The sequence below is a fragment of the Armigeres subalbatus genome, chromosome 3, assembly GCF_024139115.2.
Source record: "Armigeres subalbatus isolate Guangzhou_Male chromosome 3, GZ_Asu_2, whole genome shotgun sequence".
Lineage (NCBI taxonomy): Eukaryota > Metazoa > Arthropoda > Insecta > Diptera > Culicidae > Armigeres > Armigeres subalbatus.
In genome coordinates this window covers 410,259,053-410,331,141 of record NC_085141.1, presented here as the reverse complement: position 1 = coordinate 410,331,141, position 72,089 = coordinate 410,259,053, and the positions used below count along the sequence as shown (strand labels likewise).

General features: G+C 41.4%; 4 protein-coding genes across 4 annotated transcripts; 2 read left to right on the top strand and 2 right to left on the bottom strand.

Annotated features, from left to right (window-relative positions):
* The first annotated feature begins 45,327 nt into the window (after nt 1-45,327).
* LOC134223066 (uncharacterized protein K02A2.6-like) lies at nt 45,328-50,819 on the top strand. Its single transcript, XM_062702203.1, has 3 exons — nt 45,328-46,455; nt 47,447-47,756; nt 50,626-50,819. The coding sequence occupies exons 1-3, from the start codon at nt 45,328-45,330 to the stop codon at nt 50,817-50,819; spliced, it is 1,632 nt and encodes a 543-aa protein (XP_062558187.1).
* An 820-nt stretch (nt 50,820-51,639) lies between these two features.
* Nucleotides 51,640-55,221, bottom strand: LOC134224184 (uncharacterized). The gene is made up of 2 exons (XM_062703471.1): nt 54,560-55,221; nt 51,640-54,498 (listed from the first exon to the last, which is right to left on the bottom strand). The coding sequence occupies exon 2, from the start codon at nt 54,108-54,110 to the stop codon at nt 52,431-52,433; it is 1,680 nt and encodes a 559-aa protein (XP_062559455.1). The 5' UTR covers nt 54,111-54,498; nt 54,560-55,221; the 3' UTR covers nt 51,640-52,430.
* A 104-nt stretch (nt 55,222-55,325) lies between these two features.
* Nucleotides 55,326-56,135, bottom strand: LOC134224185 (BET1 homolog). Its single transcript, XM_062703472.1, has 2 exons — nt 55,957-56,135; nt 55,326-55,863 (listed from the first exon to the last, which is right to left on the bottom strand). The coding sequence occupies exon 2, from the start codon at nt 55,767-55,769 to the stop codon at nt 55,401-55,403; it is 369 nt and encodes a 122-aa protein (XP_062559456.1). The 5' UTR covers nt 55,770-55,863; nt 55,957-56,135; the 3' UTR covers nt 55,326-55,400.
* A 2,547-nt stretch (nt 56,136-58,682) lies between these two features.
* On the top strand, nt 58,683-60,574 carry LOC134224183 (transmembrane protein 19). Its single transcript, XM_062703470.1, has 3 exons — nt 58,683-58,901; nt 58,978-59,107; nt 59,517-60,574. Exons 2-3 carry the CDS (start codon nt 58,987-58,989, stop codon nt 60,395-60,397), a joined length of 1,002 nt encoding a protein of 333 aa, XP_062559454.1. The 5' UTR covers nt 58,683-58,901; nt 58,978-58,986; the 3' UTR covers nt 60,398-60,574.
* The last annotated feature ends 11,515 nt before the right edge of the window (nt 60,575-72,089 follow it).

Here is a 72,089-nt window from a genome sequence, read left to right as displayed (position 1 = left end):
GGATTGCTCAAAAGCAAGTATTCGGATTGCAGACGAAGTGTCAGCTTCGTTTGTGGTAGTAGTTAGATGGATTGAAACAGGGAGATGGACTTTAGAATTTATTTTTCAACATTCGAGGGCGCGATTAGGATATCTGGCGGAGAAACTGCACTATCATCACACTGTCGCATATGCTCCTGAGCTTTTCGGGCGATATCGACCTCATTGGAATTGCAGACGGAAACAAAATTTCTTCTGTATAAAACTCTGATTCTACCAGTGGCCTTTTACGGATATGAAGCATGAACGTTAGAAGAGGTAGACCGGAAAGCTTTCTGGGTTTTCGATTGAATAAGCTACTTACAACACTCGGAGGGAAACTGTGTGGCACAGCATGCATAACGAGCTGTATCAATGGTACAAATACGAAACTATTGTGAATCGTATTAAATACGGCAGACTGCATTGGGCTGGTCACTTAGTGCGAATATCGGAAGAAAGAATAGTGAAAATCATTTTCAACAGAGAATCGGATAGAATCCGATGTTTTCGTGGAAATCCGCTCATCTGCGAACAGAGACAGAATGCCGCCCTTTGGAGGTTCTTGCATATCGGAGGTAAACAGATTGAGTATCAGGGGCCCGAGGATGCTGCCCTGGGCGACGACTGCGACTATGTCCAGGGCCGGATTTAGCCGGAAGGGGGCCCTAAAATGTACAAAAAAGGTTGGTTTTGGTACATAAGATTTGTGGGGGCCCGGGGCCACGCACCCCCCCGGCCTCCCATAAATCCGGCCCTGACTATGTCATATGCATTGGAATTCGCTCCGCTGATTGTGACCCGGAACGTCCTCGCTGACAGATAGTTGTGGACGATTTTTAAACCAGACCATCGAATCTATGACAAAAGGTCGAAAGACAAAAGGTCGAAGGACAAAATGTCGAATGGACAAAAGGTATAAGAGACAAAAGGTCGAATTTACAAAAGGTCAAAGGACAAAAGGTCGAAAGGACAAAAGGTCGAAGTGATAAAAGGTCAAAATTACATTGGTTAACATTGAAAAGCCATAGTATTGAGAACAATACAATGCAAAACTATGATGTAGGTGCCATCATCGGGGGTAACAACTGGTCAAATAGGGGTCAGACTGGGCCATGTTTTCAACAACTTAGAATGACTTTAAAATGGAATTTACGTATCTGGGCACAAGGAAATTGTAATATAAGATACCTTTTTGAGCGATTTAGATAGCCGACCTACAGCCTGTTCGTGAGAACGATGGTCCAATCTCGACTTGAACCCACAACCTCTTATTTCTACACAAAATTATACCACCAATAAGCAATATGCATATGCACAATCATGGTTATAAACCGTTCGGGATGCGCGTGGTCCTGGAACACTCATGCAGACTCGTTCATGCTTTGTACCATGAGAGATGTTTTTTTGTTAATGTTGTACAAAATATAACATCACGCGTGTTTGAGTGTTAATTAAAATGATTCGTACGGTTGGGAATGGGATGACTTTGGCTGACTCCCAGACGAATCAAATCTTTGAAGAGTGTATCAATGGTAAGGTGGAGTTGTTCCACGGAAAGCGCCTTTTGGATAGCGTAAAGCATGCTCGTCGACTTCCTCAGGTGTGACAGGATGTCGCGGGTAGTCGATGTTGTCATCCACACACCTTTGAAACCGACCCTAGTCGGCCTAATGATAGGAGCCCATTTCTGCCACCAACGGGTAGTGATACAAACTGAGCTCCTGATAGACGACGCACATAGGGGTATTTTGCCAATCTAGCTGGAATAAAGTTGATTTTTAAAAAATGGCTTTTTCGTAGTGTAAAAATATGTAAAAAATAGCGGAATAGTGTGGGACCTGCTATCTGTATACCTTTTTTTATTTGCAATGATATTTTGACAGCTACGCTCTTTGAAACTTTGCAGTTTTTAATTTACGTTTTTATTTTTGCGGCCTGCTTTTTCATAGCATGAAATTAATTATTTCGGTGTTCATTCTGTATAACCTTAATTTACATTATTACCACGGATGATGATTATGGTGGTAATATAGTAGTCCATACATATTTAATTCATAGAAAAAATCGATTGCTTTGAGATATATGGAGGAATCAGAAGTTGTTACTTTTGAATAAAAAAAAAGATAAAAAAACTCACAATTTCATTGGTCTGGCATTTCGTTATTCTGGTAATATTTCAGTACATAGTCGCTAGAGATACATCCATATTTTGTAATCCCGAAATAAAATCTTGCGCCATTTTAAAATCGGGGACTCGAAAGTTGTGATACAATTTGAGATTTTTCTGTGAAATGCAAGTTATTTCCAGTTGCGATGAACTTACCATATCACTTTCTAAGCATATAGATGCCGACTAATTGTATGTTAGTATATAACAAGAGATTATTCATATTTACGAGATTGTAATCAGCCGATTTACGCTTGGGGAACATGGGGTAAAACGACTCATAATTTATAACGGCTGGAAGGAATGTATCTGTGACTGTCGATTATTCACAACTTTAATGTCAAATTCATTTTATAAATCCCATATAATACTAGTCTTCATGTTATTATTTGGAAAGTTGCTAAAGGGCGTCCAGGAAGGTTGTGATTTGTGAATGATTCCAAAACAATGATATAAAATAATGAAAAAAAAAAATTATCATACAAAGTACTAAGACGTTAAGCTAAAAATGATTGAACTGGATTAAAAAGTACACTATTCACTTATTCATTTGCTCGCTCACTCAATCAGTCACTCACTGCTTCACACGCTTACTTCCTCACTAATTGATTATTTAGTCCTTTTACCAACTCACTAAACCCCTCGTTCCCCTTGTTCATTATTTTTTCTCACTCAAGCTCAAGCTTTCCTCATCACCTGATTAACTCTTCACTCACTTACTTATTCACTGACTTAATTACTAACTCACTTACTCATTCACTCACTTACTTACTTATACACTCACTTACACACTCACACATTAACATACTCGCTCACTTACTGACTCACTCATTTACTCACTCACTTACTCATTCACTCACTTACTCTTAATTACTTGCCCATTCTCTCATTTACTCACTCGCTCACTTACTCACTCACTCATTTACGCACTCGATTACACACTCACTCACTTATACAGTCACTCATCTCATACCATATTATCTTCCTTTTTCGGTTTATCGTGTTCGTTAACTCATTTATTCATACTCTGATGAACGATAATCTTCCATTCACTTGTTCGCTTACTCACTTACTCACTTACTTGCTCACTCACTTATTCACTCACTCACTCATCTGCATCTGCACCCTCATCAACTAGTATTTTAATTGGATTCTACATACACTAATATATTTATTATACGGTGCACTGTGGTCGCTTTTTGTTTTCGGTTGTTTTTGGCACTCGGAACAAATAAAACTTTAAGTTTATCGCTCGAAAACATCTACAAAAAATCAAGGAAAAATTAGGTGAAATTGAAAAAGTCGTGGAATTTGAGGTGACCGAAAAATTGATGAAAATCAACCGCGTAAAAAGCGAGCTCGGTGTATATGAAGGTCATGTTATCCTTAAAACTGTTTTTATATCACAATAACCAAAAAACAAAGTAATTTGAGTGGTTTCAACAAATAAAATAGTTTATTCCGGCTAGATTGGCAAAATACCCCTATGTGCGACGGGCTGCGAGATGTGGTCGTGTTGGTAATAAACTGATTTATTATTGCATGAACTCCGGACGGACATAGCCGAGTTAGGGGGTTCCGGGCTCTGGGATCGTTTAGTGGCCTTCCTCCATATCGTTACTCCAGATGATGCCGTTTCGATAGCCGTGACTATTGCCCCAGGCTTTATGCTTGGCGTTCAGGTCACCGGCAATGATACACTTACCTTGCTTCCGTGTTAGCTTCATGACGTCCCTCTGAAGGGGAGCCGATGAACCATCTCCGGCATTGACTTGAGTTGGGCAATGCGCAGTTGGCTGTGAGGAGCGTGATAGTGCCGACAGGGGTGACGTTGCTGGAAGCTTAACAGCAGGCGACAATTGATGTTGTAGCAAAGAGCGATGACCACACCCCCTCCCGTGGTCGGTCGGGCAGCTTTCACGATGTAAAAGTGCGGCACGTTGACGTTCACCATATGCATTTCGGTGATGAACGATACGTCTATTTCCTTCTCCTCAAGGAAATCTTTAAGCTCGATGGTTTTGCTCTTGAGTGAGCAAGCGTTCCAGTTGACCAGGCCCACCCAAGCAGCAATTTTCAATGATGGACGTGCCAAGAGTGAAGACCTGGTCTAAACGGATTTTGCATCCGCGTTGTCGAGTGGCGAGCTGCGAGAAGATCGGCTGCTTTGGAGTGTACATAGAGCGTGGCAGATTCTTCCGGTGGAACAGCATCGTTCTCCGGCTGCCGACGGAATCCGGGAGGAGAAGCGAGGGGCAATCGCTGGTGGATGGTGCAGATGGTGCTTGAACCGACGCAGCTGCCACTGCCAGTCGCTTGTGCGGTTGTAACGATGGGATGATTGGAATTGCTCGACGGGGAGCCGGAAAGGTCGGATAGTTCACCTCGTTGGTCGCTGGTTCTCGATTGGTCGCTGTGGAATGGACGGCCCTTGTCGAAGCCTTCTTCCGGATTTCGAGGAGCTCCGCACATTTTTGACAGCCATACCTGTTGCCAGCCCTGCCGTCCTGATTAGTCACGCTTAGTCGACAACTAAGAAGCTTTCTACTAAAGCAAAAATTTGTTTTGGTCTATTTTAGCTAATTGAAACTCAGATTCGCCTACATAGGTCTCAGTATGATAGTTACTATCAACTGTGTGTACAAAAATAGTAAGCCAATCGGTTTTAAATGCCCCACTCCCTTCCCCCTCCCATGGCTCTCTCTTGGATTCGAACCAAGAGCATCAACAAAACCGCCAGATTGATGCGTGTACGCTATCCACTCTGTCACGGTTAACTTGAAAGTTATTACTGTTATAAAATGAAGCCTCTCTTGTCTGAAAAGTCAGAAAGTCGGTGAGCGTTGGTTCTGCGCTCTCCACCCTCATTCGTGTTAATTGCTTCGGGTAGTGAGCTAGCTAGAGAGAGCGAGTACGCGTAAAATCGATGTTGCAACTCACGTGATGCAAAGTTTATAGTACGATCTTGATGTGCTTTACTACAGGTGTGGGCAAAAGATATTTTAGTTACCAGATAAAGATTGTCGCTGTCGTCGCTGTCCGGAACATCTTTTGCTGGCGAGGATATGGGAGCTAAATGTCAAAGAAGGAAAATCCATACGATTTGACAGCTTGATACCCAACATGTTCCGGACAGCAGAACAAAGGGAACCGAAGCGACAATCTTTATCTAGTAACTAAAATATCTTTTGCGTGGGCACCCTAAAGTAGTATTTGTTCAACGAAAATTCTTTCTTTTGAGGGAGAAACTCTCAGGTGGGTTGCCGACGATGGCCAAAGGCGACCGAATGTGACGTCACGTCTGGTATACTCAGTACAATTTTTATAACAGACGTGACGTTTCACTACGCCCGCCCACTACTGTTACATTTTGTTAAGAAAATTATTTTGAGCTTTTTAGTGGAATGTCTTCACTTGTCATAAGACGAGTTTGTACAATCCCATTGAATTCCACCACTTAAGTTGAGTCAAGTACGAGACACTGAAGACGGCCTTACTGTTGAGGTCGAAATACGTATCTGTCAAGATACAATTAAGTGGTGGAATTCAATGGGATTGTACAAACTCGTCTTATGGCAAGTGAATGTTTACATTATTTTTTCGACTAATACAGACTTAGAGGACTTTGGCCCACACCTTTACTGAAGCACATCGATATAAGCTCTTACAAGCTGCTTTTCTATTCTAAATATATAAAAATGATTCCTTTGAGGCAATATAACTCCCAAACGGATGGACTTCTCATGAATCGATTTGTATGGAGATCAGCTGTGTTTATATTTATGAAGATTGAACATTTTGCCGGGAAAGTTGGAGTATTATTAGAATACAACGTTTTCATGTGTTCTGGAGAAAGCCATCAAGCTCGAACTTAAATCCATCTATTAGGGGGAATGACGGCTTTGGCAGGTTTTGTGCTATTATTGTCAGGGTTTTTTTTTATTATGCTCAAATTTGGCCTAAACATTCTTTGCATATCAAAGAAATTGTGGCCAAATTTCATAAAACTTAGTCGACAAAACCAATTCTGACAATAATAGTACAAAACCTGCCAAAGCTGTCTTTTCCCTATTATTATTATTAATTTCTTTATTAAAGTGCTAGCTAGCTAGAGTGCGGCGCTACAATCAACTAAACGATTGACAGTTAGATCTTAGTTCTCAATAAATACATTTAATACTGGTTTCGCACTAAAGCCTTCTTATGTTATTCGGCTATCTTGATGAGCTTTCTATTGTTGATAATTTAAATAACATGTTATTCAGGCCGTAGTGCGAACATAGTATAAAGACATCAAATTATAGTCGTATCACCGCTCATAAAAAAATCTACTGCTTCGCTTATTTTTAGTCGCAACGAAAAATATGCGTCAGATAATCGCCCAAACAACATACCTCCAGAAAAAGTAACTTTGTTATTTTTGAAGATTTGGTCATTTGGTGTTTGTGTGCACAAAAAAATCTCACCCCTTTTTCGGGCATTTATCCTTAATTATTTAGTCGCAACAAGTTGCATTCGACGAAGAATCCTGCTCCATTGTTTCCTATTTAAAATCGACCACACCATGGGCTCAAAAGTTATGGCAAAAATATTTTTTATATGTAAAACCCGTGCAAAAATCCTAATCATTTTTCGGGCACTCAGTAGTAAACATTTTTAAAAATATTCCTGGAACACCGTAAAAATGCCAAAAGTTGTTTTACCCCAGTTTCCCTAAGTCATATAAAAATCGATCCGATCGCACTATGGGCTCAAGAGTAAAGGCTAGAATATTATTTTATAAGCAAAACTTGTGCAAAAATCTCACTTATTTTCGGGCAATTAACCTAAGCCGATTTGCTTGCAATAAATTTACATTCGGCAGCAATCTTTACAATGCAAAATTTTCAATTTGAGCGAAGGTGAAAAATTAGTCCCTTTTACCTATTAGTGTTATTAGAGACTTCTCTTACATGTTTATCAATTATTTTGAATAAGAGAGAAATGCATCATCATCAGTAGGTGGTTTAATTAGGGTTTTTTAGATGTTGCTGCCACGTATCATAATAAGCACAATTATGGGCTTCGTGGCCGTGTGGTTAGTGACGTCAGTTGTCTAGATGTAAGTGTTCAGTCTGTGCGACATCCGGTGATTCTGTCTTCTGTCTTTATAAACGCATATAGATGTGGATTGATGAAAAAATGGAATATATTGAAGTGCTACTTGGATCTCTCTAATGTATAACACTTTATGCATTTATTACATAGTGTATTTATTACACGAGAAAGTACCATTACCGCAAGGCGGTTTATTAATTTTGTTTTAGCTTAACTTAACTGTACATGTAAATGGTTGCACTACGATCCAAGTGAATAGAGGTTAGGATTTACCACCTATTCTCAAAGTACACGTTTCAGCAGATAACAAATTGAGATCAATAATGGAGCTGCGGCCAAGTCCTTGCAGTCAGTTGGAAAAAGAGAAGAATATTAGTGTGGATTTATTGTAGCTACTAGAGACCGAGAATACCTCTGCATCTCCACAATTACCACGGAAAGGAAGTTTTGTTAATTGGGTAGGGTAGATAAACTGAAGCATAGGTCGAGGATTCACCAAGGAAGTGGATATAGTTCGTGCCACTTTAAAAAATAGGAACGAGCCTGGGATCGAACCCACGATCTCCTGCTTGTAAGAGAAAAGCGGCAGTAACTAGACCACCGATAAAAAGTTATTGATTCGCCATACACACACCATAGCAAGCAAAGCATGCATTTGCATGCTTGTGTAATACCTATATTGTGTAGAATCACCCTATAGTCAAAATAAAGATCATAAACCAAATATTGCATATATTAAGATCATAATATTATAAAGAAAAACTTACGACAAATTTTCGCCAATTAGCTGTATCATGCCGCCGATGTCCCAGAATTCCAACTGTTCTACGACCATGCTGCCATACTGCTGCCGCTGATAAACGATCCTTTTAAACGAATTGACGTGCACGCGATATGCACTCCGCTAGACAAAACAGAAAATTTCCACTCTTACACTTTGTGAAACTCTCGACGATCAAGAGTGTCAGTCACTTAATCGCACCAACACGCACTATAAAATTCTTTCAAACTTCGGGAAAATTCTTCTGATCGAACTGGCGTGCTAAGCGATAGCACGTTGCAACACACATTTATCACGTAAATATTTTCTCCTGCACAAAGCATAAATCAGCATAAATCTTATTAACACAGCAGGAAAACACTTTTGCACTTCGCATTGGTGCGCCAAGCACCAACATTATTTCTGCTAAATTAAGCAAGTATAACATTTTCCTTATATAACTTAAATAACTCATAGGCATTAGCTGGAACTGATGTGCCAACCAACAGCGATCCACTTTGCGAATAATGCCTGATCACATCACAATACTCCTGAACGAAGGAACGTGCAAATTCACCCTAATTTATAAAGAACAATGAACCAATACGAACTTCAAAACATATTCTCGATAACAAAACACTGAAGAAGTTACCAAGTTTTAACCGAAAAACTAAATTTACACATTTATGGGATTATTAAATTTTTCCATTCACTAGTAAAAGTTGTGTAAATTGTATAATTTATTGGAAATCTCTGGATGAATGTTTGGAGGAATTTCATATAAAATTTCTTAAAGATTTTTGGTGCAATTCATGAAGAATTTTTTGGAAGAAATCTCTGGGTAGCTTCCGGCGGAATTCCCAAGGGAGTTTGCTAGAGAATTCTTGGGGGAATTGCCGGGAAATTTCTGAAAGAATTTCGAGGAATTTTCTTTAAAAGTTTTGAAATAATTTTCGAAGGGTAATTGACGGAGAAATTCCTGAATAAATTTCCGGACGAGTTCTAGGGAAACTTCTGCAGAATCTCTTGGGGGAATATACTTGTGGAATTTAAGGATTATAAATTTCCGGAAGAATGTTCGAAGGAATTCTTTAGCAGGATGTCTTGAGTGAATTGATTAGGTGTTTCTGGAAGAATTTCTGAAAGAATTTCCAGAGAAATACCAGGACTTTGTGTAGAAATTTACGGAGGAAAATTTGGATAAATTTCCAAAAGAAATCTGCGAACATTTTTCGACCAAATTTCCGAAAAGAAAAATTATTTTGAGCTTTTTAGTGGAATGTCTTCACTTGTCATAAGACGAGTTAATACAGACCCATTGAATTCCACCACTTAATTGTATCTTGACAGATACGTATTTCGACCTCAACAGTAAGGCTGTCTTCAGTGTCTAGTACTTGACTCGACTTCGAGTCGGAGTCTTCTAATTATTTAAATTTATTTAAAATTATTAACGAACTACCAATTCCATCCAATTTATACAGAAATTATACCTTAAATGGAATCATCAATGGAATTTTCGGAGGAATTCCTAGATCAATTACCGAAGAGATCCTGAAAGAATTCCAGTGGAAACTTCAAAATTTTCCCTGAGAGATCCCGGAAATTTCTCCGGGAGTTCCTGTGGAATTCGTCCAGGAGTTCCATCGGCAGTTACTCCAAGAATTCCTCCAGGATTTTCTCCGAGAATTATTTAGTTCCTACGGGAGTTCCTCTGAATATGTAGAGAATTTCCTCCGGGAAATCATTCAGGCTTTCTTTCTAGAATTCATTTAGGCTTCTTCAGGAATTTATAAAGAAATTCCTCCAGAAGTTCCTCCGAGGGAGGTCCTCTGATGATGATAATGATAATCCAGCTACATACTCCTACAAAGGTTTCAGCTAGACGAGATTTATCTACTAGATGAATTCTCCAAGATTTTTTCGAGTTCCTCCGGGGGTTCCTCTGAAAATTCTAACGGGAGTTTCTTCACAAATTCTTCCAGGAGTTACTTCGAGAACTCTTCCGAGAGTTCCTCCCGCAATTCATCCGGGAGTTTCTCCGGGAGTTCCTGCGGGAAGTCCATCAGGTGTTCCTCGCCAAATTCCTCCGGGAGCTCCACCAGTAGCTCTTCCAGGAAATCATTCAGGCTTTTTTCAGGAAATCATTTAGGCTTACTTCACAAATATAACTGGAAATTCCTCCCGAAGTTCTTCCGATAGTTTCTCTGGGAGGTCCTATAGGAATTCTTCTAGGAGTTCTTCCTGAAATTCCTCTGGGAGTTTCTCCGGCAGTTCCTTCGGGAATTCCACCGGGAGATCCACCGGCATTTTCTCCGAGAATTCTTCCGGAAGTTTCACTGGCAGTTCCTCCGGGTAATTTTTTGAGGAGGAACTTCCAGAGTAATTTCCGGAGGAATTCCAGGGGAAATTTCCAGAAGAATTCTCGGAGGAACTGCCGGTGGAACTTCTGGAGGAATTTCTTCAAGAGCTACAGGAAGGATTTCCGGAGGAAATTCTGGAGGAATTCCGGAGGATCTCTCGAAAGAACTCCCTGATAAACTTCCGTAAGAATTCCAGGAGGTACTCCTGGAAGAATTCTTAAGGGACCTCCCGGAGGAACTCCCAAAGAAATTCTCGAAGGAACTACTGGAGGAATTTGTAGATAAATTCCTAAAGAAAGCCTGAATAAAATCCCGGAGGAATTACTGGTGGAACTCCCGGAGGAATTTTCAGAGGAACAGCCTGTGTAAAACTCAAAATTGAATTTCTTGAGGAACTTCCGAAATCCCATTTCCCGTGAAATTCCTGCCAAATATCTTACAGGAATTCCCTGTGAAGTTCCTGGGAGGATTCCTGGAGGAATTCTTAGAAAACCCCTTGGAGGAGCTTCCGGAGGAACTCCCACAAGCACTTCCGGAGGAATTCCCTGAAATAATTATTGGTGAAGTTCCTGAAGGAATTTCCGGTGTAATATCTGAAGAAATTCCAGGAACAATAGCAGGAGGAAGAGAAATTCCCGGATGGAATCCTGAAAGTATTTGCAAATGAATATCTGAAGTCCCGGGGGTTTCTTTAGAAGAAAATCCTGGAAGAACTCTTAGAGGAACTCTCAAATTAATTTCCGAATAAAATTCTGTAATAAATTTCGTGTGAAGTCCGGAAAGAATTCCAGGACGATTCCACGGAAAAATTCCCGGAGAAATTCCTAAAGGAATTCCTGGAGAAGTACCTGAAGGAATTCCCAAAAAAATACTTGGAAGAACTTCCGGGGAAATACTTGGACGAATTCCTGGAGAAATTACTAAAGAAATTTCTAGAGGAATTCTTGGATGATATTCTGAAGTAATTGCGAAAAGAATTCCAGAATGAAATCCTAGAGGATTTCGCTATGTAATTTATGTAGGTATTCCTGGAAAAAAATATGGAAGTTATCCCGGAGGTATTAAAGGAAGAGTGCCTATAGGTACTCCCGAAGAAGTTCCTAGCAGAATTTCCTAAGAATTTTTTTTATAGATTTACAAGTGTAATTATGGAGCGAAGCTGGAGGATTTCCGTCATAAATTTCTGAAGAAACTTCTGGAGGAATTATGGGAGGAAGTTCCGTATGTATTCTTGAAGGAACTCTCGAATGGATTCCTGAAATAAATACCGTAGATTTTTCTGGAAGAATAGCTGAAGAAATGTCTGAGAAGAAAAGAAATCTTCAAGGAATTTCCTTATGAATTTCATAAAAAAAGGAAGGAGGAATTACAATTATATGAGAAGGATTTTCGAACGATTTCCTGAGGAATTCGTGGACAACTTTCCGGAGGAATATATGAAGTTCCCGGGGATTTTCTAGAAGGATTTCTTGTAGAAACATATTATTTTGTAGGAGGTAGAGAAAAGGAAAATATCGCATCAAGTATGAAAACCTCAAGGAGAAAATGAGATAACGACAAAGTAGATGAAATAAAAAAAAAACGGTTCATGAATTTCTTAGTGAACACCTAGAAAGTCAGAAAACCACTAGATAAGATTTAAAATTAGGTTGGATTATAAATTATGTACGGATCTTCAGATCTGATGACCAGATAAATACCATGTTTTGATTCACTTCAAATTTGTTTTACTTTTTAATGAACCATTGTTAATAAATATCAAAAATCTTAGCAATGAAAATATAGGTTACTTGGTTGTTTGCTTGATTTTCGTCAGCTTCAATGCGCTAAATTTAAATGTTTTCAAACCAGACGCGCCCGACGTTGTGACACTGATAATTTAGAACATTTAGTACAATAATGCGTTACGCGTCACACACTATTGCGCTACTATTGTACAATAGCAACGCACTATTGTAATCCAGCCTTGACCAACTGAGGACAGAAGAGACTATTCGGCAATCCTATGGTCAGCTAGCTAATGGGTTTTCCACAACATAAAAAAACTTACAATCACTTCACGGAATCCTGCATACCCTAATAAGTTTTTGGGAATCATTCGAAGTTCAACCACCTATTTCTGAATATGATTGGATCATGTGCACATGTTTAGGGAAATTCAGTACCCGTTCAATCTTTAAACCGTTTAGGGGGGGCGACGAACCCCCGGCCCCCCTCTAGCTACGCCCTTGCAAACATTGAAAAGGAATCTGGGAAATTAGGCACTTTCTGAAAAAAATACAATATCCGACAAGACGAGCCTTTCATTGTCAGATAAGGGTATTAGTTTTGTAGGAAATCGTATACATTTCTAGCATGAAAAGTCGAATGTCCACATGAGAGACACTTTTTCAATACCCACTAATTCGCTAATATGTAGGCTAGTTTTGTATTTCTTGCAATATTTTCACCTCAGCACGATGGGCAAAGCTATTTTCTTTAGATCTCTGCTAAAAAATCCAGTATAGATGTCAGTATGGCTTTGTAATAATCGAGAGAGAAAGTAATCAAAAGGAGTTTCTTTTTTTACATACCACGTTTTTAAAAATCATGCTAGATTTAATGAATTTGGTGAAATCGAATTGTTTTAATGTGTAAAACAAGTTCTCATCACAGATGAACCTCGGACTGCAAGTCTTAAGAAGGGTTCGTACACTATTTATATAACGCAAAAATTGACTATTTTCAATCCCCATCAACCCCTCGTAGCGTTTGATAAAGAGTTCTCAAATTGGAGACGAGTGAGCCTCGGGCTGAAAGTCTCCCGAATAAAGACAATAAAAAAAAGTTCTAGAATTTAACTAGTTCGTATCGTTCAGGCAGATACCCTCCCACCCCATAATGCGTTATCTAAGTTGTGAATGAGCCGTTACTGAAAAGATATTCTCACCGATTTACACCGCACCGTACCTATAGTACGACTGTCGACCGAAGCGATTCGCTTACTTTTACCGCGACGAAAATAAGTAGGTACTTACAAAATCTACACAACACGCACCGCACTAATAAATTATTTTTCTGGCTGTCCGAAGCAGAAAAATGAACGCGCGCCCGCAACATTCAAAACCGTACTGACGAGCAAAACAAAACACGCACTAGGGTAGGAGTACCAGTTATAGTAATATTAGTATCTGTTTGATGTATATAATAATACGGAATACACTTTATGTAATCCAAGCATTAACTAAAAGTATTTCACTTCTACCTTTTGCTGTTAATTTTTTTACCGTAATTATCTACATTAGTTTTGCCGAAAAGTTGAGAAAGACAAGGATGTTATCAATCATTTAATAATTTGCGTTTGATCATTTAGCTGAATTTAGAAGCTGAATTTCAAAATGTGTTGTATCGTGGACTAGTGCGAAGGTTTTTCTACAACTCTGCCAAATGGTTCGTTGTTTCAATTCCACTTGTAACGGAGTTAAAGCTATTGGTTCAGTAACTTAGACTGAATGATAAAAAATTCCAATAATTTAGTTTATGTAACTGCAACTAGCGCTATAACTCCGTTATTAGTCCAATTCTAAAAATTCTGTTAGGCAGAGTTGTAGAAAAACCTTCGCATTAGAAGTCCACCATACAACACATTTTGAAATTCAGCTTCTGGAATGAGTTAATGACAAACTACTAAATGATCGAACGCAAATTACTAAATGATCGATAACATCCTTGGAAAAAAAGGCTTTGTGCTAATGATTACTGTTATAGTCCATTTAAAACAAGTGGATGAGTAGCGATTTGGCATGTGTCTGTTTTCCACGCATGTGAGTTTAAAAAACCGATGATATTGGTGTCTCATTAGTTTATCAAAATAGGGCTCTGCACAGACGAATCTATTTCTCTTTCGTTCTTCATGAAATTTGAAATTGACTGGCCTTGTTGTTTTCTAATTTCTTAGCAGCGAAAAAGAGACAAAGCAGTCCGTGCAGTGCCCTATAGCCTTAATATATCACGGATACCACCGTTATTGGTACACTGACCCTACCGATGAACTGTGTAAATGCAACCGTAGCAGCACTGACAACCAAGCGAAAGAGTACCTGTCGCCGAAACGAGAGAGTGAGTTCATACCAAATGCGTGATGGGAAGTGAGTGGAAAACAGTTCTGCCGCCGCCGGACAGTTGCGAGCGTAAGCAGCTACCATCATTATCATCATCATCATTAGTAATACGCGTTGCGCTTAGAAAACACCACGTGCATCTTGCCAACCATCTCTAGAATTTGTGGTTGAGTGAGAGACATTCATGGTATTAATATGCGCCCCAGTGAATTGAAAGTCGTTCGTTCGACTTGAACGCGAATTAAGCGTCTTATAACAATTTTAGCAACATCAAGTAGAAAATGTCACACTTTTGACATGCTAATGGGTTGATCAATTCACTTGCCCAATTCAAACTTAATTTTAGAGTTATGTCTCAAATTTGATCGAACAGAAGTCCTGGTCTTTTCACTCTACTTAGGATTCAATCCAGGTTCAGACGGATTTGTAAAAACCATCTGAGAGTTAAGCGGAGGCGAAGAAATTGGACATAGTCCTTTACCTGCATAAAATAACAGATCCTCATTGTTGTGCGCTTTGTTCAAAATTTGAAATTGAGAAAGAATTACTTGAAATTTTGGTGCTTTACCTTACTTTAGAAGGTTTGAATAAACAATATTAAAATCGATCAAACGTATTCCAATTATCTAGAGATGGTCAATCAAAGCCATATTTAAAATATCGATAATGACTTGTTAGATATTTCATGCGGATGTTGTACGAAATCAATACCGGTAACCAGCAGCTGTTTTCCACACCCGGACAGTGAGATATGTACTTCATGTGAGCAAATAGTTACTTTTTACACCTGTTATGTTCAACTTAGAAAATTATTTAAAGTTTTTTTGTGGTATTATCTTCACAGCGTTTTTGTTCGGCATTCTTGCAACATGCCCTGTCCATTGTATCCTTCCAGCTTTTGCCTCCTCCTGGATGCTGGATTCGCTGTAGAGTTGGATCAGTTCCCCACGCCAGTTGGCACTTCATGGGCTCTTGTGTGCTTTGAGTGGCACACGGTCGCTTTGCTATGGCCTGCTTGCGGACACATGTAGCTTTTTGTAGATCTTGTAGCATTTTGTAGATTAAATGAAAAGTACTAAACTCGTCTTAGACAGTTGAAGACATTCCACAAAAAGAAGCTTAAATATTTTTTCTGTTTTTTTGTAGATGTTTAAAAAAGCCCACTGTCAAACCACAACACGTCCTAGGCAGGCGCCCTAACTGTTGTGTCGTGGGGAGGGGTCGTTAAGCCCTTGAACATTGTCCCTGCTACCCCAGCCCAGGCGGACTCTGTCGCACTCGAAACGCTCACCACCAATTCAAAATTTGCTGCTTCACGTTTCAGGCCACCTTTTAACGTTTCAGGCCACCGTACGTTGTAGGCGAATCCTCGGTCCTCCAGCACATTGACAAGTATCCGCTCCAAATGATGTTGTGAAATTTGCAGTGCCACGAACCGAGCTTCTAATCCCTAGCTCCTTAGAAATTCGCAGTTTTCGAATGTGCGCCTTAAAAACCGCCCTATGGTATCTGCGCCCACTTCAAATATACGCGTCTACGTCGCTCATATTTTACGACGACAGGGCTGCCTGTTGCACAAGAATACGCGCAGCAGCTGGAAGTGGCACTCCCAACGGAAGAGCAGCTAGGCGCAGCATCTCTTGAAGATGGCTGGAGAAATATTAAATTCGCCATTGGAAGCACCGCAACCGCTGCACTAGGCACGGTGGCTCCGGATCAGGGAAACGACTGGTATGACGGCGAATGTGAGCAGTTAGTGGAAGAGAAGAATGCAGCATGGGCGAGATTGCTGCAACACCGCACGAGGGCGAACGAGGCACGATATAAACAGGCGAGGAACAGACATAACTCGATTTTCCGGAGGAAAAAGCGCCAGCAGGAAGATCGAGACCGTGAAGAGACGGAGCAACTGTACCGCGCTAATAACACACGAAAGTTCTATGAGAAGTTAAACCGTTCACGTAAAGGCCACGTGCCACAGCCTGATATGTGCAAGGACATAAACGGGAACCTTCTTACGAACGAGCGTGAGGTGATCCAAAGGTGACGGCAGCACTACGAAGAACACCTGAATGGCGATGTAGCAGACGAAGATGGCAGTATGATGATGGACCTGGGAGAACGCGCGCAGGGCATAATTTTACCGGCTCCAGATCTCCAGGAAATCCAGGAGGAGATTGGCAGGCTGAAGAACAACAAAGCCCCTGAGGTTGACCAACTACCAGGAGAGCTATTTAAACACGGTGCTGAGGCACTGGCTAGAGCACTGCACTGGGTCATTACCAAGATTTGGGAGGAGGAAGTTTTGCCGCAGGAGTGGATGGAAGGTGTCGTGTGTCCCATCTACAAAAAGGGCGATAAGCTAGATTGTAGCAACTACCGCGCAATCACATTGCTGAACGCTGCCTACATGGTACTTTACCAAATTGTATGCCTTCGACTACACCACCTGTAAGAGAGTTCGTGGGGCACTACCAGGCGGGTTTATGGGCGAACGCTCCACCACGGACCAGGTGTTCGCCATTCGCCAAGTACTGCAGAAATGCCGCGAATACAACGTGCCCACACATCATCTATTCATCGACTTCAAAGCCGCATATGATACAATCGATCGGGACCAGCTATGGCAGCTAATGCACGAACACGGATTTCCGGATAAACTGACACGGTTGATCAAAGCGACGATGGATCGGGTGATGTGCGTAGTTCGAGTTTCAGGGGCATTCTCGAGTCCCTTCGAAACCCGCAGAGGGTTACGGCAAGGTGATGGTCTTTCGTGTCTGCTATTCAACATCGCTTTGGAAGGGGTAATACGAAGAGCAGGGATTAACACGAGTGGTACAATTTTCAATAAGTCCGTCCAGCTATTTGGCTTCGCCGATGACATAGATATTATGGCACGTAACTTTGAGAAGATGGAGGAAGCCTACATCAGACTGAAGAGGGAAGCTAAGCGGATCGGACTAGTCATCAACACGTCGAAGACGAAGTACATGATAGGAAGAGGTTCAAGAGACGACAATGTGAGCCACCCACCGCGAGTTTGCATCGGTGGTGACGAAATCGAGGTGGTAGAAGAATCTGTGTACTTGGGCTCACTGGTGACTGCCGAAAATGACACCAGCAGAGAAATTCGGAGACGCATAGTGGCTGGAAATCGTACGTACTTTGGACTCCGCAAGACGCTCCGATCGAATAGAGTTCGCCGCCGTACCAAACTGACAATCTACAAAACGCTCATTAGACCGGTAGTCCTCTACGGACACGAGACCTGGACGATTCTCGTGGAGGACCAACGCGCACTTGGAGTTTTCGAAAGGAAAGTGCTGCGTACCATCTATGGTGGGGTGCAGATGGCGGACGGTACGTGGAGGAGGCGAATGAACCACGAGTTGCATCAGCTGTTGGGAGAACCATCCATCGTTCACACCGCAAAAATCGGACGACTACGGTGGGCCGGGCACGTAGCCAGAATGTCGGACAGTAACCCGGTGAAAATGGTTCTCGACAACGATCCGACGGGCACAAGAAGGCGAGGTGCGCAGCGGGCAAGGTGGATCGATCAGATGGAAGATGACTTGCGGACCCTCCGTAGACTGCGGGGTTGGCGACGTGTAGCCATGGACCGAGCCGAATGGAGAAGACTCTTATATACCGCACAGGCCACGTCGGCCTTAGTCTGAATAAATAATAATAAATAAGCTTCTGTCTTATGGGCCACCTTAGCCGTGCGTTAAGTTGCGCGGCTACAAAGCAAGACCATGCTGAGGGTGGCTGGGTTCGATTCCCTGTCCGGTCTAGGAAATTTTCGGGTTGGAAATTTTCTCGACTTTCCGGCATAAATAGTATCGTCGTGTTAGCCTCACGATATACAAAAGCAAAAATCGTAACTTGGCTTAGAAACCTCACAGTTAATAACTGTGGAAGGGCTTTGTGAACACAAGCTGCGAGGCGGCAATGTCTTATTAGGGGATAAAATTCCAATGAAGAAGCAGAAGAAGCTTTTGTCTTGCTATAAATGTTTTTTTTTTATGTTTCTTGAATCAAAATTGCATCGTGTAGTCGATTTGTTATGTTCGGAAATATATCTGTAATCGTATGTCTACAAAGCTGTCATTGAATGAACATTTTTCCCGAATTAATGTTTTCATGTCAAAAGAAAAATGATATTAATGGGCAACCAAAAAGTTGCACTCATTGATTTTCCGCTACCGCCGTACAGTAAAACCACTCGTTTGTAAATTATGGGTCCCCCGTCCATAGTGGACCGGTATGGAAAACTCCAAGCAAAGATAAGACGTCGCATAAGACCAAGTGGGAATAAGTACAGCAATTCATTTAACAATGCGATTCGTGTTAACTGCGCACTTTTTGCAATTGATGGTTCTAGGTTTTATCGTCTTCACATTTGATTCAGTTTATACTTGATTGAATCTAATTAAACTGAATAGGTTGCGATAATCTGTCTACGTTTCATCGATTTTGTCACTGACAGTGACTCAGTGTAGACCAACCACCAAGCGCCTCCACGAAACCAACTGTTGCATTGCTTGAAAAGCGGATAAAGTTGTTTTTGCAAATTAAAAGCTCCCCCAGACCTAGGCGATTTTATCGCCACGACGGCAACAACTAGTGGCCGCGATTCTATCGTTGGCTCGCTGCAGGCAATCTTCCATTTACGCTTCCATACCAACGGCGACAGAATCGTAGTCGCCAAGCGATAGAATCGCGTCGCGTTTGTTTGGGGGAACCTCAATTCCGGAGTGAAGAATGTATATATGACTACCTCATGAGTCATGATACATGTACAGATAAAAACAAAATTATAAAATTTTATATTATTAAATACAGTTACCTATCTATAAACAAATATCAAAGTACTCTAGAGCGGTCACTTAGCTGAATCTAGAATAGGAATCGCACTATTCGTATTATGATTGTATCTCCAGGGCAGCAGACGAAAAAGAAAGCGACATCTTTGTAACAATATATGGCCTTTCACTGTTGCTTCCCAGAATGGGTAGCGGATGGGGGTGGGTTGCCAACACCTACGAAAGAAAAACAAGGAAAATCTCATTTCGTTTCTACTTCAAGTCAACTCAGGCAAACAGCGACTGAAGCACTCTCTCTCCTTACTTTATCGAATCATGGCTGAAAGACTTGTTTCCTCCAGAACACAAAGGTCAGACGAGTCCAATAATAAAAATAAAACTTTTCCATTTCTCGCGTACTGCAACGGAAGCAAAAATTTAATAATCATACCTTGGAGAAGTCAAACCACCAGAAGTCAAGCGAAGGTACTGAAACGGGATGAACCCTTCATTGAAAGAACCGTCTATATAAGTTCGAAGCGTTTTCCGAGGTACATGCCGATGATGAACTCGTTGGAAAAGTTTAGCAATGTGAAAATGTTTTTGCTGAATTTGTTGAATGCAAATTGTGTCAATATGCTACGTTTGAGGAAATAGTAGATAAAGTTCTCGAGAGCAACCGGTGAGACCTGTATGTGCTTATGTTTATTTAGTAAATATATTTAGTGAGATGAACTTTTTTGTACTAAACGTTGATCACATTCAAAGTTCAATCAGCAGATGTATTTATAGTTACTGTTTATGTTCAATCTGCTAGAAAGCTGTTCCAGAGCATATGTACCCATAATTGTCTGGGCCCGCAATGGACCGCAGATACACATTATGGCTCTGCTACCTGGCAAATTAATGAAAAAAAAATAGAAAATTGGCACTGAATATTTAAAATAATATGCCATTACTATAGATAGTGGAATATATAGATGAGTGAAAATAAATCCTCTGTCTCCAAACGAACTGTCAAACGTGTCTCCAAACGAGCATGACGTCACGATTTCAATGGAAATGTTAAGGCCTGTGACGTTATATGCGCGTGTGCCTGGTCAAAAAAAACGACTCAGCCATGCTTTCGCTCATCTATAGATTCTACTATCTATAGCCATTACTACACCGAATCGGAATATCAAAAATTTAATCGCAGAATGTTTTTCGTTTCCACGATACTTTCGCTCAGTAGAATGAGTAGTAGAATGATTTTCGATGTATATTTTATCGAAATACAGTTCATGTTGTAGTGAATGTTTGTTGCATCATTAACATTGGTTTGACACGTGTAGTGCTGTCACTTTTGTCGCTCCAAAAATAAAAAAAAAATTGAAGCCCCATTCATAGTATTATATACCAATCGACTCAGTTCGACGCATTCTGGTGATGTCTGTGTCTGTGTATGTTTTTTACAAGGATTAATGCTTTATGCACTGACCCAGTACACGTTTTAGTAGTTGCCAAACTACAACATGGAGTATGGGAATCCCCCAGTCGTGGCTGATTATCCCCACTAAACCCTCCTTGGGCTCCAACCCCATAATTCTCCTGGGGCTGCTTTTCAGTATTACTTCTCGTAGATAGGCGGTACATATCATACTCCTTGCTGAACAACATTCTTTACGGTGCCTCTCTTCGATTAACTTCTGAGCCCTTTGGCTCCATTATTCGAGCACTTTTGAGCATTGAGGCTCCCTTGTTTGTGAGTGAGCCTTACCGACGACTCGCATCCGTGGACATTCTTTACGGTGGCTCTCTTCGATTAACTTCTGAGCCCTTTGGCTCCATTATTTGAGCACTTTTGAGCATTGAGGCTCCCTGAGATGAGCCAGCCGCGGGCTGAAAATCTCATTAATAAAGACATTATATTAATGAGATTTAAAAAGAAAAAAAAAAGAAAAAAAAAGAGAAAAAAATATATTGAAGCTCCCTTGTTTGTGAGTGAGCACACCAAATCCTTGAGCCCTTTAGGTCTTTTCCTTACCGACGACTCGCATCCGTGGACATTCTTTACGGTGCCTCTCTTCGATTAACTTCTGAGCCCTTTGGCTCCATTATTCGAGCACTTTTGAGCATTGAGGCTCCCTTGTTTGTGAGTGAGCACACCAAAGCCTTGAGACCTTTAGATCTTTTCCTTACCGACGACTCGCATCACGTTACGAACACTACTTTTTCAGCTGGTCAGCATATTGATATATCAGATCATGTCCTAAGCTCTTTCTCAATTCAACGAGTGACAGGACGAACGCTGAGGTCGAGCTAAGATTCCGGGTGGAAATAGCTTACGGTTCAATGGTGCCCCGATGGCCCGAAGCAGGTACGCGTTCACATGAAACGATCTACTCAATCAGTTCCCGATGGCAGATCTATCTTACTTTGACGATAAGTTCCCCGACAATGAGAGCTCCGCCGTAACCGGCCGTGGTGTCATACTCTGCGACTATGCGCTCGCCCCAAGCTTCCCAAGTTCCCATTCATTATTGACATCTATCTTCCGTGGCGGTGTACTCTAAGGAGCCCCATACACGCTCCGACATGTTGCACAACTTTGACTACGCCTCCAGGAAATTTGGTTCGGTCAGAGTAAAGTCGGTCCGTCTGTGGGCAAGTTGTACTATCCAACAGTCGTACAAGTTGCCCACAGACGGTCCGACCGAGCCAAACTTTCTGGGGCGGAGTCAAAGTATGGGGCCCCTAACGCTCATGATCTGCTTTCAGAACTGGGTCATGCCAAAATTTAGCTCTCCATGAGGTCTCCTAATCCATGCCAACACACTTGGAACTAGGCGATATGGGTCCACCTGCTCTTAGTCAAGTTGTCCCACTCTCTGTGCCATTTAGCTACCGTTGTTGCCTTGATATTCCTTCGGGCATTACCGGTGCCTCTGAGGGCGCAGCACTCCTCGTCTTCCTTGACCACCAGTTTGAAGGGCATCACGGGTTTTTATTGCGTATGCCTCGAATTGATCAGATAATCAATAATATCGATAAACGGCAGATTTGACTACCGATCAAACCGCTCCAGAGTAGGTTTTGTTGTATACGATTAGGGTGATACTAGCGTTGGATTATAGTGACACAACTAAGCCCAGAAATTCCTTTACATCGCAGACCAAACCACACCAGCTCTTGACCCGAATAGGTCTAATAGGCGAAAATTGGCAATCCCTCGTCACGTTTCTTCTACCTCCAAGCCCGGTTCTGCGAGGATCCTTACATATGTTGCAAATAAAAAATTAAAATCCTTCTTTCAAGAGACTCGAAAGCCTCCTTCCACGAGGCTTTGTAGCCTTCTTTTACGAGACTCGGAAGCTTTCTTTCAAGAGGCTTGGAGGCCTCCTCTCAAGAGGCTCGTTATCGTAACCTCCGAGTTGGCAGGCTGTCTCTCGGAGGTAATATCAATAGTTAAACAGTTACCAGTAGTTTGCATTTATCGTCGCCCGGAGAACCAATCGCATCAGAGAAACACAACGTAGGGTCGTCCCACCCTGGATGAAACATTTTTTGACAGGTTGCCTCTCAAGAGGCTCGGAAGCCTCTTTTCAAAAGGCTTGAAAGACTCCTTTCGAATGGTTCGAGAGCCTTCTTTCAAGAGGCTCGGAAGCCTCCTTTCAAGAGACTCTGAAACCTTCTTTCAAGAGACTCTGAAACCTCCTTTCAAGAGGCTTGGAAGCCACTTTTCCAGAGGCTTGGTAACTTCCTCTCAAGAGACTGGGTAGCTTCCTTTCAAGAGGCTCGGAAATCCCCTTTCAAGAGGCTTGGTAGCCTTCTTTCAAAAGGATCGGAAGCCTCCTTTTGTAACCTTGCAAGTTCCAAAGCATTAGAGGAAAGTGTTATCGCGGTTTTCACTATTTGAATAGTATTTGGAACGGTGGTACGGTTTTAGAACCCTATTACGCGGGCATGTACTACCAACGAATGGGGATGACAAACTCCCCAACAGATGGCGCTTGTTGGTAGCTGGGTGACAGAATATAGGACGGAAGTTGGGAAATGACACGAAGAATATCGAGAATGGGAAGAAAAAGACCTGGATGACTGTATGGGTGGGGACAGGGGATTCGGAGTGGAGATTGCTTTCGGGGGAGATTCGTGGCGAACAGTCTTTTCTTTTCGTGGAAGGAGAACAAAATTAAAGCGAGTTTCGAAACGTGCGAACAATAGTGCGTGAGTCATCAAGGACAGTTCGGTCCAAGTTTCGGGAACCGGCCAATCGAGTGACAGCAATAGATTTCGGCTTCCATTTATCATCCTGGCCGCCTATACGAAACGCCGACTGTGTAACCGCTTTTCTGGTCCATCCTGTCAGCTGCTTGCCAGCAAGGCCATCGACCGTTTTACCGCCGGCCCAACTATCGTCGCCTTTACGGTTGCCGTTGATTCTGACCGTCGCCCCGCAAATCTGTTGGTCCAGCTATCGCCGTCGTTGCCCCCGTTGCCGCCATCGGAAATCCTGCCCAGTGCTCAAAAAGCCTGCTGCCCCAGTTACCGTCGCCACTCCATTCGCCGGTTAAGTTATCGCCGCCATCGGGAATAATCCTTACCATCGCTAAGCAAGACTACCGCCCCAGTTACCGTCGCCATCAGCATTCCTGCCCCACTGTCAAGCCTGTCAACCTATTACCGCCATCGCGATTGTCGCTGATCCAGTGCGTCGCCCAGTCAGCCTACTAGTCTATAGTTGCTGGCGCCATCGCGATTCTCGCCGTGATATCAGCCATCCAAGCCCTGCCACTGCTGCTCTCAATAGCGTGTCATCTCCAACCTGTCAAGCTACGTTATTGGACCCCTCCTCCTTCATCATAGACTAGCGTTTCCATAAGAAGTACCACCACCCGGTCCGTCATTTAGGCCGAATTACTTGCCGGTCCTGTCAGGGACTACCCTACGGTTCCAGCCTTACCAATTCACGGCCTTGCCGTGTAACATACGAGTGAGTAATATAAGTTCCAAAAACTAACCCACAATTCCGTTACTAACCAGATCGGAATGCCTCCCCGCTTCCTCAAAACGAACCTGGGACTCGAGGACCAAAAGGAGGCCTTTCGCGCCCACCCCGTTGGCTGTAGGTTAGACCAGTGGTCTGGGGTTTTAATCGGATTCCCCTTCTGGGTTTCGGACAGAAATCCTCGAGGCCAAAAGAGCCGTACCAGTAGAGTATAACACTGCCGTAATCTGGAAAAGTGACGTAACAGCCATTTTACAACATGCATGTTTTCCATTTTTCTGTTAAAGAGCTCGATGAGTAGTACTCGTTAACACCATTTTTGGCAGATTACGGCAGAACACTTTCAAGAGGCTCAGAAGCCTCCTTTCAAGAGCCTCGGAAGCCATGTTAGTCCATGTTGTGCATCCACATTGTTCGATTGCCATGTAGCTGGATACGTTGGAGGAATGCCTCCGAGAAAAACAATTTGTCAATCGCCATCAGGCAGCCGTTACGCATACGCGTTCCCCAATACGCTACCGCAAGGGCTGCCCAAGCAGCACAAGTAAACTTAATCTGGTTGCAACAACTTAATTGTGACTTAATCTGGCCATATATAAGTTTCTGTGATCTATTTAAAATATATGTGCTTCTTGAGTGCGCATCCGGCGACTGCCGAGGGTTTGGTGGATGGACTGGGAATCGAACCCATGACCATCCGCTAATAAGGCGAATGTGTAGCCAACTACACTATTGGACCCCCCCAATTTCCGGGTCTGTTTTTCAAATATGTTATGAGCAGAGTGTATGTAATTAAGAATGGCGACACTGTCAGAATTGGAACAAAATTGTAATACAAAATCTTGTTCCAGGAGGAGCAGGAGACCTGTCAAATGCGGCACATGTCACCACTCTTAATTACATAGACTCTGGTTATGAGTTTTTTATTTTATTTTTTATTATTTTATTTACAGCGAAAAAACAGGGGGTATCTAAATGAATATAAAAGTTCGAAGCGAAGAAAAAGGTTGAGAACCGCTGATCTAAAACATACTTGATTTTGTACTTGATATAGATTCAATTTCTGTAATAATTCAATAACATTATTCACAAAAAGAGCGTAAGTTCATCATAGAGATAAAGGCTTTACTCGGGAAGGCTAAAGTGAAAAATAACTAACATCAACCTACTTATCATATTAGGAGACCGCCACTCCTTCATTCAGCAAACAGAAAGCGAGACATCTCTAAACTTGAGGCTTGTCGTTTAACGTTACCCCAAAGTATAATCTGAAAGCGCTCTAACCGCAGTCAAGATACATCTGCTTTGTTTTTTTTTTCCCGAAGTGAAAACACATTTTTCCCATCTCCTTATTCGCTGTCCATGACAGGGTAAGCATTCGGTGAAGCAAAGCAGAAAACTTCCCTGGCATAACCAATTTTGAGCAATTTATTTTCTATTCCTTTAACACAGCCTCAGAAATTTCATTCGAAGCGGAAGTAATTCATAAATGATCCTTCTTTGCTCCATGAAGAAAAGATGCTCAAACGAGGCGATATTCCGTGAGCGTGTCCCTTCATCGAAACAGGAAACACTTTTGAGACGGCGTTCAAGTGCGTTCTCTAAACGGTGCCAACCACCTTTCATTACAGAAGAGAACTTAATAACAAGCATTCCGCCATTGCGTCACATTGCGCTCGTAGTCTGAACACCCTATTACCGTAAATTGTGCCATATCACGTTCCGCCACACCTTCAGTATCAGCGACGGGAGATAATTGGTTGAAATATGTCGCACACGAACCTCCTTAGCGAATAAGAGATTAGGTTCATTCTATTGGAAAAATTATCACAACTTTTGACAATCTCAGGTATGTGAGTAAGCATCCTTTATTTTAATAAGTATGTAGGTATATTCGCATACCTCATGTTGATGGCTTTCATGAACTTGAATTCTGGGAGAAGTCTTGACGATTGATGATTCGGAAATAAAACGAAGACTACAGTCTTGGTTACATACTGAATGACGATAATTTTTTGTTTCAAACGCTAAATACTGAACGCTTAAAGAGCTCATAACCAAGCTCTAAAAAAATTTAACTTTTAGCCAACCATTCGTAAATAACTGGTGATATGGCAGATGTGGAAATTTATAATCAACAATATCATTATTCTGTTTGACTATGGATTAAACCTATTTATCATGCAAACCATACTTGGCACATGACCATGCTGAATATGTAGTGGCGGGAATTCATTTTGGGCGTGCAGTTGCAGTTTGGGCGGGTTTTGCTCTATTTGTGATGAGAATTGATTTGTATCTTGCTAAAAAAATCGGTACCACACATACACAGACAGACACACACGCAAAAGACATAAATTAATAGTTTTTGCGAACAACAAAACAATAGGGTATCCAATCATGGTTTGAACTAGTGAAAAGCGTATCATGGTTTGAACCATTTTGAAATCAGTAGAAATTACCAACTCATTGGCAGGAAATGAACCTAAAACAGTATGAATGGAATATTTAGGTATACTGGAAGTGATAGAGTTTATTTAAACATTCGTACATATTGTTTAAGTAATAAAATAAAGCGATTTAAAAACGTCCTGAATTTGCGCCAAATCCCCCCCACCAGTGGCATAATTTCAAAAAGCTCATAAAGGACGCATTTTATGACACAGGAGTGAGATCAATATATCAAAAGAACGCTATTTTCATCTGTGATCGATTGACGTCATCACACAATTGAGAAACAGTTTGAAATAGTAAAAATAGTAAAAATTATGCATGGTAAAAACTGAATCAAATTCGTACCATGGTTTGAACTTGTAAATGCAGTCATGTTCTGCTGGTGTCCGCTAGGAGCGCTGCATGCGCCTAGCTGGAGCATTTTGTTTACATTTCCAATACAAAAAATTGCAATTTTCATATCGATAATTTAGACGATTTTACACGTTTCGAGTTACTAATCGAATGGGAGAAGATGAATAGTAAAACAAATTTGCTTTTCTACAGACTTCTTCAGCGTTTCATGCATGTGATTAGTATTATATTTAGGAGCTGCTGGCTGCTGCAGTAGTTCAAACCATTATACGAATTTAGTTCAAACCATGAACAGTGTAGTTCAAACCATGGTACGAATCAAAGTTATGTAATTATTAAGTTTTTTCAATGAAACTAAGCATAAATATGTGCACCCAGGATGTTTTTAGAAAGATAATAAACTAAGCTTCCATACAAACTAGAAATCGCAGTTCTAACATGTCCCTTTAATGAAATAAATCAACTTTATTTTGACGGCTCATCTGAAACCCGCCATTTGGTTCAAACCATGATTGGATACCCTATTAATTAGTCAAAACAAACGAATGCTCTACAGCATTAACGTAGGGGAGAACGGTGCAAAATGCACCCCTCAAGCTTTTTCGATGCTTTCGCCCATATAAACAAGAATACATATTATCCAACCTTTTCAACGTATAGGTGCAAAATTTACAAACCCAGCTACATTTCCCAATAATCTCCTATTCAAAACGATAAGGTTTTCATGACTTTCCAACTAAATGCGTTAGAAAGTGTTTTAAAAATAGACCTCAAAATGCCCGAATGGTGGTGTAAAATGACTCAATTGAATGTAAAATGATGGTGAACGCATGGTTGTTTTTTAATGGATTGAACAACGTAAGATTGTAGTGGGTGTGGTGGAAGAATATCAAATCGTTAAATTTGAGTGAATATGAAGTGCGCTAACCGGAGCTATGGCGTAGTTGACTTTAAGCTTCCCCGGAATAATCGGCTACTCTTATTCAATCTCGCCTTAAGGTTAAATAAGGGTGGGATTATGAGTATGTTTTTATTTAGTTTTTCATCTAATTGTCACCTACACACAAAAAACAAACATGGTTTCAGAGAAAGTTTTGCACTTTCCACTTGAAAAGTGCTTAGTTTTCTTAAAAATGAAAGTGGTTTTAGTTGTTGTCAAAGTATTTTTTTCATTTGAAAGTTATTTTTTACTAGTTCTCATTGTGAAAATCAAAAGTGCTCCCATTCAATCGGAAAATTGTAGAACTGTTAATTCAATCAACACGAGGAACCTTTGAGCATGAAAGAGAAGAAAAAAACGTTCTCACATAAAACGAACAAGCACTATGGAATATCTGGAGGTAAAAACACAATTATTTGGATTATCACCTAAATGATTGGTTTGTTATCGATCGTTAGAATTATCTCGAGGGTTATTAACTTTGTTTACACGCATATGAGAAAGCCATACTAAACGTGACGGCGCCATACGTTATATATTGCAATTCGACAATCGAAGCAATGTGCGACAGACTCATGCGAATTTCTTAAGAAATTCCTTTGCATGGGTTTGTCGCATCGCATCGCTCTTCGTGTTTTCTCTGGCAGACTCCTAAAATAAAATATTTTCCATAATATTCATTAAAACTGTGTTTTGTCCATTTATTTTTTAAATAATTCCCATAGTGCCTCTCATTTTAAAGCAGCTGTCACTCTTATCAACAAAAAACAAAAAAGGAATCAGGTTTTTCAACCGCGGCTTCGTCCGTCCGTTGTCCGGTGGTGCGTCTAATTTTAAAACGGGATAAGTGCAGTGGTGCGTCGGAATCTTGCTAGGAATGGAGAAGCTGAGCTGACGTGAATATACCATTCTGGTTTTCAGGCCAGGGAATGCCACGGTCGAGGCCACGGCTTAGGTCCTTCTCGCAAAGGAATTAGAAGGTAAGTTAAGTTTATAAAAAAAATCGTCTTTGGAGTGAATATACTAGCCTTTTCGATACTACCTTGGTGTACGAGAAAGGCAAAAAGGATCGAAAAACTATTTCAATAAACAGCAAGAACGAAGTTAGGCATTGTTTTGCTGGTGAAATCAGAGCATATAGCGGTATACTCATAGGATTCTCGTTTTTTTTCAGATAATATGAATGTTCCGGCGGTTTTGAACAGACTAAATAACCATCGCAGTGTCTACGTGCACAATATGCGCCTCCGACGAGTGCTTTGGTGATTCTGTTTAAGCGGCAATAAATTATAAAGAAAAAACTTCATTGATTTATTTTAATTTGAAAAAAATGGAATGGGGTACAGGGATGGAGGGCTCCTTTCTGGGAAAATGAAATAATTTCCTAATGAAAATATTCTACTCTGTTTTTCCCTAGTTTTTTCCGTTATTTAGGTTGACAGTTCTACAACTTTGCTTTGAATGCTCAAACTTTTATTTTCACAGTGGTATGTAGCTTTTTAATCCATGGTTGTCGCAAAAGTTGGCGTACTTTTGTTTCTAATGTACGCAACTCTCTACGAAAAAGAACCAACGCAACTTTTTATTTTAACCAATGATTTTCTTAATATTACTAATGATTTTTCTTTCTGTGTATCTTCTTCTCTTCTCTTCTCATTGGCATTACATCCCCACACTGGGACAGAGCCGCCTCGCAGCTTAGTGTTCATTAAGCACTTCCACAGTTATACACTGCGAGGTTTCTAAGCCAGGTTACCATTTTTGCATTCGTATATCATGAGGCTAACACGATGATACTTTTATGCCCAGAGAAGTCGAGACAATTTCCAATCCGAAAATTCCCTAGACTGGCACCGGGAATCGAACCCAGCCACCCTCAGCATGATCTTGCTTTGTAGCCGCGCGTCTTACCGCACGGCTAAGGAGGGCCCCAATTGTCACCTATATGGATTCGCTTTATGCGTTTTTCACAGTGTACTCTGTGTTTCGTCTTTGACGTTCTTGATACGATACCGACTTGGTTTCATCGTTGCTGTTCACATAAATGTTGAAGTTGTGTAGTGTATTATCGTAATTCGCAATGGCTACAGTTAGGATAGCTCAAATCAATCTTCAGCACAAAAGAACAGCAACGATTAATCTTTGTAGACGATTAATCAAAATGGCAAATCCCATGTGGCTTTGGTGCAGGAACCCTATTTTCGCAAGGGTAGCTTTTACATAGGTAACCTAGTGAACTCGGTTTTTGCTGCTTTCAGTAATGAAATGGCAAACTCTCGATCAATGCCGCGTGCATGTGTACTCTGAACTAACAACCAGAGATGTATGTGCTGTCACAATTGATGCAACTGGCGGATCCCCGTCAGGAAATACGTCTATTGTTCGGTTTATTTACCACATGATGAACCATCCCCTACGGATGCTTTCAAACAAGTGGTCAGTTATTGTACGTCAAAAGGCCTTCCGCTAATTGTCGGTAGTGATGCTAATGCATCACGCAGACATAACTCTCTGCTCCAATAGAATCAGTCACGAGTTGACGAATTGGCATGTGTCAGATGAGGAATCCATATCTGATCATCGCTACATCTAATTTGATCAGTTGAATGTTTCTTCGCAGACCTTGCGTTTTAGAAATCCCCGTTCAACTAACTGGGATCTTTATACAGAGTTGCTCTCGTCAACATTTCATGGATATCTACCATCCATTGCAACTCCTACCGACTTGGATGATGCCGTTGATACTACAACGTTGCATATCGTGGAAGCTTTTGAAGAAGCTTGCCCATTGCGTTCTGTGAAAACCTCAAGAGGAACCCCGTGGTGGAATTCCGATTTGGCTAAGCTCAGGAAGCAGTGTAGAAGGAGTTGGAACAGACGCCATTCAGCAGGGACGGATTCTTTCAAGTTGGCTCGCAAAGCTTGCAAGAAGGCTCTACGATCTGCTGAACGATTCGGCTGGAAAAACCTTTGTGCAAATGTTTTCAATTTGAGTAAAGCCAATAGGTTAAATAAAATTCTTGCGAGATACAAGGATTTCCAAGTTTACGAAATTCGCAAGCCAAATGGCGAGTACACTTCTGCTGACGAAGAAGCGTTAGAGCACTTATTTGATACACACTTCCCTGAATGTGTCGATATAGCATCTTCGGATGTTCCTGATGTCTTCTCATGTAGCTATGGGTCTTGGGCTCAGGATCGTAGAATTATAACTACAGAATCGATTCAATAGGGTCTTAACAGTTTTGCTCCTTACAAATCTTCAGGGGAAGATGGGATCTATCCCGTTCTTCTTCAGAGGGGTTTTGAGCATATCAAACATGTTTTGAAAGAAACGTTTAGTATGCAGTTTTGCTACTGAGTATATTCCCATATCCTGGTGGGATGTCACTTTAAAGTTTATCCCAAAAGGAGGACGTGCTTCGTATGAAGAAGCAAAGAGTTTTAGACCCATCAGTCTGACCTCATTTCTTCTGAAATGCTTAGAACGCATTATCGATCATCACATTCGTGATGACTGTTTGGCAAACATGCCTCTTCATGTTAATCAACATGCTTACCAATCTGGAAAGTCCACCGTGACTCTTCTACACAAGGTTGTCTACGACATCGAAAAAGCATTTGCTCAAAAGCAATCATGCTTGGGTGCGTTGTAAGATATTGAGGGTGCTTTTGACAATGTGTCTTTCAATGCCATGTTGGAAGCCGCTCGTTGTCATGGGCTACCGAATATAATTACCAAATGGATTCACCAGACCGACAAAAACCGACATCTCTACTCGACATTACGTCAAGCAGCGATTAGGAAATTAAGTGTCTGCGGATGCCCTCAAGGGGGAGTATTATCTCCACTTTTGTGGAACCTCGTTGCAGATACGCTATTGAAATTACTCAATAATGGTGGTTTTCCTACCTATGGATTTGCCGACGACTATCTAATATTGATAGTCGGTTTGTGTATAACTACTTTATTCGACCTGATGCAAAACGCTCTTCAGGCAGTCGAAAGTTGGTGTCGCCAATATGGCCTTTCGGTTAATCCGAATTAAACATCTATTGTACTTTTCACGGAAAAACGTAACCGTAATGGTATTCGCCCATTACATCTTTTTGACTCTGAAATCAATGTAACGGATCAGGTAAAGTATGTGGGACTAATTCTTGATTCCAAGCTCTCCTGGACTCCTAACATTGAGTTCAGAGTCAAAAAGGCATGTATGGCTTTCGGCCAATGCCGAAGAACTTTTGGTAAAACTTGGGGTCTTTAACCTAAATATATCAAATGGATTTACACCACAGTTGTACGACCAATTGGGTTGTTTAGCAAAGAAAAATATGAGGTTTTTTATAGTTTAACATAAATATCATGCTTTCCTGATCTACAACATATTTTTATTTTGTTTGTAAACCTTTTATTTACATTTTTGTGCAGCAAACAATAAGCCATTTCAATCGATAGAATGACACTAACATTCATAGAATGACGTTTGGCCCATGCAGCACAAGAACAAATTTTTAGTCCCATACAAATTTAAAATTCAAATTAAAAATAGTTCCGGGGCTCCAAAAATTCTGAAAAATTGGGTTTAGGCTCAGTTTTTTATGCAGATTCAGAATATGTAAAAACATTTCTACCCCTAAACAACCCAATTTTGGCTTGTGGATGTCTTGTGTGGTGGCAAAAAGGTGAAGTGAGGACAATTCAGTCAAAATTAGACCATCTTCAAAGGATGTACCTAATGGCAATGACTGGTGCGTTCGCTTCGACTCCCACGGCTGCTCTCGAGGTTCTTCTCGACGTTGTCTCACTACACATACATCTCAAACAAGAAGCACTTTCTTGTACTTACCGATTATGGGTTCTCGGTTTCATGGAGGAGAATCCTTTAAACCGCAGTTCTACACACACTTCGTTGTTACAACTCATGGTTGATTGGGACAGAACAGTCCTTGCTCCAAGTGATCTCATACTCGCTAGTAGTTTCCTTATAGGTCATTTTCAACACAATTCCCTCGCGAGATGAGTGGACATCTGGCTATTTGGAGAGAAGTATGTCGGACAGCATTGTTTGTTATACTGACGGCTCCCTCTTCGAAGGTAGAGCGGGTGCAGGTGTCTACTCGCGTGAGCTAAGATTGGAACAGTCCCACTCACTGGGTAGACACTGCACTGTCTTTCAAGCGGAAATATTTGCCATTATGTGTGGAGTGCAATCCGCACTGCAGAAACACATAATGGGCAAAGTAATATACTTCTGTTCAGATAGTCAAGCAGCTATCAAATCCCTCGCTTCGGCCAACTCAAGGTCGAAGTAAGTAATCGCATGTCGAACTCAAATAGAGGAACTGAATTAAGTTAATACATTGCACCTTATATGGGTACCTGGCCATTCTTCCATAGCTGGAAATGAATTGGCTGATGAGTTAGCTCGCACTGGAGCACCACAAGACTTTTTTGGTCCTGAGCCAGCTATTCCAATATCTAAGTGTTGGGTAAAGCGTTTGATTAGCTCTTGGGCTTCCACTCAGCTCAAACGGTATTGGAGTAGTTTGGATTCATGTCGACAAACAAAATTGTATATCCGAGAGCCATCTCCGGTAGTAGCTAACTATTTAGCTAATCTGTCTAAACAGAATTGCAGTGTCTTAGTCAAGGCCTTGACAGGTCACTGCCGACTCAACTATCACATGGCAAATATTCAACGTGTTGAATCCTTTGTCTGTGATGGTTGTGAATCCGATTATGGAACTTCTTATCATCTGATATGTAACTGCCCAGTTTATGCGCAACTGCGTTTCCAAATATTTGGTAAACACTTACTAAGTGAAATTGGCTACAGAAACCTGAACCTTCAAAGTTTTCTGTTGTTCATAACCCGTTGTGGTAAGGAGCTATGAGCTTTTGTACGTGTTGTATACGTTGTATGCCCTCTTCAAGGGTACCTTTCCCAAACTTCCCATTTTTCTCCCATCCATATTCCTTTCCTTTTTGTTCACTTCCTTTTCCGTCAGGTGCGTGATGAGAAAGGCTGTGAAGGCGATGGCACAAATCTCCCGAATTGAGGTGAACTTGCCCCTGGAGCCGACGTTCTGATACCTGATAGATGGTACGCATTCGATGAAGTCGATGAATAGATGATGTGTTGGCCACGCTGTATTCGCGGCATTTCTGCAGTACTTGGTGAATGGCGAACACCTGGTCCGTGGTGGACGAGTGTTCGCCCATAAAACCCGGCTGGTACTGCCCCACAAACTCCCTTGCAATTGGTGCTAGTCGACGGCATAAAATTTGGGAGAGTACCTTGTAGGCGGCGTTCAGCAATGTGATTGCGCGGTAGTTGTTACAATCCAGATTATCGCTCTTTTTGTAGATGGGACACACGACGCCTTCATCCACTCCTGCGGCAAAACTTCCTCCTCCCAAATCTTGGTAATGACCCAGTGCAGCGCTCTAGCCAGTGGCTCACCACCGTGTTTAAATAGCTCTCCTGGAAGTTGGTCAGCCCCAGGGGCTTTGTTGTTCTTCAAACGGCCAATCTCCTCTTGGATTTCCTGGAGATTCGGAGCCGGTAAAATTATGTCCTGTGCGCGTTCTCCCAGGTCCATCACCATACCGCCATCTTCGTCTGCCACATCGCCATTCAGGTGTTCTTCGCCCCGCCACCTTTGGATCACCTCACGCTCGTTCGTAAGAAGGTACCCGTTTATGTCCTTACACATATCAGGCTGTGGCATGTGGCCCTTACGTGAACGGTTCAACTTCTCATAGAACTTTCGTGTGTTATAAGCGCGGTACAGTTGCTCCGTCTTTCCACGGTCTCGATCTTCCTGCTGGCGCTTTTTCCTCCGGGAAATCGAGTTTTGTCTGTTCCGCGCCTGTTTATATCGTGCCTCGTACGGTGTTGCAGCAATCTCGGTTGCGGTGCTTCCAATGGCGGATCGAATATCTCTCCAGCCATCTTCAAGAGACGCTGCGCCTAGCTGCTCTTCCGTTGGGAGTGCCACTTCCAGCTGCTGCGCGTACACCGTCGAGAATTTTGAGCGCAGGCATACTGCAACGAGGTAATGGTCGGATTCAATATACGCACTACGGTAAGTGCTAAGGTGGTCTAACCGGTAGTACCGAAACTGGTAATACCGGTATTACCGGCCAATTTTGGGTACCGAAAATACCGGTATTAGAGACGGGAAATACCGGTATTTTCGGTATTTAAAATTTTGCTGTCAGTATAAAAAATCTGACTTTTTCTTCAATGAACATTGTTGATATCGTCCAGAATTTTCCCGCAATGTAAGAAATTGTGAAAACTGTACGAACCGTATTAGTTCTTTTCCGTAGATCACCTGAGAAAAACGATTTTCTGCAAAAATATGTCCGTTCTGAATTTGGAAAAGAATTTGAATTGGTGGCTGATGCCAAGACACGCTGAAATAATTCAAGTCCTCTGTGAGTTCTGCACTCTATATGATGCCGACGTGGCGTTTCAATTTACTTTGGAACTATTATCAAATCAAGCCACAGAAATTTCCACCACTATTTCGATCCTTTTAAGGAATGAATCCAAGAGAGACCCAAATACGCCGATATTTTTGCTTATTTGAATAATTCTTCCGTGAAGCAATTTCCGTTCCTTGGTTAGGTGATCTACATGCGGCCTTGTGGATATTTTTTCGGGGAACGGAAGTGCTTCGGACTACCATTCCGCGGGAGGCTGCGAAGTTTATGCATCATTGGCCGTTGTCATTCGAAGTTGAAGTCTACTGAAACAAATACAGTGGTTCACTTGCGTCAGAGAACCATTGTATTGCGATAAGCTGTCAAGAGCTAATGAACCCTAAAACTTAAACTAGCTACCGGTTATATTTGCAGCTGTATGAATTGTAAGTTTGTATAAAATTCCTGCTACGGTGCATAAAGTCCTTTCCCATGTCGGGGATATAATAATTCATTTACCAGAATCACTTGGAATGTTGGCTGAAGAAGCAGCTGAGCGTCAACACAAGCACCTAACAAAAATGGTCTCATCATGCCAGGAAGGCATTATGAAAGGAAAATTTACATTACGTGTTCATTAGTGCTGTGAACTCGTAAGATTGTTTGATAAGCTCATTCAACTTAAACAACCGACTTCAAAATAAATCAAATCTGGAATATCCAGAAGATGTTCAAAGTTTTTAAGTGACTTGACATGCCTGCAGTACAACAGATCCAAATGGAGATAAAAACACCTCTAGCAAATATTTTAATCAATCTTGAAGAGATAATCATGATTTTGTTGAAGATGTCCATGAACATAATAAATAAATGTTGTTGCAGTATACTTGTAAACCTTGAAACCTTTATTTCATGAAGCTCATGTAGCTCCTGCGTTATTTAAAATATCTGTACAACTCAGAACAACACACAGTTCTCTAGTTTGAATAACCGAGCAGCACAGGTTTGAGATACTATAGATCAGCTCCATAATAAAATACACATCAATAGACTGCTGATATTGCACATATTTTAGCCATTAATCTTCGAAATAAGTGTAAAACATTGCAGAAATGTCGTGAAAATATTTTCGGCCACGTTGTATGGAGCCGCCCCATAGTGGTGCAGTCGCGCTGCAGCGAGGAATCTGGCAAAAAGTAGAAAGCTATATGCGGAAGCGGAGACAATAGATCCACCTTTTTCAGGAGAAGCAACGCCACCTAGAAGAAGCGAAGTGCGAGGAGATGGAACAGCTCAACGCATCACGCAAAGGCTTCGTGCCGCGAACCGAGATGTACAGGGCCAGGAATAAGGATGTGGAAGCATCTTGACGGGCGAACCTGTCGTGATCAAAAGGTGGAAGCAGTACTACGAGGAACATTTAAATGGCACTGAGAGTATAGGCAATGAAAGTAAAGGCAGCGGAGGAGATGACTACGCCAGTTCAGCGGACGATGGAAGCCCCCATCCAACAGCTAAAGACCAATAAAGCAGCTGGTAAGAATGGCATCAGAGCTTAGCTTATCAAGATGGGCCCGAAAAAGCTGGCCACTAGCCTGCACAAACCGATTGTCAGAAAGGGGTTGTATGGCCCATCTACAAGAAAGGTGACACGATGGAGTGTGAGAACTTTCGAGCGATCACCATCCTACAAAGTGATATCCCATATCATCTTCCGTCGTCTATCACCAATAGTGAATGTATTCATGGGAAATTATCAAGAATGCCAGGTCTCAACGCACCATCTGTTTATCGATTAAAAAGGCGACATACGACAGTATTGACCGCGTAGAGCTATGTGAAATTATGGACGAGAACAGATTCCCTGGGAAGCTTGCCAAACTGATCAAAGCAACGGTTGAGGGTGTGCAACACTGTGTGATGATTTCCAGCAGGCCCGGCTCCAGAACATCCCAGTTCGTTCGAATCGCGCCGGGGACTAAGACAAGGTGATGGACTTTCGTGCCTGTTGTTCAACATTGCGCTAGAAGGTGTCATGCGGAGAGCCGGGTGTAACATCCGGGGTACGATTTTCAACAGATCCAGTCAATTTATTTGTTTCGCGGTTGACATGAACATTGTCGGCCGAACATTTGTAAAGGTGGCAGAAATGTACATCCACCTGAAACGTGAAGTAAGAAAAGTTGGACTGGTGGTGAATACATCGAAGTACAAGCGGAACCGAGCGCGACAGGGCCCGCCTGGGAAGCAGTGTTACGATAGACGGGAATAGGTACCTCCGAGGTGGTCGATGAATTCGTCTACCTTGGATCCTTGCTAACGGCTGAAGTCGTAAAACACGAAGGCGCATCATCTGTGGAAGCCGGACCTTGAACAGATTCACTCCCGCACCAAATGTTTAATGTAAAAAAACGCTCATAAGACTGGTAGTTCTCTCCGGACATGAAATCTGGACCATGCTCGAAGAGGACTTGCAAACACTCGGAGTATTCAAGATACGGGTGCTTAGGACCATCTTTGGCGGCTGTGTGGCGAAAAAGGATGAACCACGAGCTCTCCCAGCTTTACGGCGAAGAGTACGATGGGTGGGGCATGTTTCAAGAATGCCGGACAGCAATCCTGCAAAGATGGTCTTCGCTTTCGATCAGGCAGATACAAAAAGGCATGGAGCTCGGCGAGCGACGTGGGCTGACCGGGTGCAGAACGACTTGGCGAGCGTGGGACGCAATCGAGGATGGAAATATGGAGCCTCGAGCAGTGTAATGGCAATGGCGTCAAATTATTGATTTAGTGCTATCTGTTTAGATGTAGGCCCTCCTTAGCCGTGCGGTAAGACGCGCGGTTACAAAGCAAGACCATGCTGAAGGTGGCTGGGTTCGATTCCCTGTGCCGGTCTAGGCAATTTTCGGATTGGAAATTGTCTCGACTTCCCTGGGCATACAAGTAGGTATTATCGTGTTAGCCTCATGATATACGAGTGCAAAAATGGTAACCTGGCTTAGAAACCTCGCAGTTAATAACTGTGGAAGTGCTTAATGAACACTAAGCTGCGAGGCGGCTCTGTCCCAGTGTGGGGATGTAATGCCAATTAGAAGAAGAAGAAGAAGAAGAAGAATGTAGGCTAAAAATGTAATGAAGTAACATTATAATCATTTACTATAAAACCTTTTGGCATTTCACCGTAGGAATAAAACGTAAACGTAAAACATAAAACATAAAACCGCCTTTACTGCGACAGGACCACTTGGCTACTGTTGTTTTTCCGACCTCGCACAAAGCAATGAAACGCGAAATGCCGCTCGAATGCAGTACTAGATTTTACTCAGGGGAAAACTTTGCTTCTGCGTATTTCCACCTGCCATATGACGAATATGTACCCATCACCTAGGCATATCCTCGTTCTACCTGGCCGGCTGCCGCCACTTTGTGATAGCTGTTGAAAATAAGCAAAACAAGATCATTCTGTCCACTTTCCGCCAACGTATCGTCCACTTCCGTCACTTTGCAGAACAAATACGCGAGTTTCCTTTAAACAATAGACTATGCCAGGTGGCGTGTCTTGTGGCTAATCACCACCGCGTCGCCGGCGATGGTGCCTCATCGCACCTGAAGACAAAGCCACCATCAGGGCAAGTGCAGCTTGCAGCACCGACCGGGGAATACGGATTGTTTTCATTGTGACCGTTCAAACCGACGCTGTTTACAGCACGTAGCACTTGACGAGATAACCTTGTACAAGAACTTTGCGTTGTGACGTTGTTTGTTAACCGTGGTGCATTAGCGTTACAATGCTTCAGTGCAGATTTCCCGGTGTTGCTATTTGCTGTGCTTAGTTCTGAAGGCAAAGTTTCTTATGCTATCTAAACAGATTTTTATAGACACTTTCAATTACATATAAAACTAATTAAATAAAATTACAAATTTACAAATTACTAAATGCTTGTAATCGCGAAAGATATAAATGTGTATACAGCAATGTCCACTGGATAAAAGCACCCCATAAAGGCGCCTCTTGTGAACAAACTTTCTCTCAGAAAAGTTAAAAGCAATGCAACCACAACACTCCACCAATGACATGTCAGTAAAGCGAATTAAGTTTTAATCACGTTCTACGACTGGAAGTTCTAACCCGTCTTTCTCTCCATCTTAAAGTGTTAATTCACCGTTCAAGCTCTATTTGAAAACATATTTTGTCGCATTATGACAACGTTTTCCATGGGAATTGCAGCTTCTGGAAAGCGGCGTTCATTGATACCGTAACCGAAGATAAGGTTGCTCTCACACCAACAGGGCCTGTTAATTGTATTTATTTTATCAAAGCGATCAAATAACATTCATCTATCCGCATCCTTCCTTAGCAGCGTTGCGTATTTCAAGAAGGAAACTTCAAGCGCAGCTGGATAATGTCGATCTTTTCTGTTGCACTCACGTTTCGTTCGCCTCTGGTTGTTTTTTTGCTTCTCCAAAGAGTTTGTGTCTTATATACGGGAATTAGAACACAACGTCCTACCGCATCGTCGATTCCTAACCTTGCCGGGTCACTTAATGTGGGAGCGTAGCTGACCCGTTCATTAGTATCCCTTGCTGTCCGATTCATGGTGGGAAACAAAGACCGCCCGGTATCCTCTGAGTTGGGACGTTGATTTGGGCAGCATACAACAAAACGACCCATGGCACCCATGTAGTGTCGAAATTGAGAGTGAGGGATGTTACAGTAGCTGCTACCACCTCGACCGTACATAATGAATGAATGGGGAGGGAGTGGATAGTAATGTGAGTATAAAAGCATGTCGGTTGGGTGTTGTTTTCTGTACCTTATGCTATTGATGAGTGGAGGTAAGCCACGTTTGTTAACGACAATTAGGATGATAAAGAAAGTAAGCTTTTCGTAAGCTATAAGATACATGGAACAAGTTGGAGGTGACGTGGAGGTGACTTTAAATATTGTTTCTACATTTAATGATGGATATTAATTTAGTGTAAAACAGAAACAACAAACAACTTGACGATGGAGAAGACGATGGAGGTGTCATCTGCAAACAGAGACAGAATTCCACTTTCTGGAGGTTCTGGCATGTCGGAGGTGAGCAGATTAAAAAGCAGTGGCCAGAGGATACTGTCCTGGGGAACGATGATGTGACGATGATGTGCGTATGGAACTCGCTCCGCTGATTGAGACCCGGAATGTCTTCGCCGACAGATAGGTAGTTGTTGATGATTTTCACCAGGTAAGGACGTTCCGATACTTCCGATTTATCGGAATATCGATATTTAGCTTTCAAAGAGGCTTTTGTGAAAATTCTGAATTTTCTTGAAAAAATAAATTTAAACTTCAAAAAACTTGGAAATTCTGAAGAGAGAATTTAATGTTAAAAATCAGAATAACTTGAGGAGAAATACAGAAAAAAAATCTGTGGAATTTCAGCAAATATATCGAAACTTCAGTTGATTTTTTCTAGCAAACGGAAAATAGTGAGATCAGTGAGGTGCCGCAAACGCCGTCTCTACCGGTTAAAACTGCGACGTACGGCGCCACCAAAGATTGTTGCACTGGCACACTCCAGAAGCAGATTGGATTAAGTAATAGAAAAAAGTCATTTCTAATAATTATTGTAAAGGGGTAATACGGTAATACGATATTAAATAACCACAACAAATATATTTTAAATATTTTTATTTTTGAAATGTCATTTAATTTTCCGATTTATCGATATTTTTATTCCAAAATATCGGTGATATCAATACTTTGATACAATTACCGTATCGAATCAAATATCGATATTTTGAAGTATCGGAACGTCCCTATCACCAGGTAGCTGGGAAGATTGTAACGTTGTAGTTTTTACACCAGCACCAGGCCATCATGCCATACATTGTCGAATCCCTTCTCAACATCGAGTAAGGCCATGGCGGATATTTTAGAGACAAACTTGTTCCGTCTGGTAACTCGAGTTAGTTGGTGTACGGTTGATCGGCCGTGTCTGAAACTAAACTGTTCCTCGAGCAAGATGTTGAGATTTTCGGCAGACTCAAGTAGGGGAGGGACGTTCAATATGCGCCCTAAGCAAATCTTCGAATTTAACGATGATAATGGTCGAAATTATGTATGTACTTCCAATGTTTGACCCACTAATTTAACTTACCATCTATAATACGGAATAAAAATTTGGACGAAAAACTAATTATATTCCGAGAAAACGATTTTATTTTAAAGCGCTGCATTTTCGTGCAAATTCAAACCATGCGGGTTGAAACGCGCCACCCCGAGGCTAAAACGCGCCAGCCTAAAAATGTAAACAAACAGCAGTGAACTGACAGAAGAATCAAGTATCAATTTATGAAAAGTCCTATTCTCGTTTCCACTGCAATGAAAGCTTATGAAAAGTTAATTTTTTTTTGCTAAATTCACGTGTAACTAGTTGACAAGATATGTTTATTCTTTAACTTATTTGGTGGGCGCATGTAATCTTGTGCATTACGGAGCCAAATCACGATTTTCTGTTCACGCTACACAGAAAGAACAAACATGGTTCTATTAAATATTTTGCCCTTTTGATTTGAAAAGTATTCAATTTTATCTATATAATAAAAATGAAATGGTCTGTGTTCGTATCCGCATAACTCGAAAACGGCTGGATGTATTTTCTTCATTCCTTCAGCAAGTATGTTGGTTATCGTTTCCGACGGGTTTATATGATATTTCCTCATGCGAAAATTACGTGAAAAGTTTAGTAAATAGTGAAAAATTAAAATTATGATTTGTTTGGAATCTTCGCATGGGCAGTTCACAACGCGCTTTATCGCCTACTATGCAGGACAACGTCTGCCGGGTCGACTAGTTGAAAATAAAAGTTCAATTTTCATGTGCGAAAATGATTTATTTATTATCAAAGTGATTTTTCACGATTTAGAGTGTACGTTTCAAAGTTGCACTTTTTGATACAAAAATTGTGCAACTGCCAAAATAATCAAATAAAAATATGTTTTATTTTGCAAGTGCCAGCAACTGCTCGTGTCAGTTTTTGTTTTGTGCAGCTCGTGCAGCTGCAATCCGGCGAAAATTGTGTAAAGGATCAGGGATCATTCCGGTGTTCTTGCATTCACCGTAAACATTCCAGAGGAATCCAGGAATTCAACGATTGAATCCAGTCAATGCGAGATGACTTTCGGGATGAAACGCTGGAATATTTCCTTTCTGCCATATTGGCGCAAGTAAGTACTTCCAACCAGGGACAAATAATCCCTGCTTCCATTTCTACTGGAGAATTGGGAGAATTGTATATATGCTTATACATAATGAGCTTATGTTTCGTTCCAGCAATTGTTTGCCGTTGCCAGACGACCTGGATTTCATGTTTAGCCCTGCCTACCATTGTTCATTCCAACAATGATGATCTTGCTGCCAGCGTAGTTAAAGGCGACAACAAAGGTAAGTTTTCGAAACACTGGTGTTTTATTTGTACATCAGCTTTGCTGATAACCCACCAATTTTCTTTGTCTACTTTTTTTAAGTACCAGGTCCTGACCGTTTCGCCCACTATCGAAGTGGAAATGGCTTACGCATCTATTTTGTCGTGCCGCCACCAAACCGGACCGCGCGATTGAGCACTCGAATCGAGTCGCGACGATTTGAATTATGTTATTAGTAGTGCGCATCATGCACGCATGGATGCACTATCATGCGCACTAATCTAAATGAGTTGCGACGTCTGATAACTGCAGATATTTTAATTTTATTGAAAACAAATTTCCGATTTTCTACCATACACGGAATACTAATATGGGCCCCTCATCGCTATAAGCTCTGCCCATTGGCTCATCAGTCAAATAAGGACATAATGTTATAAATATTTTCCAAAAACAAACTGTGCAATAAGTTATTTGCATGTGAAATCAGAAATAGAAAAAGGGAGGGAGAAAGGGGTGGTTATGGGAAATTTCCTGAAAAAAACATTTTTATTCTTAACAGTGTCATTATTTAGGTATGACAATTTATTTCAAAAGTTCATAAACTTTTATTTTAGGGGTGGGTAACTGGTGGCTATCAACTTTTTTTTATTAACAGTTTGTTGACTTTTGTCTTGAACATACACAACTCTCTACGAAAAAGAACCAACGCAACTTTTTGTTTTTACCAATGGTTTTTTTAATAATACCAATGAAATTTCTTTGTGTGTACATGTATCACGCTTCCATGAAATTCCTGGAGTGAAATCTTAAGGTCTACATGAGTAACCAACAATCTATCGAACTGCATCGAATGTGATATATGCCCTTTGCTATACGTAGAATAGAATGTGTACACATCATAGTTTCTTGATAGTCCAAGAAATCTCTGGATCAAGGCCATAAGGTCTATAGGAGCATCAAAAAATCGATCGGACTGTTTTGAACATGGTACATGCCCTTTATGACACATAGAATAGAATGCGTACCCAGCATAGTACATGCCCTTTGTGATGCATAGAATAGAACGCGTTCCAAGCAAAGGTTCTTGGTCGTCCAAGAACTTCCCTTAGGTCTATATGCGTAACCAAAGGTTACTTGGATTGTTTCGAATATGGTGCCTGCTCTTTGTGGTGCATACAATATAATGTGCTAACAGTATGCGTTCTTGGCCATCCAAGAAATCCGTGGAATCAGGCTTTTTGATCTACATGTGTAACCATAGATCAATTGGATTGATTCAAATGTGCTACATACTCTTTGTGATGCATAGAGTAGACCGCGTTCCAAGCATAGGTTGTTGGTCATCCGAGAATTTCCTGGAATAAGGCCTTAAGTTTACATGCGTAACTATAGATCAAAAAACTTTACTTATGCGTGTAGATCTGAGGACCTAAATCCAGGAATTTCTTGGATGACCGAAAACCTCTACCGATGACTTATTTTATTCTACACATCCAAAAGGGTATGTACCACTAGGGTGGGACAAAATTTTATTTTCACTTCCTGCATGATTTTTGCACGCCTCTTGGGTCCTATAATGCTTGTGCGAAATTTCATCAACCGGTGAAATTATATTTTAGCGCCGGCGATTTTAATTTTCCATAGGATTTACAAAAAAAAATCCCCAAGGTGTCCCATTATTCTCTAACGATAAATCGATCCAACTATATCATAGGAAATTTTACCAGCAAACTTTCATTGGAAGACCGCAAAGTGATCCGACGCTCGTGAAAAATGTTATTTACATAAAACTAATTGCTGTATGAACGCAAGGATCAGCATGAATGAAAAGCTCGACTCGACTCGACTTAAGCCTTAAGTGATGAATAGCTTTTACGAATAGCTAGGATAACCCTGAGAGAAGACTGATGGGACGATAACTTTTGGGAGAAGAAGAATCCTTCCCAAGCTTACGGATGGGGATGACTTTCGCTGACTTCCAGGACGATGGAAATTAGCTGAGCCGGAGACACTGATTAAAGATCAGCGAAAGGTGCTCGAAGAATGGTGCACTCATATGTTTGAGTTCGTGATTCAGGATGCTGTCGAAGCCTGATATAGGCCATCAATTCGTCAGCTGAGATCTCCAACTTCTCCGAAAAGTCGTTGGGAGTCAGATGAATGTTGTGTGCATACTCGTTAACGGCTGCTTCGTGTGGACTGATGATGTTCTGCCCAAGATTGTGTGAGCTGACGAAGTGACGATCTATTTCAGTGACCTTCTCTGCAGGAGTTATCAAGCGATCCTTAAAGTCATTGTTGTGTATAGGTTGGTAACCCTACTGTTGGCATCACTAACACTATTATATAAGCAAAACCATGTATCACATATGAGTCGTTTGACCGTGTATGTGAAGAAGATGAGACGATAACATTGGAGAAGGCGATGACTTTAGCGTTGAAATACGAGGAAGAAGACCAGTGTCACGAGCAGGCTGTCAACTTGGTTCGCAGAAGTCAGCCAGAAAGAGATGGAACAAAAATTGCTGAATGTTACGCGTGCGGTAGGAAAGGACACCTGAAACCCGATTGCCGTTTCAAGAACGCTACCTGTCGCAACTGTCGAAAGAAGGGCCACTTGCAGGTGGTTTGCAACGTGAAGACCAAGCATTATGTCAAAGAAGCAGCACCATCCGACGTAGAAGAAGGCGATGACGGGGATACAATCGAGTTGGAGCACAATTTTTTGAGTAAGAACGAATCGATTTCTGTTTTGAAAATTATTGCACCAGACATGGAAAGCGCTCCTTTCAGGGCATTAGTGCGAATAGGGGAAGAAGAGATTGCCATGGAAATCGATTCCGGCGCAACAATTTCCGCAGTATCAGAACGATTTTGTAAGGAAAAATTCAGTTCTTTGGAGGTGCGAGAAACAAAATTGCGGTTAGTGGGATACTCTGGTGAACACTTAAAAGTGCAGGGTTGTGTCGAACCGGTTGTGTCATTCAATGGAATTACTAAACGTCTACAATTCGCAGTAGTACAGAAAGGTGGTCCACCTCTACTAGGGCGGAACTTTTTAAGAGTGTTTGGGTTGCATATTGCTCCGCTTAATTACGTATCGGGTGAGAACACAGAAGAAAAATTGAGCAAACTATTGAATCAGTATGAATGTCTGTTTTCGGAAAAGTTGGGGAAATATAACGGGATGAAAGTGGAAATGACATTGGAGGAGGGAGCAAAGCCGATATTCTGCAAACCGAGACCGGTTCCGCTTAGTTTAGAAAAATCAGTAGAACATGAGTTGAATGAAGCCGAAGAAAAGGGAGTTATAACAAAATGTGATTCATCTGATTGGGGAACCCCAGTAGTTCCGGTGTTGAAACATGACGGAGAATCCATAAGACTTTGCGGTGACTATAAAGTAACGGTGAACAAGTTTGTTAAGGACGTTCGTCATCCTCTCCCTCGTATTGAGGAAGTGATGGGAAAGTTGAATGGCGGAAAAAAGTTTTCGAAGCTAGATTTGAGTCGGGCCTATAACCAGTTCGAATTGTCAGATGAATCTAGAAAGGTATGTGCGCTGTCTACTCATAAAGGTGTATATTTGATGAATAGGTTACCTTTTGGTATCATGCCCGCTTCAGGTATAGTACAAAGAGAATTAGAGAAACTGTTCGCGAATGAGCCTTTCGTTGTGAATTTCTTGGATGATGTAATGATAACAGGTCGTAACGACCAAGAACTTTTGGAAACGCTTGCTAGAGTTCTAGAAATTTTGAAGAAAGCAGGATTGACGTTGTGTAAGGAGAAATGTGTCTATTTCAAAACGAAAGTGGATTATTTAGGATTTGAGTTCGCGGAGCGAGGAGTCAGTAAAATGTAAAATAGATTAAAGGCCATTATGGATGCAAAACCACCTGAAAATGCATCGAAAGTAAGAGCGTTTGCTGGCATGGTCAAATCTTACGGTCGTTTTGTTAGAGTTTAGCTACGATTATGTGTCCATTGTACGACCTTTTGAAAAAAGGCATCACATTCAATTGGTCGAGTGCTTGTCAACACGCTTTCGTTAGGGCAAAACAGATGATTTGTGATGATGTAACGCTAGCTCACTTTGATCCCAACAAGGAAATTGAATTAATTTGTGACGCTTCAAAGGTGGGGGTATCGGCCGTGCTGGCTCATAGAGAAAATAACGAGGATCGTCCAATCGCGTTCGCTTCGGGAGTGTTGAGCCCTTCAGAGCAGAACTTACGGTGTCACAAAGAAGGTCTTGCTATCGTCTATGGACTGAATAAATTTTACATATATCTAGTGGGCAATCAATTTGTGATTAAGACCGACCATAACCCTCTAGTGTCTATATTTCGTCCAAACAAAGGCATTCTCATTATGGCTGCGGGAAGAATCCAACGTTGGGCTAATTTTATTTCAGGGTTTAATTATAAAATGGAATATGTCCAAGTCCAACCAAAATGTGGCCGATTATGCATCTAGATAACCAGTAGAGTCATGAGAAATGTAGAAAAAGAACGGAAACTATCTGAATTTCATTTCATCAGAAAAAAGTTCAGTATTCGAACAAGCGTTCTGGGATAAAAGTACCAAAGAAGATTCGGTCAGTGCCGGAAAAACCGTGGTCCAGGATTCACCTGGATTATGCAGGACCAGTTAACGGAATATGGTACCTGATAATAATTGACGCGCTAACCAAATGGCCGGAAGTTTTCCCAACGGTAACAATCACGGCATCATTCACCATTGAGCGATTGATGGAATGTTTAGCTCGTTTTGGGTTGGTGGATACAATCGTCACTGACAATGGAACTCAGTTTACTGCCCAGACGTTCAAGTACTTTTTGGCGGCCAATGGTATTAAACATTGTTTGACAACTGCGGGGCACCCAGCCACAAATGGTGCAGCGAAAATTAGGTGAGAACATTCAAAGGATCATTAAAAAGGCTTTGACAGAAAACAGCACAAGGATTCATCATGAAATTTCGAGTAACTTCTTGATTGGTTATCGTAGGGTGCAGCATTGCTCCTCAAGAACTTCTCCGTCTTTTGCTATGCTAGGTCGGGAAATCGTAACTAACTTCGATAAGGTGATTTCCCATAAACAATGTACTAGTAAGGTGAAAGACGTTAAAGATAACATTGTCAAAGCTCAAAACAGTCAGCGTCTATACCATAAAGGTAAACGGAATAGTGAGTTCCACGTGGATGATCGAGTCTTAGTTAGAGACTATTCTGATCCTAATCGTACAGGTTGGATGAAAGGAGTGGTTGTGAAAGTTTTAGGGGAGCGAAATTATTTGGTCATTCTGAATGGAAATCAACGCAAGATTAAAAGGCATCTCGATCAAATCATTCTAGACACTTCTTGGGTAAATGAGCAAAACGTTTCCACACCTGTGGAGGATTTCGGACACTACCCCAAAAACTCAAGTATCGGTAGTAACGAGGTTTCGGCTAAAATTGTTTTAGACAAAACCATTGTCTCGCCCAAACGCTCCATTATCCAACGCATCATGCTCAGCGGCTCCCACCGAAGCAACTAGTCCAATTGTTGCTTCGCAATTCAGTGATGAGGAAGAAGATGTGTTGGGCTTTAAGGACGGATGGTTGTTGAGTGGTGAAAAACGTACAATTCATGAAGCATTTCCTAGGAGTAATAGTGATGTTTTCGGATTTGAATCTGGCTGGGTTAAACGGAAAAAACGTAGGATTGCAGATGGGGTTTCAGGCTGTTTTATTCGAAGAACGTCTCCTCGTTTGAAACAGAACTAAACAATCAAACATACAAAGTTAATCTATGTCAAAATTTGTTCCATTACAGAATACTCGTTATAGTTTTTCAACCGAAGATTAATTCAAGACATGTAAAAAACACAAATGTAACATACTAACAATGATCGAGCGTTCAACATTGTAATATTGGACCCCACCAGACATAAAAGATTGATAACACGCTTAACGTGGGAGTATTGTGCATAGGTTGGTAAACCTACTGTTAGCATCACTAACACTATTATATACGCAAAATCATGTTTCATATATGAGTCAAATAAAACCTTAATTCTTGTCTAGTCTTTTGAACTAAACGGTTATTTATTCAGCGTAGTCTGACATCACAGTCATTATTGTCTATTGAATTTGAGTATTTTGGTCTTTTCCCATAACGGCTTAGCACAGTCTGGGATAGCGCAGATCTTGTTCGAGAAATCATTATTTCTAACGTCCACCATTCTAGCCTGGATCATTTTTGTTATTCGATTGCAGCGTGCCTTAAGTCCAGGACGCTGAAACTATCTGCGAGTGTCATTCCGCAATCGAATCAAATCTTTAGAATCAATCCAGAATTTGCCGTGCCAATATTCATTTGCCAAATATTATTATCCAATATTATTTGCCAAATATTCTTGCATAGAAAGACCCAAAACAGATAAGAGACAAATCTGTGATATGCGAAGAATTTTTAGTGTTCCACGAGAGCCAGAGCTTATGGTGGCGATCTTGCCCCACTTTCCCCTACTTAGAACAATAGGTATAAAAGTCAATCTCGACTCGTTATCTAATGCGACAGAAAGTAAACTAGCGTGCGAGCCTACATTAGCTAAGGTTTCGCGGTAAGACGAGCGGCTACCATGCTGAGGGTGGGTGGGTTCGATTCCCGGTGCAGATTCAGAAAATTTTCGGATTGGAAATTGTCTTGACTTCCCTGGGCATAAAACTATCATCGTGTTAGCCTCATATGATATACGAATGCAACAATGGTAACCTGGCTTAGAAACCTCGCAGTTAATAACTGGGGAAGTGCTTAATGAACACTAAGCTGTGAGGCGGCTCTGTCACAGTGTGGGGATGTAATGCCAATAAGAAGAAGAAGACATAGTGCTACATATAGAAACATACTATGTACAACGAGTGCTGATCTACCGTGTTGGACCCTTTTTCATGTAGGAAATTTTTAACGTCGTCATCACTGTGGTACTCCGGATTAAGGACCGGATTGTAGTTCACTTTACACTAGTTTTACGGATTCACTTAGGAATATACAAACACGTCTTACTCTTCCAGATGCACAATTTATTCTCTCTCCTAAAGTCATGGCCTACTACTACAAACTAAAAGTACTGCTTAGCACATCTTCCTTTTTCTAAAATATGATATGAATAATAAATTTGATTTTATTGAATGATAATTATAGGCTTCTGCAGCTTCGTCAATTTACATTTCAATACCAGATGTGGGTATTTCACATTCCTCAGGTGCGAATCCCGCAAATGCTTCTTCGATTTCCTCAGTGTTACTAGTTGCTATACTTCCCGATTCATCAGGATTGTTCACTGCTTCCCATGGTACTTTCTTAAGATGAGCCACGTTTCTTTAATCGTAACTTTAGGACCCACACGGTCTACTACAGTATACTTTGTTTTCTTGAACTTCGTCGACAGTTTGTTCCTTGGGGTTAGATCTTCCATGAGTACTGTGTCCCCTTGCGTAATGTCTGACTGCTTCGCATGACGTCTTCTATCTTCTCTGTCTTTCCCTTTTTGTTTATTCAAAAAATCTTCATCTCGATAATCGGAAGAAGGAGGTACCGTTTCAATGTCTTCGATAGCGGGTAATTTAGACCTTATTGTTCTACCATAGCACAATTCCGTCGGCGTCTTCCCTGTTGTGGAATGGGGAGTTGTGTAATACATAATCAAGTAATCTTTTAAATCTTTCTTCCAGTCTCTGCCAAGCCCATGACTGATTTGCAACCTCTTCAAAAGCGATCGGTTCTGGCGTTCAACCAACCCGTTCTCCTGGGGCCAGTATGGAGCAGAATGATTAAGAATGATACCGTGTATCTTACTGTACTCTTCAATTTCTTTGCCAATGAATTGCTTGGCGTTGTCAAGTGTAATGGTTCTAGGATACCCTAAGCGAGTGAAAATTTTACTTAGGCGATCAACAGTTTCATTAGCAGTTATGCGAGTCATAATTTCGACCTCTTTGTACCGACTGAAGTAATCTATAACGACCAATAAGTATTCGCCAGAGGGGAGGGGTCCCATGAAGTCGATAGCGATGTCAACCCAGGGCTTTGATGGAAGTTGTCTTCGACACATTGGGACTGGCCGGCTTGGGAGTCCAACCAGTTGACATCCTTCGCATGCTACACAACATTCCCTGGTCTCTCGATCCATTGATGGCCACCAAGCTCGATCCCGCAAGCGTCTCTTCATGACTGACTCACCCGGATGACCTTCGTGCGCAAGTTGTAGCATACGTTGTCGTAACTGCTTTGGAACAACCAGTTTGTTCCCTCTTATGATTGTGTCACCAATAAATCCCAATTCATTTCGAAAAGGCTCGAACGATTTTGCTATCGGGTTATTCCAGTTGCCGGTCCGGAGACATTCTCTAACGACCGTTAACTCAGGATCATCACGGGTTGCATTTTCAATTTCATCAACATCAACTGCCACTGATTCCTGAATAGCCAATGTCATAAAGATGTTATCTTTTTCGAAGTCTTCAGCAGTTTCAGAGTACACCAATCGAGAGAGGGAGTCTGCAATATTGCTACTTCCTTTGCGATATACGACCTTGAATCTAAATGATTGTAGTCGTAAGACCCATCGTTCAATACGAGCGCATGGTGTAGAAGTTGGGGAGAAAATCACTTCCAAAGGTTTATGGTCTGTTTCCAACTCGAATTCTCGACCAATCAAGTATAAGGTAGTAAAGCAAGCGCTTCCTTCTCAGTTTGGCAGTATCGCTTTTCGGTACAAGAGAGACTTTTGCTGGCATAGCATATTATACGAGGGTTATTGTTATCGTTGTTCACAAATTGTATTAAGACAGCACCCAATGCAACAGGAGAGGCATCTGCTACAATTCTTGTACGCAAGGAATTGTCGAAAAAAGACAACGTATCAGCATTCGCTATCATTTGCTTCAATTTTTCAAAACTTTGTTGGTGTTCCTTTCCCCAAATAAACCTTTTGGAATTACATATAAGTTCTCTCAAGGGTGCAGTAATCGTTGCTAAATCCGGGATAAATTTTCCGACGTATGTTACAAGACCTAAAAAACTTCTAACTTCGTCAGAAGAACGAGGTTCACGAAATTTCTGTAGCGCTTGTACTTTTTCCTCTGTAGGCCGAATTCCGTCCGAAGAGAGAATATGTCCCAAAAACTCTAACTGTATTGCTTTGAAGATGCATTTCTCTTGGTTAAGAAGTATATTACGGTCTTTTAGAGCTGAAAGAACTTTGTTTAAAGCATTATCATGCTCTTCCTCCGTTTCTCCGAATACTACGACATCGTCAATATAACTGATTACGTTGTCGCAGTCAGCAAGAATCTGTTCCATAACTTTCTGGAACATTTCGGGGGCACATGAAACGCCAAACATCAGCCTTTTGTATCTATATAATCCCTTATGGCAAATGAAAGTTGTAATAGATCGAGATTCTTCATCTAATTCAATCTGTATTTTAGTAGGATTTGTATTATTAATTTTAATATAATTCTCAGAATTTTGTTTTTCATCTTAGATTTACCTGATGGAACGCGTCTTTAATATCCAGACGACTGAAGAACTTAGCCGACTTGAGGCGTGGGAGAAAACTCTCGAAAGTTGGCATCATATGACGTTCTCTTATGATGGCCTGATTAGCGCGTCGCATGTCGACACACAACCGAAGGTCTCCATTATCTTTGACAATAATTACCAATGGAGAAACCCATGCTGCTGTTCCTGAAATAGGTTCAATAATATCAGAAACTAGCAGTTGCTCCAATTTCTCTTCAATTCGGGTGAGGAGTGCGATTGGCGGACGTCTAACTCGTTGAGCAACAGGAGGCACATCACTATTGACTGGAATTTTCAACCGAACGTTCTTCATCTTGGGAAAAGGCCTTCCAGCTACAGGCACAATTTCGTTGATCGATGTGTCCACAGCATTCAGCCCAATTTTCAACACCCCCAAGCGCTTCGCAGTATCTTTCCCCAATAATGGTTGCGACCCTCCTTCGATGACATAAAAAATGGCTGTTTCTTGCTTCCGATTTCCTCCATCGCCAACAGTGATCACTGATTCAAAAACATGCGACACGACCAACGGCTTCGCATCTCGACCATAACCTCGCAACACGGTATTCGGGACCTTGCTTGGTTGCCAGCATTGGACACCTTGCGCTAGCATGCTTTTCCAAGTGGTGTCATCTATAATATTCTTGCAGCTGCCAGAATCAATCAGCATTTGAATTAGGACATTTCCCACTTCGGCCCAAAGATTTTCGTCGCCATCGCCTATGTTGCAAATGAAACTTTGCGACTTTTCCCGATCCTCTCCATTTGAGGAGATAATCGCTCTCACGTTGTCCAGTTTTGGCCTTTTCCTAGTTGAGAATGAAGAATTTTCATCATTTTTGCGTTTTGTCACAGATCGACAGACGCGCGCAAAGTGACCGAACTTGCTGCATTTCTCACATTGTTTGCTACGTGCTGGACACTGACGATCATTTCCATAATGAGTCTTTTGTCCACATCTGTAGCAAGAACCGCTTCCGAATTTGCTATTACCACTCAAACGATTTACGCTACCTTTCGAATCTGGTTCAAAAAAATTACCAGGTGAATTTCCATTTCCAGCAATTACCTGTACCTGGTGCTTTATAGATTCGAATGAGTTAACCATGCGTGTTACTTGTGGTAATGTCAGTGCTTCTTCGTGTAAAAGTTTTTCCCTCAACTCGGTAGGAGCATAATAGATTATTTTGTCAATGATTCTGAAATCTCGGCTCTCTTCTGCAGTTTTGCCAAAATCACATTTCTTCGCTTGTTCGGTACATCGCATCAAAAATTTCGTCAATGGCTCACGTAATCCATCCGTCCCAGGAGCCAGCTTGCAAAATTCATTTCTTTCGAAAGAATCGTGCTGCTTCGGACTGAAATGATCGTCCAATTTGTCGATTGCTGTTTTGTAGGGATCAATTTTTTTAGCAATATCTTCTTGAACATCTGCACCCTCTATTGAATAGAACAGATCTTGAAGTTCCAGACCACCCTTAGCCAATAGAATGTTTCTCAATTTTGTAGCGTTTTTCTCTTCACTGACAGCAGCGATCACTTCGAAGTTTCTTTTCCACCGCAGCCATTCTTTACGTATCTGCGTTTCGGGAAGGTGGTTAAATTTAAATGGACAGATGTTCCAATTTTCCATTCTTAGTAGGCACTGACTTTGACGACAGCTGAAAACAAATTTTTGAGTACCCACGTGGGAATCGTTACCATGGCAACGTTATAACAAATTCAAACATGCTTTTTTTTTACCTTTACTATATGCTCCGGATTAAACAGATTTTCGATTTTATTTTATTTTAGAGACCCTTGGCCTTTTCGTGTTGTCTTTCAGCGGATTAGCTTTTTCTGCTTTTCTGCTTCACGCAGCGGCTGCACGCCTCGTTTCTGCTTCCGCGCAGCGGCTACACGCCTAAATTTCTTGAAAAGCGGCTTGACGCCTGTCCCTGCTCTACGGCAGCGGAAGAATCTGTTTCTGCTTATTAACAGCGGCTTTTGCCTGTTTCTGCGTAGCTGCAGCGGCTTCTTGCCTGATGGTAAATTAGATTTTTCAAAATGTTTCAGGCTAAACATTTTTTCTTTTTTACTTACAAACTATGGTTCCACCCAATCGTCGCCAGATGTGGTACTCCGGATTAAGGACCGGATTGTAGTTCACTTTACACTAGTTTTACGGATTCACTTAGGAATATACAAACACGTCTTACTCTTCCAGATGCACAATTTATTCTCTCTCCTAAAGTCATGGCCTACTACTACAAACTAAAAGTACTGCTTAGCGCAATCACTATTTGATGTACGACGTCGTTCAAATATTTGAAAATTCGTCTCTATTTTGTTGCATTTTCAACAGCGTGGTTGAAAGGAGACGACTTTAATGTAATGCAACGGCCACTTCGACCTTAGTCTGAGTCAGGGCCATATGAGGTGACGTGGGGGCCTGGAGCTAACATTTTTTGGGGGCCGCTGAATGTAACGAAATATGGGAACGGTTCGGCACTTCATCCCATAGCTCCTATTTCCATCCCATCAAAAACAAAGCAATGAAAAAGAATTTGGTTTGTTTCTTATTTTATGATTTTTTTCAGCTGTGAGCACGCGTGTTAGCAAAAAAATGCGACGATATTGGTGCTCTATTTCTTTCTTTTGTGATGAGATGAATATATGTTCAATGAGATGGAAAACGGAAGTTCCTCTATATATGCGACGGGTACAACTGGTTGGTTTTAGTACAGAAGGTTTCGTGTGAGCCCGGGGTCATGTATTGAACATACGTGAAAAAGGGAATTCGAACATTTAAGCGCCATCAAGTAGTACAACTATTGAATCTTTGATTTTAATGAATAATAATTACCTATAATTTTTCGAATGTTTATATTTTAAATATAATTGATATATCCCCTTCCAATTGTCTCACAAAAAGGCCTCTGAACTATCTTAACTTTAATATCAAAAACAACACAAAAAACACAAACATTACAAACAGAAACATGTAGCACATATAGTTCCGATGGCCTCCTTTCCCTAACCTGACGACCCGCGAAATAGTATTGGACATGAATCCTCCGGTACGGTCCATATCCTCGTCGATCCCTCGCAGCAGCTTGTCCTGATACCGCACCTCCGATCCGATGTCTATGGTCAGCGATTTTAGTGCCCCAATCTTACCTCTCAGTTCCTCTGCCATTCGTTCGTTTTCCTCCTCGAGGGCATCGTGACTGTGGCTGCTGCCGTTGGCAATTCCACTGGGCCCAGGATTCTGGGCTAGCGGCTGGTAAGCATAGCCCTGCGACCGTCTCATTTTGCCTCCGCCACTAAATTGCGCCACTTTGAATGGATGGTTCTGATGCGATAATCCGCGTAATCGACGGGAATAGTGAGGCCAGCTGTTAGTACTGCAAATAAGATATACGTGTCATTTTTTTCGTCAGCCGTAAAACTGTGGAATACATTGTGAACTCGATTATGAAACGCAATTTATTACTTACCGAAATGTATAGGTTTCTTCCAAGTAATTTTAGGAAATACACAGTTTTGGCAAAAGAATTATTTTTAAGAAATTTAGGAAAAATTCTAAAATTCACTGCTCACAAAGCATTCAGAAATTTTATTGTTTGGCGAGATGGACCTATACGTTTGGTCTTAGCCAGTCGACAGACAAACTCAAAGAAAAAAAAATTTTATTGTTTACATCTGTTGATTTCGATCGATTTGTTAAGTGTCAAATAAATCATCATCAGTGACAAACATCATCATTGAAAAATCATTGAACAGCAGTGTTGGCATCTTGTTTAGCATATTGTCTATCCGGAATAAATTTCAGGGGGGGAGTAGGGATCCTATATTAAGAGATGTGCGAATACTTTTCCAGACGATTTAGCAACGCTGTTACTTTTGTAAACAAACGCTGCCAGCACTTGCCGTGGCGCAAAATGTTGTAGCTCGAACATGACTTTGCACATAATGGCATTTTCATATTTCGTTGACTAACGTCCAACAGTGCATTATCACTAAAATAAAAGTGCAATACAAATGAACAAAGTACCGTGCATAAACTAGACTACTTCAACTTGCCAATGTAAAACAAATTGTTTATTCGACACAACTTTTCGTAAAATCTTTTTCATTGCAATCGCAATACCTTTCAATCCACAACAATAACAATGTTCATTTGGCTCAGATTCTGACAGCTCTCAATGCTCGATTGGCTCAAGATGGCCGCTTTCGCATATCTCTGAATGTAGGATCCCTAGGGGGGAATAAGCCTGTCATCCACGAACAAATCAAGCCTACCTAAGATCTGGGAAGGAGAAACAGATAGGAAAAATGTGTGTGTCAAGCCGAGCCGAAATCTAGCTGTCAGTGTGAGCCGAAAACGAAACTCTCGGCAAGCAAATTTTTGAAGGCAATATAACAACAATAACACGCAAAACAGAATTTAGTCATTTCGTGTGGCGCCTACGTTGATTGTTTTTTCTTGTTGAAAATTTACTTGTTGCATGACGACAGTATGTACTTAATTTGATGTGTAGTATCGAGAGCTCCCTCCCAGCCTAAGATGTATTATCCGGGCCTCGCCGCTTGGGAAAGGCGGGCCACCCTGGGCCACTCCGCTTGGCAAGTGTAACATTTTTCGAACTGGAATCTTGTAGGATATTGGTTAACCTACACTACTGCTGACTAACGAAAAAATGTGGGATTGTTTATTTACATTTGCTTCATACTACATGCAGAGGAGGCGCGATGCACCGCATATTACCCCCCTGATAAATTTATACCGCTTTTTATACCGAAGTTGGATTTTTCTCCAGATACAGGCAACTTCCCAAATTTCGGAAGTAGTGCGCTGGATTCGCCTAAAGATGCGCTAAACCAGAGTCTATCATATAGAGTTGCGCAAAGAGGATCTTCTTACACTTATTCTGAATGATCTTCTTGTTATTGTGTTTGCAACTTTCATTTTTGTTCAACCCTTAAAGTGACTTCACGGGAGTATTCACTGCTAAAGCTTTTTAATTCGATAACCAAGTCACCCACAGAGTGCAAACACGTGAGTTTCTTGTTGCTACTTTATTGGGGGGTGTATTGAAGTTTTTTAAGCTGTTTCTAGAACAAATCTAATACATTCCAATTCATGCGTTTTAATTTGCCATAATAATCATTAGGCGATAACAATACTTCCGCCTTACCAACAAGCATTTGTTTACTTTGCTCGATAGGTAGACGGTTTGACAGTTCAATAGGTAGATTTGGCTTCACTCTTTGCGTAACTCTATATTATAAAAGACTCTGCGCTAAACCACGCATCAATTAGTTTGACAAAACAAACTTCGGAAGAAAGTTCGGCTCGGAAGTCCCGACTTCCGAATTCTAACTTGGTGCTACGCCGACAATATCTGAACTACTGTTGCATGCAAAAGTCCCAAAAATCGCAACACTCTAAAAAATTGGGAGCCGTACATATTACGTGAGGACTTATGAGAAGAAGGGGGTTGTCGTTTTTTTACGCACCATATAAAGAGACGTTGAATATCAGCTGATTTTATCGTCAACTGACAGGCCTTATGAAAAGGCCTATTAGCCTTCTCTTCAATTGGCCTTTTCACGAGACGTTTAAAAACAGCTGATTTTATCGTCAAATGACAGTTATTCTATGAAAGTGGCAGTCTCGGCAGTGTCACATGAAAAGGCCTATCCCAGAGACGTTGTTATTATATAGAGACACGCGGAGAGAATAAAAGCAATTCTGGCTTCACGGCCTCAGACAAAACCAATGATGTGCGATCGGCAACATATAAAATTGCGAGAACTTGAAGTGACTCTCAAAATGAGCAGTTATTTCATTTGTCTCACCTTCATATCCTGCCTTTTTCAGCACCATTGCCAAATATTCAACAACAAATATAATTAAATATAATATTTAAACTTGCTATGAGAACTCTGAAAACAGCTTACTTTACTTAACTTTTCAAACTTTTTAATGATTTATATAATGTTGATTACAATACTTATCTCGCATTTAGCACCGATTGGTAATGTTTGTTTACTTTGCTCGTTTGGTACCGTTCGATTGGTACTTTCGGCTTCACTCTTCGCGGGTCTCTATCTATAAACAACGTCTCTGGCCTATCCCTGAACTTAACCCCCAATCATCATCGTCATTGAGATGTCAAGCAAAGCAAAACAACAAAACAAAAAACTGATGATGAGGAAAAAAACACAAATCAACGAAGCAAACAAAAAAGAAAGTGATAGTTGCGTGTTGCTTTGGTACAAAATGGTTTTGGATCTGATTTTAATGCTATTTAAGTTACCCTAATTGTAGTTAAGCTATAAAATTTCCGCTACAAGTACTTTAAATTGTGATGAATTGTGCTGAAAAAAATTCCAGAACTAAAAAAGTGCTGTATTTCGGAAGTAAAATTTTACATTGGTAAGCTTCGAATACTCTTGTTTACATAAACCACACAGTGGCTCAACGCATGGACAAAATTCATTTATCTTTTTAGATCAGAATAATGAACGAAAGTACCATCCACAAGTTTCTTCCGGTGCTTTTGTGTGCCCTAGCGATTCCTCTGTCCATGTTCTTTTGGATCGGAAATGTAGCCTATTCCAAGATAACCAATAACAATCAAGGTAATTAAGTTGGTTTCAATTTTAAGTGGAGATCACAGATAATATGCCAAAAAGTATAATTTTGAATAGAAAAATAATTAGAGCTTGTAATTAACCTTCACTTGGTACAAGTTAGAACTATATTTCATTGAATTCCACCTTTGATTGCAACTGTAAATATACGCATAAAAGTTATAAAGAATTTTGTGCCCAATATGTGTTGAAATTGGGTTCCGTGAACGAGGCAACTTGTCTTGTTGTGTACGGGTTTTTGCCCAATTTGGATAATATAGGATGATGTGGGCTCGAGTCCAAAACCAAAACACGTGAATTTCAATCAAATTTCAACAACCACAGCGTTATTTTTATATCTTACAGACATTTTTTTTTCCAGATTTATCATTTTAACAATTATCTTTTCCTCCAACAGACAATGTAATCCCTCCCACAAGATGGCTCTTTTCCATCTTGATACCCATTCTGCTGATGGTGTACGGACTGAAGCGGAAGGGAGTCAACAAATCCGGAGCAGCATTGGGACTCATCTGTGCCATCGTGCTGTCCATTTCGTCGCACGCGTTTCTCGTTTGTTTGGCTACGTTTTTCTTCAGTTCCAGCAGAGCCACAAAGTTTCGGTCGCATTTGAAACGCAAGATCGAAGAAGACTTCCGGGGCGGCGAAGGTCGCCGAAACTGGGCGCAGGTGATTTGCAACGCTGGAATGGCCACACAGTTGGCTCTGCTGTACTTGTTGGATTGTGGCTACGGGGAGCGACCGATCGATTTCAGACAGCTCTACCGGTCGAGTTGGCTGGGCGTTGGAATAATGAGTGCGTTTGCGTGCTCGAATGGAGATACGTGGGCCAGTGAACTGGGTACGGTTCTGGCGAAAGGGAATCCGTTTTTAATCACTAGCTGGAAACGTGTACCGAGGGGTACCAACGGTGGCGTTTCGTTCGTCGGATTGGTGGTTAGCTTTTTTGGTGGTCTGGCTATAGGATTGTCCTACTATTTGACGATTCGTTATACGATTGATTCCAAAATTTATCTACACAGTCCAAATCAGTGGCCGATCATCGTGTTTGGGGGAGTGGCCGGGCTATTGGGATCGATAGTGGATTCGATAATTGGTGCTACAGTTCAGTACTCGGGAGTTGACGACAAAGGAAGAATTGTGGAACGACCAGGAAAGGATGTGACGCATATTTGTGGGGTTAGGATCTTAGATAACCATAGCGTTAATCTCATTAGTAGCATAATTATTGCCCTGTTGATGCCATCCGTAGCCATGTACTTTTGGGACCAATTCTGACGAAATAAAGTATACAAAACATCCATGGCATTGTGACTTCAAGTGCTATTATCTACCAACATTTCTCAGTAGCTTTTACAATCAAAATCAAGTCTAATTTGAGATTTTTTCAACAGATTTTTTTAATTGATCTGATAGATGAATATATTTTCGATTTTTTCCCATTCGTTGCTCTGATCATATTCCTTTTAATTTCTGATGACAATCCTAGGATAAACCTTAAACACAGACAGTACACTCGGAAATATTTTATCATTTCATGAATGTCACCGACTCAAGCTGTTGCTGTCCGGCATTCTTGCAACATGTCCTGCCCATCGTACCCTTCCGGCTTTAGCTACCTTCTGGATATTGGGTTCGCCGTTCGCGTTCGAGCTGGACGAGCTCATGGTCCATTCTTCGCCGCCACACACCGTCTTCTTGCACACCGCCAGTTTCTTCTGGAGCCCGTAGTAGGCCCGACTTCCACAGATGATGCGCCTTCTTATTTCACGACTAACATTGTTATCAGTCGTTAGCAAGGATCCGAGGTAGACGAATTCCTCGACCACCTCGAAGGTGTCCCCGTCTATCGTAACACAACACTGCTTCTCAGGGGGGCCTTGTCACGCTCGGTACCGCCAACTAGCATGTATTTTGCCTTCGGTGCATTCACCGACAGTCCAACTTTTGTTGATTCACCTTCCAGGTGGGTGTTGTACAGTTCTGTCACCTTTGCAAATGTTCGGTCGACTTTGTCCATATTGTCCGCGAAACAAATAAATTGACTGGATCTCGTTTTGTTAAGAAAATTATTTTGAGCTTTTTATTGGAATGTCTTCACTTGTCATAAGACGAGTTTATACAATCCCATTGAATTCCACCACTTAATTGTATCTTGACAGATACGTATTTCGACCTCAACAGTAGGGCCGTCTTCAGTGTCTCGTACTTGATTCGACTTCGAGTCGACTAAGTCGAGTCAAGTACAAGACACCGAAGACGGCCTTACTGTTGAGGTCGAAATACGTATCTGTCAAGATACAATTAAGTGGTGGAATTCAATGCGATTGTACAAACTCGTCTTATGACAAGTGACTGGATCTGTTGAAAATCGTACCCCGGCTGTTACACCCGGCTCTCCGCATGACACCTTCTAGCGCAATGTTGAACAACAGGCATGAAAGTCCATCTCTTGTCTTAGTCCTCGGCGCGATTCGAACGAACTCCATCCACCGTTGCTTTGATCAGTCTGGTAAGCTTCCCAGGGAAACTGTTCTCGTCCATAATTTTCCATATATATTTCCTATACTGTCGTATGCCGCCTTGAAATCAACGAACAGATGGTGCGTTGGGACCTGGTATTCACGGCATTTTTGAAGGATTTGCCGTACAGTAAAGATCTGGTCCGTTGTCGAGCGGCCGTCAACGAAGCCGGCTGGATAACTTCCCACGAACTCATTCACTAATGGTGACAGACGACGGAAGATGATCTGGGATATCACTTTGTAGGCGGCATTAAGGATGGTGATCGCTCGAAAGTTCTCACACTCCAGCTTGTCGCCTTTCTTGTAGATGGGGCATATAACCCATTTCTTCCACTCCTCCGGTAGCTGTTCAGTTTCCCAGATTCTGACTATCAATTTGTGCAGGCAAGTGGCTAGCTTTTCCGGGCCCATCTTGATGAGCTCAGCTCCGATACCATCTTTACCAGCTGCTTTATTGGTCTTTAGCTGTTGGATGGTGTCCTAAACTTCCCTCAAGGTGGGGGCTGGTTGGGGCTTCCATCGTCCGCTAAACTGACGAAGTCATCTCCTCCGCTGCCTTGACTTTCACTGCATGTACTCTCAGCGCCATTCAAATGTTCCTCGTAGTGCTGCTTCCATCTTCCGATCACCACACGTTCGCCCGTCAAGATGCTCCCATCCTTATCCCGGCACATTTCGGCTCCCAACACGAAGCCTTTGCGGGATGCGTTGAGCTTCTGATAGAACTTGCGTGTTAATGGCTGTTAATGGCTGCTTTGACTGTATTCCAGCAGTCCTCAAGAGGGGCCCTATCGAGCTCACCCTCCTCCGGCAACGCTGCCTCGAGATGCTGCGCGTATGCAGTGGCGACATCAGGTTGCTTCAGTCGCTCTAGGTCGGCGGTCGTCGGTACCGAACATTGTTGATGACGGATAGTTTTGGACGCAGGCCGCAGTTTAACCATCACCAGATAGTGGTCCGAGTCGATGTTAGCGCCACGATATGTCCTGACGTAGATAATGTCGGAGAAGTGCCGTCCATCAATCAGAACGTGGTCGATTTGTGATTCTGTCTGCAGTGGTGATCTCCAGGTGTACCGATACGGGAGGCTGTGTTGAAAGTAGGTGCTGCGAATGGCCATATTCTTGGAAACGGCGAAATCAATTAGTCGCAGGCTGTTTTCGTTCTCTCAGCTGCCGGTTGCCGCAGCTCTGGTAGATGGTATGATTACCTCGAAACGTTCGCACCTTTCATCCCTTCCAACAAACCTCCTGCAGCGCTACGATGCCGAATCCACGGTCCTTGAGCACATCGGCGAGTATGCGTGTGCTGCTGATGAAGTTGAGAGATTTGCAGTTCCACGAACCGAGTTTCCAATCGCTAGTCCCTTTTCGTCGCAGTGATCTTCGCCGATGGTTCCGGTCCGTACTCTCTTGTTGATTGTTCGTTGCTTATGGTTTTTTTTAAAGGCTGGCTTGCAGGGCCTGACACCAAACCCCCTAAATTTCTAGAGGACCATTCCTCCATATTCCTGGTGGACTATGGCTCACAGTTTCACTTAGAGTCCCTCGCTGGCACTCGGACGATGATCAGCCGCCCCTAACATGGAGAACAGACGCTGTTGTGAGCCGACCCTGACATGGAGAACAGTCGCTCAGTAAGATTTGCACCTCCGGAGAGGAGTAACCCTCCCCTTCCCTGTCAGCATACGACCATAGCTCCCACCGGGGTTGGTTATCCGATTTTCCCTAAGGTTGCTCGTATCCCGGCCCGCACTACGGGGAGGTAGGGATAGGAGTAGCTGGATAAGAGGCTAAGGACCGCGAGATGGGGTCTATTTTATTCCTTCAGGTACGCGAAGTACCAATGTTACGCTTTACCCAGCATTTGCCGCGCCGAACAAACACCTAAAGGAATTAAAACAAAATCGTAAAGCAATCGCTAAATGCATCTCTAAAGGAATTTCCGAAATAATTTCTTGAGATATTTTCTAAAGTTTTAGCAAAGACATTTTCAAATTGAACCCTGCAGTAAGTTCTGAAGTACGGTACTCGGAAGGCTACAACTCATCTGTAAAAACAAAATTCCCTGGTTTTTCCATTTTTTCCCAGGTGTTTTACATTATTATGGTGTTTTACAAATTATTCCAGGCAAAAACAAACGTGCCATATATAGATATTAGCAGCAAAATAAGCAATTCAAAAAAGTAAATATGGCAAAAAATATTATTTTAAAGAATATTTTGGTGGCTTCACAAAAACAATGTTGTAAATTACTTAAGAAATTCCTCCAGGAATTAGTTCGGATGTTCACCCAGAAATTGCTTCAGCCATTCAATCAAAATTCCTTCAGGTATTCCTTTGAAAATCTCTCCATAGATTCCATCGGAAAATCCTCCGGATTTTAACAATTGCTTCAGAACTTACTCCAGGATTTAATTTGAAAATGTCTTAGCTAAAACTTTAGAAAACATCTCAAGGAATTGTTTCGGAAACTCATTTAGAGATGCATTTGGCGATTCCTTTATGATTTTTTTTTAATTCCTTTAGGTGCTTGTTCGAAAATGTCTTGTGAAAATCCTTCGGAAATACCTTTATAAAATACTTTGCAGATTTCTTCAGATATTCTACTGAATTTTTTTTTGAATTTCTTTGGAAACTTTTTTTAAAAGAAACTTAAGGTGATTATACAATCAAGCCATGTGGTGAATTTCAAATTCACCACAGGGTTTTCTACTCCTAATATCAAAAGATCAAATCTAGCGTAATAATTTTCGTACAATGCTGAAATTAAAGTCGATTGTTTAGCATGAGTAAGCAAACCATCTACGGATGTTTCAACCCCGTGGGCGTTATGGTTCTCTCAATCCGTGCTCTTGAAAAATAACTAGAAAAAGCACGTGATTTCCAAGATGGCCGATTTGTGGCTTTGTTGTATAACCACCTTAAGAAAACTTCTTGACGAAATGTTCCGGAAATATGTTTGGGAATTTCTTCAGGAAATCCTTCAGAACTTCTTACAAAAACTCTCAGGAAATGTTTTGATGCAATAATATGAGATTGCTGGGTCCATGACGTTAGACATATGGACGTTAGCCAAATACCTTTTTTATGTCGTGGGCTGTTTTTGGCATTTTATGGTTAACATCCTTTATGCCTAACGACTTTATACCTGTTCGCGTGACCAACATCTAGTTTTTTCTAGTTTGTGACCAACATCTAGTTTGCTTGGATCTAGCAGCCAAGGTACCGGTACTATAAGTGTCAAACGGCCAAGTTATAGCCTATTCAGATTACGCCATTTATGATCATAAATATCATGATATGTAAACAACAACCTGACGCCATCCCCACACATTCAATTTTCTTTCTCCGCTTTAACACGATATTTATTACGATAAATAATCTAATCGTAATCTGAATAGGCTATTAAACTTATTGAAGCATATTTTGGCAGAATAATTTCAATGGTTACAGCGCCACTAGCGTTCTATTACTGCTTTACTGTAAGCACCTTTACTGTAAGCAATGCTTCGGATATTCTTTTGAAATTCCTTGGGATTTTTTAGGAACTAATTCAGAAGTACCTTGAGGAAAACTTTAAAAAACACCTAACTAATTTAGTATTTTTTAATACAGCAACCGTTCGCTGGGTTTAAACACCAGCCCAGTTAACGAACGCCGGTTTTTTAACTGAGCTGACGAGGGAATTCGCGATACATTAATTGTTGTGATCGTGTTTTACATGAAGCTTAAAGAATACACCATTCAAAATCCCCTCATCGCCGAGTATTTGTTGTTGTTTTTGACGGATAGCTGCTGTTTAACTGGGTTAGCGAACGGTTTAACCAGTTAGCGAACGCCCAGTTAGCGAACTGTTGCTGTATATTCCTAAAGAATTTCCGAGAGAATACCCCAAAAAAATTAAAAAGCAGTCCCTAATTGATTTCCCGAATAAATACCTAGATGTTACCAAGAATAGCTTTGGGAATTCTCCAGGAATTCTTTTAAAGATGGCAAAACGTTTTTTTTTGCGGAACGGAATGATCCATTAACGTTCACTACATTTTCAATAGATCTAATATTTTTAAGGATTTTTTTATCTTTTGAGAGAATTTCACTCATTATCACCGGGTATTGAAATTTCCCTAATTATGTCAGGAATTCCCTGATAATTCCAGGTTTTTCCAGGTAGTAGACACCCTGCTAGTGTAAGGGTTGCGGATGAAATATCCACATCATTTGTTACCATAGATAGATTGAAGCAGGGTGATGCACTCTCGAATCTACTGTTCAATATAGCGCTCGAGGGAGCGATTAGGAGAGCTGGTGTGCAAAGAAGCGGTACCATTATCACAAGATCGCATATGCTCCTGGGATTTGCGGACGATATCAATATTATCGGGATTGATCGCCGTGCCGCGGAAGAGGCTTTTGTGCCTTTTAAGAGGGAGACAGCGAGGATTGGACTCACGATCAATACCAGCCAAACAAAGTAGGTACATGGTCGCTGGCAATCAACGTGAGTTCATTAGTGCTGGTGGTAGCGAAATGGTGCTGGATGGTGAAAAATTTGAAGTGGTAGAAGAATTTGTGTATCTTGGAACATGAGTGACGTGCGATAATGATGTTACCCGCGAGGTGAAAATGCGTATTGCAGCTGCAAATCGGGCCTATTACGGACTTCGTAACCAGCTTAAGTCTCGTAGTCTGCAAACGAAAACAAAACTCGCGCTGTATACTACTCTGATTCTTCCGGTGGCTTTATACGGCCATGAAACATGGACGTTAAAGGAGGCTGATCGGAGAGCTTTCGGAGTATTTGAGGGTAAGGTGCTGCGGACAATACTTGGCGATAAACAGGAGAACGGTATCTGGCGGCGCCGCATGAATCACGAATTGTACCAGGTGTATAAAGGGCTGGATATTATTAAGCTTATTCAACACGGCAGACTACGGTGGGCTGGTCACGTTGTTCGTATGCCGGAAGAACGTCAAGCGAAGATAATATTTAGTAGAGAACCCGGAAGGGGCCGCAGGCTTCGTGGAAGGCCGCGTACACGATGGCTTTCTGCAGATGAAGAGGATCTGAGGGCGCTCAATGTTCAGGGCGACTGGAAGCGATTGGCCCAGGATCGAGTCCAGTGGAGAAGGATACTTCATTCGGCGTAGGTTCATCGAAGAGATGTAAACCCATCAAGTATCAAGTAAGTATATTAAATGAAATGAGAAATGAAGAGCTGGCAATCGATTGGTTGGATGGACTCATTTGCCTAATCTATTAGAGTGGGGCGTCATGGTCATTTTTTCAAATCAATGGTTTTTCGAAGCCATTCTGGGTCCTGAACAACTGTGCAGAATTTGGGACCGATTGGTTGCTTCCTCGCTTTCCGCATCGCGTTTGAAGTTTGTATGGAAATTAGTATGGGAGAACGTATATTTTTGCATTTCTACTACTAGAGGTTTCAGTTCATCGTAAACCAAGTGGCACATTGCGTTAAAGTATAACCCAAAGGATGCCGAAAAACTTTGCTGAATAAGGCACGTTGCTGGAACGTCCACGAAAAAAGTTATAACACTTCGAAGATTGAATGTTCAAACCATATGCAAAAAATCGTTTATTCTGCCAGCACTGCCGAACTACGTAGACCAATAATTTAATTGAGTGTTGTTTCAAAATAATTGATCTTATAGGACTTTAGAGCTAATAAAGCTATCCGGAATCATTTCACAAAGAAAAAAAACCGACAAGAAGGAAGATAGGTTTTGCCCTTCGGCATCTTCCAGACTATATGCTAACGTATTGAGTCACGTGATTGATGATAAATTGAAGCCGCTAATAGCAAAAATGTAAAAAAGTACGTTTTCCCATACTAATTTCCTTGTAAATTTAAAACGCGATGCGGCATGCGAGGTCGCAACCAATCGAGCCCATATTTTGCACAGTTGATTGGGGTCCCAGGTCAGAAAAACCTTGATCTCACTTGATCGGACGAAGTTTTCGTTTTTCCATACAACTGCGCCCCACTCTACTAATCTATAGGTACACAATGTAATATTGGGTCTCAACCCTCTGAATCAAATCAACTCTCTCTTTCCCACTACTTTTTTCAAAGATTTTAATAGGAATCCAATGCGACCATAAAGATGTGCTAAATATTTCTTTCTGTTGTTGAAACAATTCACTGAAAATTTAAAAGGAGAAAAATTTGATGGAACTCTACTAAGCAGGTTATGTAAGCCGTATAAGGCCATATCCGCAGCAGCAATGCATCCTTTCACGGGAGACATCATTGTCACATGTCACAAGCGTTCCAAGGTAAACTACTTTTTTAACAACTTCGAACACATCCCCATCAAGCACTACCTCAGTGCTTGACACCACCACACCACTAGGTCTACTTCTATCTCTAACCGCAACCATGTACTTTATATTGATAAAGTTGATGTTAAAAGCCGTCTCCCTCTCGTCCGCAAAGCCCATGAACTATGCAACAGTGTGATGATAGTGCGTTCCTCTGCACGCCGGTTCTCCTCGAGTGAAATGTTGAACAGTAAATTCGAAAGTGCTTCAATCCACCTAAGATCACAAACAAATTGATACTTTGTCTGTCATCCGGGCACTTGATTTCTAGTCTTCATGCGTTGCACGTTCCTATCTAATCATTCTAGCCAGAAAACCATGTTAAGACACCCTATACCACTACTCATTTCTGTTCATTGAGTCGTACGCTGCTCTGAAATCAATGAACAGATGATGAGTTTGCAAGTTGCACTCCAGAAATTGTTCTGTTCAATGATCATCCGAACATCCGATCCGTCGTTGATCGAACGTCTAAAAAAACTGCTTGGTATTGGCCGACGAAGAACTCCAATAAGTGGTCTCATCCGTAAATGTTGTTTTCGCGAAGAGAAGTGTTGTTTTCTTGCTTATTTCTGACACTATACATCAGAAGGTTGTATTCGTATCCGGAAGCGGAGGTTTGATATTCAATTTCTCCAATAACATATTCTGATGGCCAATGCGATCACGCAAATCAACATCACTAGCAGAAAGATGAAAGCTTACGCTACATTGTCGTCGTGGTAGTTTATCTAAAAGACAAATGAGCTCAAAAACAGTAATAGAAGGCTTTACTTACCTTTGACTAACAAGCCGTAATCACGGCTTACAGGAGAATAGGTTACAATTTCTTTGGACCGTTTTATTGTTACAGGTATGTTCCGTTTTTATCAACACGGTCCGTGAGTTTCAGTTGATAAACTCGGAAGTGACAAAATCGGAATAATTTTCTTAGACGATTTTTTAAGCTAAAATTTAGTAAACATGATTTATTGCTGGTAAAATGTGAGATTTTCAGGTTCTAACATTTTTAAATGCTAAAGGACTGTCCATAAACCACGTGAACATGCTAGTGGGTGGCAAAGGTTAGTGAAAAGACAGAGGAAATCTCGCTTAACTTTTCAAAAGGACCTAAGTAACATTTTTTTCATGATTTAATTTGAGTACTGCAATCGAAAGCTTTCATATTTTTCTGTTGATTGCGCTATTCAAATTAATTCATGAAAAAAATGTTACTTAGGTCCTTTTGAAAAGTTAAGCGAGAAATATTTCCCCCTGTCATAAGACGAGTTTGAACAATCCCATTGAATTCCACCACTTAATTGTATCCTGACAGATACGTATTTCGACCTCAACAGTAAGGCCGTCTTCAGTGTCTTGTACTTGACTCGAGTCGAGTCAAGTACAAGCACGGATACAAATTTCATCCATTTGCTTCAAAAATATACATGTTTATTTCCAAAATGGTTATATGTTTGAATCAAACATATTTATTTTTAAAACCAAATTAAATCCCTGTTTGTTTTATACATTCACTAGTGGGCAGCCCCTCGCTCGCTCTTGCAAAAGTAAACAAACACTCGAGTTCGGATCGTATCCGATCGGCAGCAGCAGAGCAGTAGAAGCAAGAGTAGAAGCAGATGTTTTCTTGCTTCCAAATTAATGATAAGGATGTTTTTCAGGTACAGAAAGGTAAGTAAATGAAATATGAACGTTTGGAATTGTGAAATCTGGTAGTCAAATGCTACCAGAATATGAAAATTGGTAGAATTGATATCAAAATATTATGAGTGGTCGAACCAAAACAATAATATCCATGTTTGCTTCAAACATTTAGCTGGTTGAAACAAATTGAAACGCACATTTGATTCAAAAAAAGTTTTCGTTCGCATCAAATGCAACAATATGTTTGATCCAAACATATTTATTTTTGATGCCAGAACAAACTGAATTTATGTTTGGATTTACCTAGAATATGTTATTATTGTTTATAACGTAGTTTTTTCTGCGTGGAATACTGAAGACGGCCTTACTGTTGAGGTCGAAATACGTATCTGTCAAGATACAATTAAGTGGTGGAATTCAATGGGATTGTTCAAACTCGTCTTATGACAGGTGAAAACATTCCACTAAAAAGCTCAAAATAATTTTCTTAGAGAAATATTTATTTATCGCAGCATTGGTGACTGGTTGAGATTCATGACAAGTAAGGAGTGCATCAAGGGAACGTCCATAAATGATGTTACGAAAAATTAACCATTGTCAATCCCTCCTCCATGATGTGTCCCCCCTTTCATATAAATTGATATGAGAAGTCACACTTTTAGAAACCCTCTCCCTCCCTCTCCTCCGCGTGACGTAATTTATGAACGTTCCCTAAGATAAGTGGCATCCGTTGATCACATAACAATTCGCGAAGTCGAAGCAAAATTCTTCACACAAACAATGACAGTTCTTTATGGGTTTTTACAGTAGAGCAACAGAGAAGAGGAGATGGCGGCCATGTTTCACTCAAACTCTGACAGATACCAATGGGATTTCCCATAGGAGGGAAGAGCAGAATTTGCTTCGACTTCGCGAATAAATTGGAAAATATTTGACCTTCTTAACCCTTTCGGGACATTCAGTCGAAGTACACCGACGAAGACGCACGTGTTTTCAAGAAAAAGTTTTTTCGATCAAGTTATCTTTTTCTCGCTAGAGGTCATACAAAAGTATTTTCCTTTTTTCGGTTACTCAATCTACATTTGGTCAAGTGAAGACAAAACTCAGTGGAAAGTAAGGAGACAGGAGAAATGGCGGAGCCGGAAAATCCGGAAAGAACAAGGTGCTCATACTGGTCAAAAACCCGCAAACAGCAAACCGAATCCAGGCAGACAAATCTCTTCGAGCGCAAAATTTCAAGGCCTACATCCCGAAACATTTCCTGACAGTTTCAGGCGTAGTTACGGGCGTCCCGCTAGAGATGACACCGGATGAAATCCTCGAGAACATAACCTGCAAAGTTCCAGTGATGAACGTGGCACGGCTACACAGGTACGAAAATGAACGAAAGACGCCAACTACTCGGATCAGCGTGACTTTCCGCAGCAATCAATTGCCAACCGAAGTTCGTATGTTTTGCTGTACAAACATAGTGAAACCGTTCATCAGCAAGGCAGTTTTCTGTCAAAACTGCCTACGGTATAATCACCGTACCAACAACTGCCGATCTCGGCAAAGGTGCGAAACATGTGGGAAGAACCACGACGAAGAAGGATACGAACGATGCAACATGCCCGCGAGGTGCCTACATTGCCGACAGGAAGGCCACAAGTCTGGCGATAACAACTGCCCCGAACGCACACGCCAAAACAACCTGAAAGTTATCCTGGCGAAGACTAACCGGACGACAATTGAAGCACAAGAGCAATATCCAATCTACATCCAGAATATTTCAGCCTATTGGAAAGTATCGAGGATTTCCCGAAATTGGTCAAGTCGTACGCGAAGGTTTCACACAATACAGGCGGCGGAGCCAATACAGCAAGCATGGACAAACCGAAGCCAGCCGAGCGGCCACGAAAGCACACATCGAAGCGAACTTCTGAGGAAACAAGCAAGAAACAAACAGGAACCAAACAAACAAACAAGCATCGGCAACAGTATCGAGGTTTACTGCGACAGAAAAGAAAGACGGATGGCGAAGCCGCGGCGAACGGAGTAGCACTATTCAACGATACAGGACAGACGAACTCGAGAAGTTCCAGTGGAAGTTGCCACCGACGACAATGCCTACAGTCAGCAGCCGAAACAAGCACAGGTAAGCCAGTCGGTAGGGAGCATAATTAAGGAAAGAGTTGATTATAACAAAGCAATCTAATACAGAAAATGTCATTAAAACTACTACAGTGCAATATACAGAGCATCGAAAAAAAAACAAAACAGAATTGACAAGAGTAATGAATAGAGAAGAATACAAAATAGGTTTGATAACAGAATGTTGAACGAAGAAAGAATTCGAATGTACCAGGTACAAAATTCCAGGGTACAATAACTATTATTGTTCAAGGTTTGATGGGTATGGAGGTACAATGATAACGATGCATGAAACAGTACAAAGCAGATCAATAGAAGTGGACTCA

Excerpts from the sequence above, each read along its gene's own strand:
- LOC134224183 (XM_062703470.1), top strand. The coding sequence starts at position 58,987 with ATGAACGAAAGTACCATCCACAAGTTTCTTCCGGTGCTTTTGTGTGCC. Across the intron at positions 59,108-59,516 it reads GATAACCAATAACAATCAAG|ACAATGTAATCCCTCCCACA; the intron begins GTAATTAAGTTG and ends TTCCTCCAACAG.
- LOC134224184 (XM_062703471.1), bottom strand. The coding sequence starts at position 54,110 with ATGGAAAATTGGAACATCTGTCCATTTAAATTTAACCACCTTCCCGAA.
- LOC134224185 (XM_062703472.1), bottom strand. The coding sequence starts at position 55,769 with ATGAGACGGTCGCAGGGCTATGCTTACCAGCCGCTAGCCCAGAATCCT.
- LOC134223066 (XM_062702203.1), top strand. The coding sequence starts at position 45,328 with ATGACTTTAGCGTTGAAATACGAGGAAGAAGACCAGTGTCACGAGCAG. Across the intron at positions 46,456-47,446 it reads TGTCAGATGAATCTAGAAAG|AAAAAAGTTCAGTATTCGAA; the intron begins GTATGTGCGCTG and ends TCATTTCATCAG. Across the intron at positions 47,757-50,625 it reads GTACTTTTTGGCGGCCAATG|TCTCTGCCAAGCCCATGACT; the intron begins GTATTAAACATT and ends TCTTTCTTCCAG.